The following is a 52,983-nucleotide window of genomic DNA, read 5'->3' on the forward strand; positions in this document are numbered from 1 at the left end:
ATAAAGACCGTCTGACCTGCTCCCCTCCGTCCGACCCTTTCTGCAGGTGGCCCAGAGCCAGGTTCCCTGCTGTCTGCACAGTGATGTGGCACTGGGCCCCGTGGGCTGGTGGGCAGGTGGGGGGAGCCCCTAGGCGGGGATGGAGTTGTAGCCTGTAGGGCACACCCTTCCCACGAATGTGGGAAGTGGCCTGGCCCCAGCCCAGACCTATGACTCCTTGTAAGAGGGTCAGGTCACACTGCTCCCTGGGAGCTTGGGAGGAGTTGCTGCCAAGGGGCCTGAGTGGGGGTGGGGTGGGGCCTGTGACTCACCAGCAGTGTGCGCCAGGGACCCCCAGCCTCCGATGGGAGGGACCTGGCCCGCGGAGGGAGGGTTCCTGGGCCCCAGGTTGCTCTGCTGTGTCTGGAGGCAGAAAGGAAAGGCCTCACTTCCCAGAAAGCATGTGGGATGCAGCGGGGGAGGTCTGGCGGTCCCTCTGGGAAATCCCCTAGCGCGGGAGGGGATGAGGCCTGTCTGAGTCGGCGGGTGTTTCCTGGGCACTCCCTGTCCTGTCCCTGCCGCTCCTTCCACACTGTCCCAGCCTCAGAGAGGGGAACCGGGGCTGTCACCATGTGCCACAGCCAGCAGTGGACACACGGACCGTCTGCAACGGACCTTGGTGGGGTGGGGTGTCCCGGGTCCAAGGTAGGGGCCCAGCTGGTGGCCAGAAGACTCAGGGACTGGAGCGGGGCTTCCTGCCCAGGTGTCCCCCACCCTCAGAGCAGACGTGCAATGTGGGCACGGCCAGTGTTACAAAACAGCTTTATAAAAAATAAACTTCAGAAACTTTCTTTAAAAACAAAAAACTGCCTTAGGGGCAATGCCAGTGTGGACACCGGCCGGACCGTCGTATAAATAACTGGGCGAAGGTGGCGCTCAGTGTGCGGGGAGGAAGCGCGCGCGGACGCTCCGCTCCAGCCCGGGCAGCCGCGCCGCTCGCAGTGCCTGGAGCAGCCGTGACAGCAGCGCCCCTTCCGGCGCCCGGCGCAGCTCCGAGAGCCGCTGCCGCAGCTTCTCCTGCAGGGCCACGCGGCTGCCCCTCGGCAGCGACGGGTCCCATTCCGCTGGGCCCGCGAGGGCCTGCTGCAGCCGCTGCAGCCTCCTGGAGGAGACGTCCTGGAAAACCACGAAGTCGATCACAGCGCGCTCGCACTCCTCAGTCCCTGCAGGAGGGTCAGGGCGAGCGGGTCAGTCATTTAGCCCACAGGCACTGGCAGGGGCCCTGGGGGAGTTCACAGAACACAAGAAATCCCTGTGCACTAAATGAGCAAAACGTGAACTACCTGCAGAGCACAGTACTAAGCGGCGGAATAAATCAGCAAGCAGGTGCAGGTTGTCAGGACAGGAGCTCCCAGCCAGGTGGCCAGGGCAAAGGCCCTGGGGCAAGAGAAGCTGGGCTGGGGTGGGCAGGGCCACTGCAAAGAGTCAGGAGCCACAGTGGGACTGGTCCCGGCTGACCTGACATTAAGAGGGTCACCTCCCTCTGCCTGAGCACTACAAAACTTTAAACTCTCTGGACCTCAGTTTCCCCGTGTTGGAGGAAGTAGCCACCTTCCTCAGAGGCTGCTGGGACTGTTGGGAGAATATGCTGAAGCCACCTCCCCAGGCGAGGCTTGTCCCTGGCCTGGATGCTAACCCTCAGCCACCCTGAAGGGGCTAGACTCTGAGGAACCCCGGACCCCACAAAGCTTCCGCAGGCCCTTGCCAGAGACTAACAGCAATGCCCCCTACTCCAGGGCTGGGCTCCTGCCTGGCTGGGAGGGACACAGGCTGACTCACCAGCCCCCTTGGTCCCCCTGCTCACCTGGCTCACCCGGCCCCTCCTCGCCGCGTGGGAAGCCAGTGCAGCTGGTGCACAGGGCATCGTGGGAGGAGGAGCCCGGCACGTTGAGGGCCAGACCCAGGGCCGTGCAGTTGCGGTGGGGCTGGCAGCGCTCTGAGCTGGAGCTGCTGGCTGAGAAGGTGCCTGGGGGACATGGCTGGCACTGTGTGTTCTGGCTGGGGGTACCTGGTGTGGGGAGAGCAGGTAGGACAGGATCAGGGAAGGCAGGGTGTCTTTGCTCATGGCTCAAGTCTGGGACCAGCAACTCGAGCCCCCCAACACACACCTCCTGACACCACCCCTCCTCTAGGTTCCCCTCCTCCGGGCACCCCTCCAGTCACCCAGCACGCACCCAGAGCGGTCACGCCGGCGCCGGGCGGACACGGCGTGTGCTCCAGGCAGAAGCCAGCGTGCGCGAAAAAGCCGGGGCGGCAGCGGCAGGCGCGGTTGTGGGTGGCGTGGCACGGTCGCGCCTCCTCCTCGCGCTCCCCGCAGAGGACGTTGCAGTAGCGGCAACGCTCCAGGTAGTTCCAGAACTGCGTGTAGTGGCGTGGTGGGCATGCGCCGCATGTTGTGGGGCTGTCCCGGCTGCACGGCCGCTGCACGAAGGTGCCCGGGGGGCACTGGGCGCACGACAGCCACTCTTGCGTCTCCGCGTCGCGCCACGGGTAGGTGGGCGTATCTGCCGCCCCGCGCGCGGCCAGCGCCAGCAGCAGGGAGGGCAGTGCCCATGCGGGGCACAGCAGGGACAGGCGCAGTCTCTGGTGCACCCCCATGGTCTTCGCTAAAGCAAGGTGAGGGTCAGCACAAACACCGGGATATGGCCCAGCCCACCAACGCGCCGCCTCCTCAGCCTCCAGCCTGCCCGGAGATGGGCTCGAGTCCCGAAACGCACCCCAGTGCCGGCTGGTGTCCCACCTTACCTGCCTTGGCCCCACGCACTCCAGCCCCAGCCGCCGTGCGCAGGGCTACGTTTTGTTCGGGCCGGTGGGAGGGGCCAGCCTTGCCACGCCCCCGCGGGAACCCCTCCCTCCCCTGGCGCCACTTCTCCGACCAGGGCTCAGTCCAGGGGCAGTTTTCTGAGGGGGCCCAGCAGTCTGGGAACTGCCCTCCCCAGCACCAGGGGCAGCTCCTGACCCGAAGACCAGGGCATGGCAGCCCAGGGTGGAAGTGGGGGCACCCAGGACCCCACTGCAGTTGAGGGCCCAGAGTGGAAAGAGCACGCAGGGCACTGCTCTCACAGGGCAGGGTGGGAAGGGGACCCACAGGCAACACCCATCCCTCCCTGCACCCTCCAATCCCACCACCAAACCCAAGCCGTACAGATGCTGTCCTGGGCACTGCCACAGCTTTATTAGAGAGCCCTGTCCTCCAATTAAAAGTGGGCACATGTCCACACAGGCTCCCCTCCTTCCTGGTTGGGGCCTCAGCCGAGATGTCCGGGGGGGCGTCACTCATCAGCCGGCCGCCAGGGAAATCCTGGGGAACTGCCTTCAGCAGCCAGGGCTTTGCAGGCCAAAGTCCCGCCCCCGGGGAGAACCCTGGGCCCCATCTGAGGCCTGCACTGGTCTGGCAGGCGGGCACCAGGCCCTCTTGAGTGGGCTCAGCCACACCAGAGCTGGACAGGTAAGTGCCACGGCAAGGGTGACCCAAGAGTCTCCACGAGGGCTCACTGGAGCTCTGGCCAGAAGACCTGGGTGATGCTCTGCTTCCTGCAGGCGGCATGGCAGGCCGGGCACGTCCTAGAGGCCTGTGGAGACACCCAGGCTGCTGGACGTGCCTGACAAGCACCACCCCCAGGATGAGGGCCTGCCCCAGCCCCCGAGCCCACCCCCGGGACGAGGTCCAGCAGGAGCTCCTGGGGGCCAGGTGCCAACCTGGAGGTGCCGCCGCCAGCAGGCCTGGCAGCGGTGGAAGTCGCAGGAGGGGCACTCGAAGAGCACTGTGTCCTCTGCCCCACAGCCCCGGCACGCAAAGCCTGCCGCCAGGGGCCCACCGCGAGCACCTGCAGCCTGCCGCTGGGCGCCGCCCCTCCCACGAGGCTCACCCCGCTCAGACTGCGCGTGCCCATGGGGCCGGCTGGGCCCTGCGGCGGCACTGTCGAGCCCCGAACCCCCAGCTGGCTTCTGTCTGAGAAAGGACAAGATCTTGCTCTGGGTCTTCCCAGGTTTCTCCGATTGTGCGGGGCCTGGGGACAGAGAAGTGAGTCCGAGGGGGGGCCCGCTCTTTCTCTGCTGCCCACCTGCCAGGACTGCATGGGATGGGGGGTTCCGAAGCACCTGGGCACAGCCCTACCTGGCTGGGGAGGCCCCTGGGTGAGCTCAGGAGGCACAGTGGAGCCCTCTTCCTGGGGGCCCAGCAGCTCCATGCCTGTGCCCGGGGAGGGCAGGCTGGTCAGGTCTGTGCATGTCTGCAGGAAGCGCTGCTTGTGGTGGGGGCGCACAAACATGCCGAACCCTGTGGGGAGCTTCACTCAGGCCCAGGACAGCAGCCCACGCCGTCCGCTGCCCCCACCGCCCCATCCCGCCCGCGGCCCGGGTGTCACTTGCTGTGCAGCAGGGGGAAGTCCTCGGGCCTCGCCGTGGTCAAGGCAGCCAGCACGGCCAGCACCTTGTCGAGGTCATCGTCCCGCTTGTAGGCTTTCAGTGCTGCCAAGAGCTGGTTGCAGCGGGCAGACCCCAGGGCCCTGCGGGCATCTGCCAGGTAGGCGCTCACGGCAGGCTGGCCCCTGGGTCCCATGTGTGGACAGCTGCCACGGTCTCCTGGTGAGTCCGGGAAGCAGCGTCAGGGGCCAGGGACCCAGGCAGTTCCACACACCCCCACCTCCACCTCCTCCCAGGAGAGCCCCTCTCACTGCTCAGTACACCTGGGGCTGCGGGACCACGAGCAGCGCCCCTGGGACTCCCCACGGTGGCCCTGCTTCAGACTCTCTGCGGTCAAGCTGAAGGATGAGCCTCCTCAGGACCAAGGGCCCCACCCAGGGGCTGCAGAACCCCCAGGATACAGGAGCCAGGTACCTGTGCCGAGCGGCCTGGTGGACAGGTGGGGCCCACCCTGGTTCAGGTGCTCTCTGGGATCCAGCTGCTTGGCCACAGCTTTGGACAGGGTCAGCCTGGAGTTAGGTTCCCTCCTCCCTGAAGAAACAAAAAACACAAGGAGCCATACAGCTGGTTCCTGAGGATCTGGAAGGTTCCCTGGGGAGGAGGCAGGTCTGGCTGGGGGTAGACTGGGCCTTACAGCCCGCCCACCCTGGAGCAGCAGGCCCGACCCTGCTGCCCTGTTCTGGGGACTTTCTGCTGGGCTGTTCACTAGGAGGCCTGAGAGCAGGCGCTCCCACCTCCAAGGGTACCGGGTTCAACTCCAGATATCCACAGGAGTAGGCAGGAGGGGGACAGGTGTCTGCTGGTCCAAGACCCTGCCGGCCTGTGCACAGGGTGAAAGTCTCTTGGAAGGCCTGGACCCTGGGCCGTGCAGTGGGGGATGGCCAGGGCTCTCCCCAGGTGATGCTGCCTCACTGCGGCCCCAATCAGCCCGCTCCACCACCCCAGAACCCTGCGTGCCACTCTGCCTTCTGGGTCTGAGTCTGAGGGTCCTGCCAGCAGCCCCCTCACCGCTGAGGTCCAGGGCTGGCTGTGACCGCTGCTCTCGGGAAAGCCTATGCTCAGGCCGGTAGCCGCATCCTTGGCCTGTCAGCTGGACACACAGCTCCTCAAACTGCTGCTTGTGGTGGGGCCGCACGAACTGGTAGAAGCCTATCAGGGAGGGGGCGTCTGGGCTTGTGGGCTGGGGGCTCAGGGGACCATGGGCCACCCACCTGACGCCTTCTCTAGAGAACGCAGACAACCTGGGGCCTTGGTGGCCCGCCTGGCTCTCCCAGAAGGCCCCCACCCCACAGCGTGGCACTGTCCCTGGGGGACAGCCTCCGCGGGTCACGGCACCTTGGAGCAGGCTGTGTTTCTTGGGGTCCTCGGCAAAGAGGGGACCGAGGCAGGCTGCCAGGGCTGTGAAGTCGTCCGAGCCCTTGTAGTCCTGCAGCGCCCGGGCGAAGGTGTCGAAGCTGGCCTGGCTCAGCTCCTGCTTCACCGCCACCATGAAGAGTCTGGCTCTGCCCACCTGCGCGCCAGCTACTGGCTCCTCCTGCTGGACACAGGCCCGAGGCTGCCATGAGTGCCAGCCGCATCCGCCTGTCCTGGGCTACAGAGCCATGCCAGCCTCTCCGGCAGGTCTAGGGTTCCCTGGGACCGTGGGTTGCCATCGGGGGGCTGCTGGAGAGGCCCCAATGATGGAGGATGCTGGGCCTGGCCCGCCTGGGGTCACCCGGAAGGCGGCCCGGAGAGGCCGGCAGGGAGCCCACGCACGGCTCCAAGGTAAGGTGGCCACGCCTGCACTCCACACCCCTTGAGAGCAAAGAGGAGACTTGTCCTCCCTCAAGCTGGGAGCTCCCGTGGGGCCGTCCCTCTGCTCCCCCCTCAAGCCCTCGCCCCAAAGCGGGTGCCGCCGATGCTTGGAGGACAGCAGCTCACAGTGAGGGACTCCTCCGCACAGAGCACCCCACTTTTCCTGCACACCCCAAAGACCGACAGGGACAGTCCAGGAGCCCCCAGCCCTGCCCCCGCGTGGCCCCTGGCAGGCCCAGGCCCTCGGCAGCCAGCCCACTTCCTGACAGCACCAGCCCTGCTGGGCACCGCCTGGTCTTCCCAGAAGGCGAGGGACATGGACAAAGGATGCCACATATGGGGCTTTCCAGCAGGGGAGGGCTTCCTGCCTCAGGTGCCACTCGGACGCCTGCACCTCCCCACGTGGGCAGGTCCACTCTCGAGGGAGAAGCTGGGTGAGGCCCAGCACTGCCCACGGTGGCTGAGGAAGCTACAGCCAGCTGCAGGCCCCAAACCCAACATGCCCAAGGCTGGGCCCGACTCCAGCCAGGAGGAAGGGAACCCCTAAGGCCCACAGAAGGGCCTGCAAATGTTGAGTCTTCGGACCACGCCCAGTCCATTGAAGCCCGGAAACCAGCTCCTGGAGGTGGCCCCCTGGGTCTGGCCCGGCCCATGCCCCTGCCTGGTTGGCGACCACAGTCCACAGGTGCTAAAAGCCAGATCCCCACGGGCGCCTGTGGGTGGCCGGCACGGGCTGCAGGGCGGCTCACGTACCGGGCGGCTGACCAGCCTGACTTTCCTCCTCCCTCCTCTCTGCTCGTCTGCCAGCCTCTTCTCGCACCGGGAGGGCAGGGCTGAGTCGCCGTGAGCCTGCGGAGGACACAGCTGTGGTCTCGTCCACACCTTCGGGGGCCTCGAAGCCCCTGTGACACCCACGTGGTCCAGGGGAAGATGGTACCTGGGGCCCCAGGGAGCCCTGACCGGCAGCCTGGATGGAGGTCCCAGGTGTGGGGTCAGAGTAAAGCCCCTGGGGGACAGCGCCATGGCCTGTCCCCCTTTCCCAGTCATGCCACCCGTACCTGGGAGAGCAGGTTCAGGGAGAACAGTTCCACAATGACTGAGGGGACAGAGCTGCCTACTGTCAGCACCCGGGGCTCGCTCCAGGGGTCCACAGAGCAGAACGGGGGCTGGGGGGGAATGGCTCCCAGCAGAGGGCAGGGAGAAAGCTTCAGGGCAGGCCTCGGAAATTACAGGCTTCTGGGAAAAGGCCCCAGGGGAGAACAAACTTGGAGTCCCACCCATGGCCCAGGCCTAGAGAAAGGGTAGCCTCAGGCACAGGTGTCAGGGGGCACTGGACCGTGAGTGGACTGGGCCAAGGACCTGCAAGAGTACTGCGGGGCACCAGCTGAGGGCCTGGGTACACTGCCCGGGAACAGCAGCCAGGGGCAGGAGCAGACAGCATGGGGCAGAGCCGGGCAGTGCTGGAATCCCAGTCTGCCCAGAAGGGGGTTCGCAGGGGTGAGTGGGACAGTGCCTGAGGCCAGACGGCCTGTTCCTGCCCCAAGCCCCCACACCTCCTCTGCACCAGGGTGGGCCTCGTCCCCAGGCGCCCTGGCCCGCTGCTCGCTGTGCTCCAGGGCGGCCAGCAGCCCTGTGGGCCTCCTCGAGGTGTGGACCGGCTCCTGCTCATACTCCACACACAAGCTGCTCTCGGCGTCCTCAGCAGCTGGTGACCCTGACGGAGCACCAAAGTGAGCAGCCAAGGCCATGGGGAAGGCCCAGCCTGGGGCACCACGATGCCGGCTAAGCTGCTGCCCCTCCCTGCATGGCCCTGCACCTGCCCCTCGCCCACCTGAGGGCCTCCGCTTCAGGCTGGGGACGTGCAGGTCCAGACTCTTGGCTTTCCTGGCGGAGAGGGAGGGGCCGGGGCTCTTGGCCACCCTGGCAGCATCTTCCTCCTCACCCAGACTGGGGGCCACAGCCTGAGGGGCCGGAGCTCGGGGCAATGGCGCCGGCATCTGCAGAATCACAGGGTGGGCAGGGACCCCGCCTGTTTCTGGCTCCTCAGGGGACAGCACCCGGCCCCCTCCCTCGGCAGGGCACGATGGCACAGCCAGCTGGCACTCGGGAGCTCACGGTTTTCTGAGCAACACGGAAGAACTGGGCCACATCTCGGATAACGTGGCCAAAGTTGTCGTACACCTTAACGTAGGGCCGCACCCAGGCGGGCAGCTGGGCTCTGGCATCCGCGTAAGCAAACCTAGAAGGAGGGTGTGGCCCATCAGCCGAGCGGCTGCACCTGCCCGCAGCCCACTCCACAGGGCTCAGGGCACCCAGGTGAAGAGCTGTTTGTTCCACCACAGGAGCCCCCAGCCCGAGACCCCACGGGGCCAGAGATGCTGCAAGGAGTCGGGGACAGCCCGTGTGTCCAGAAAGGGACTCCCCCAGTGAGGGGCTGCTGGGGGAAGTCCACAAGGAGCCCCACCTACACCTGCACAGCACGCACCTGTGGTCACAGAGGAAGACAGCCCCATAGTCCTGGCGGTGCCGGATCACCCTCCCAATGGCCTGGTTCACAGCCCTGGATGCCTGCTGCCGGTACCACTCCTGCCCGGAGAGGAACTGCAGGGGCAAGGGGACTCGGTCGTGGCCCTGGGTCATAGGGCTGGGTCATGGCCCTGGGTCATGGTGGATGGGGCCTGGGTGGTGGCCCTGGGTCACAGGGGGATGGGGTCTGGGTGGTGGTCCTGGTTCACAGGGGGATGGGGTCTGGGTGGTGGCCCTGGGTCACAGGGGGATGGGGTCTGGGTGGTGGCCCTGGGTCACAGGGGGATGGGGTCTGGGTGGTGGCCCTGGGTCACAGGGGGATGGGGTCTGGGTGGTGGCCCTGGGTCACAGGGGGATGGGGTCTGGGTGGTAGCCCTGGGTCACAGGGGGATGGGGTCTGGGTCATGGACCTGGGTCACACGGAGCTGGGGCATGGTCGTGGGGCTCCTTCCCCACACCGGCAGACCCTCCAGTAGCTTACCTGGACCCCAGCTCGGCTCTGACCCTGCATCTCGTCCAGAAACTGCATCTTGAGGACAACCCGGGGGTCCATGCGTGGGGGGTATGGGAGGCCTGTGACCACTACACCACGGCCATTCATGTCTGAGAAGTCCAGTCCCTCGCTTGCCTAGGGGACAGGCCAAGGAGCTGCCTGGGAGCAGCAGGCACTTACCCCACCCCCCTCCCCCACTGCCTACACCCGAGCCCAGGGACCTTCCCCAAGGGTCCGCCCACGCCTGACCCTCACAGCCGCATGCTCCCAGGCAGGGCAGAGGCAGAAGCCCCACCTGGACTCTGGAGTCCACGGCTCCCAGAACACCACGGCCGACTCCTACACGCTAAGACCCTCCCCTCCAAATGCCAGCCCGTGGCCTGTCAGTGGGATCCCTATGCCCAGCTGGGGCCAGCCCCACGCAGCCCAGGAGTGCCGCTCCCTCCAGACCTGTGTGTTGGATGTGGGGCCCGAGGGGGGACCCAGGCCTGTCCTGCCAGAGCCTGCTGACGAGGGCACCGGCAGCCAGGCTGGGGACAGTGACCACAGAGCACACACCTTGCCCCGGCACACCGCCAGGAAGGTGGCCCCACTGGACCCGGGGGCGGCCACCCTCTCGTAGTAAGCACCGATGACCTGCAAGGAGAGGCAGGTTAGCCCGAGCCTCGAGCCACTACCAGACCCTTCCTCCTTGAGCAAGACCCCAGATCTCATCCTCCAACAGGAGCCATCATCCTAGCCAGGAGGGCCAAGCAGAGTTCTAGAAGCTTCTGCATGGCACAGATCCCAGCTAACCCATCCCTCAGACCCAAAGCCCACTCAGTGTTTCCCAGAAAACACGGGGACCCCCAGGCCAGGGTGGCTTGCAGGGACCTCGCCCTGCTGCCGGCTCCTCGGGCAGGGCGTCGCCTGCCATTGCCAGCACACTGGGGTCAGGAGGAAGCCCAGGGCCCTGGGGAGCAGCCTGGAGCGCACCTCGGAGAAGCCGCCCTTGCTCCTGGGCTCCACGAACACCGGCTTCAGCGCCTCCACCTTCCTGGCCAAGTCTCGGGCCTGCAGGGGACAAGGGACAGGCACAGGCGACTTCGGGCTCGGGCTCGGCAGTGGCCGCAACCTGCTCTGTGCTCTGGCCCTGCCCAACCACCCTGCCCGTTTGGGGGGCTCCCGCCACCCCCTAGGAAGACACACAGGGGAGACACACCCGCCAGAACTCCAGGCTTTTCTCCATGACGGGGTACGACGGGAAGAAGACCAGGAGCCCGTGAGGCACCACGCGGGCGACGTTGCCTGGAGCACGGTGGCTGTGGTCAGGGCCGGGCCCAGGTGTCCAGAGGCCCCACTGACTCTGGGGGGGGGCGCCCAGCACAGGGGGAGGGTGGGGGCGGGGCAAGGTCTTCCCCGTGCGGCACTCACCCAGCGTCTTCCCCAGCGAGGACAGACACTCCTCAGAAAACCTGCACAGAGCCAGGCAGGCCACTGCTGCGAGGGTCCCCAGGCTGAGTCCCCGCTTTCCCGCCTCCTTGCCCTGCCCGGCCCGAGACCGGACCCCCTTACCGTCTGTCGAAGGCGGAGCTCAGCTGGGCTCCGTCGGGGCCTCTGGGGACGATGCCCACCCAGATCTGGTGCTGGTCGATGACGTGGGGGTTCTCCAGGCAGACAGGGAAAGGGCTGAGCACGGCCAAGGGAGCAGACAGTGGGCAGCAGCACAGAGCACCGCCTCAGCCCGCCAGGCCCGACCCCAGCACCCGGCTAACAGGGACTCCTGGCGCCCGCCCAGCCAGTGCACCCCACCCCCACCCAGCTGGCATCACCAATGTCACCAGCTCTTAGGCTCCTGGCAGGGCATGGCCCGTACATCTGCATCTCCAGGGCAAAGGAGGACACGGGGGCCAGCGTGCCGCTGGTGAGGATGAGGGTGCGGACGCCCTGGCGGACCAGCTCACGCATGCTGTGGCCGGGGCTGAAGCACCAGTAGCTCAGCACCTTCCCTGTGGGGTGGTGGGAGGGCGGTGTGAGGGTGGGACAGGGCCCTGACCACCTTCCTGACCGCCATCCTCTCCCTCGTTCACCATCAACGCGAGCGTCCCCTGCAGCCCCTGGGCCTGTGTGCACAGGTCAGAACAGGGTCTGCCCTGGGCCAGAGCCCAGACTGCGAGCCAGGCCTCCCTCGGGGTTTCCAGGAGCAGAAGGCAGACGCTGGGGGACACTTCCAGAGAGGCCAGGCAGCCCTAACCCTACACTCCTGCGGGAACAGTGCCCACCCCACAAGAGCACGCAGGGAGGAAGCGGCACTCGACCTCCCGACATTCCAGGCTCGGACTGCGAAAGAGGGAGCCAGTTAGTTCCCAGACCCCCTAGAGACGGAGCGTCTGCGTGAGCCTCCGTGACACGCCAGCAGCAAAACGGTCTCTCGGCTCAGAAGGGCCTGCCCGTTCCTAGAAGTGTTTGACCGTGGCCAGGTCCCTCCGGAAACTCCGGAAATTAACACTGCACGAGCAGGATGACGTCAAATGTGGCTCAGGGATGACAGCCCATTTCCTGAAAGCGGCAGAACCACTTCCACGTTGGGATCCGAGCTGCCTGGACGAGGGGGCGGCCTGGGCTGCTGCCAGGCACGGGGGCGGCAGGAAGAGCCCACCCCATGAACCCGTTTCCTACAAACGCCCACCAGGGAAGTCACGTGACTTCGGTACGCCAGTGTGGCCAGAGGAGCTCTGGTCCCCTCCCTGCCCAGGAGGGACACTTCCTACTGAGAGAGGCCTTGTCGCCCTCCCGGCCCTTCCCTTCCAGTGTCTGCACACACTCCACCGGCTGCTCCTGCTGGGTCTGTATATGCCACGTGCCACGGGTCATAGGCAGGGCAGGGGGAGGACAGAGCTACTCTGACCTCTGACCACCAGCCCCCGGGCTGGACACTGGGCAGGGTGGTGGGCCCACTGCAACCTGGGACACCGAGCCCAGGGCACGGGCACAGACCCCGTCCGCACAGCGTCCCCAGTGGCACCGACTGAGACACTGAGAAGCAGGGGAGCCACCGTGGCGCGTGGAGAAGGCGGGACTCAGGGCAGCAGGGCCGGCTGGGTGCACCCTTCACACTTGACCCCGGGGCTCAGGGGCCCCCGCAGTGCAGAGAGAGTAGACGGGAGCCCTGCCTCGAGGCACAGGTCCCTGCGCTGACCTGCGGCATAAACCAGTGGCTCCCAGCTGGGCCAGGAGGCCTGGCCATGCCCTGGCTCTGCCACCAGCCAGGTGACTCTGGGCAGGTCCCAGTGCCACTAAACCTTCTCCGAGGTCGCTCTAGCTCAATTAACTCTGACTTCCAGAGGTGGCACGAGGAGGCCACCGTGGGGAGGGCAGGCCACCAAGAGGAGACGAGAGGCAGAGCAGCAGTGCATGGCCAGGCCGCGGTGCTGTGGATGCCCGCTGGGCCCGGCAGGTGTAGCCTGTACCTGGCTTCCTGGGGGCCGTGGTGCTCCAGGAGTCTGCCCGCTGAGCCGCCCTACGGTTGCCTGTGTCGGGGTGGACGTGCACCTGGAGGGAGGTGTGGACGGTGTGCTGAGGGCCCATATGCGCCCCGGAGGAGGCCCCTCCCTCCCAGGCCTGGGGACCCCCAGCCTCGTCCACGTCCTGGAGGCAGTCCCTCCACGTCCCTACCTTATAGGACTGCAAGGCCCCCAGCCCTGCCCCAGAACTGGGGCCGCTCTCGGGGGCCTCCACACTGAACACGATCTGAAAGGCAAAGAGAGTGCACCCTACGTCAGGGGCCTGGGGGCACAAAGCCTCTTCCTGGCGTACCCAGGGACACGGAGGCTCCTAGGCACAGCTCACGAGAACGCCAGAGCCGCCTGCTCTCCCGCCAGGTCGGACGGGCACCTGGGGCACCCTCTGCTCCGCCTGCCATGCGGCCGAGGTCCCCTTGTGAGACCCCAGGCTGGGGCACAGGCACCGCCCGAGTGACCCCACCAAGTTCTCTGCGAACCTCCCACCACGGCGATATCCACACGCAGGGAATGCGGCAGCCCTGCAGGGCCTCCTGTACGCGCCCTGCCTCGCCCCAGTCAATGTAGGAATCCAATGGCAGCAGGATTCTTACAGGAACCAAACCAGCCCAGCCCAGAGCTCACCCGGCTGAGAAAGGCCCAGCGAGCTAAGGAGCAATGAGGAGGGATCTGTTCTGGACAATTATGCTTTGACTCACCAGAGAACTACAGTAAACAAGAGTGCAAAGCACACCGCTGCCAGAAAGATATATACCTATTATGTGCCATAATAATTAAAGATTAAAACTAAGCAAAATCAAACAGCTGTCAAGCGTGGTGGCCAACACCTGTGGTCCCAGCTACTCAGGAGGCTGAGGCGGGAGGATCGCCTGAGCCCAGGTTTGGACTCCAGCCTGGGCAACAAAGGAGAGCCCGTCTCCAACAATGGAGCAGGTGCCCGAATGACAGAATCCAGGAGAAGCCGGTTGCTTAGTCAGTAACACAGAACAACTGGCTTGTGCTGGAAAAAGAAAAGATTTCTGTCCTCTGCATCCCTCAGAGATGACTTCAGAAGGATCAGAAGCCTTGGTGCAAAGTATCCAACCGGACAGAGTGGTCTGGAAAACACACGAGGCCAGGCTCATCACCTGGGGCCAGGAGGCTGGACCCTACAGGATACACACCCGACCAGGAAGCCTGTTCGCCAAACCCAACGTGAGCACGCACGGAAGAGACAGGGAGAGAACACGGGCCTCACGCAGCGGTTGACACTGAGTTCACCACGAGCCCTGCGGACCAGCAGAGAAAGACAGCCCAAGCGCCAGGAAAGGCACGCAGAAAAGGAACCACAGGTGGCCAAGCCATGTCACGAGGCCACACAGAACACAGAGACCACTCGCTCTGCTCTGCCCGGCTGACTGGCCTGGCGAGCAGAGAGCCCTGGGGTCAGCCCGGCGGCGCCAGCAGAGAGAGACACACGTTTGCCCCAGGCTCAAGGAGACGCCGCTGGGACGTGACAGCCCAGAGTCACCGCAGCAAAGTGGTGAAAACCAGGAAACACCCAGGAGGCACGTCTAACAGAGCACGTAGAGACGCTTGAGGATGTGTGTGCTGTGTGCACGTGTGTACTGTGCGTGTGCTCGGGGACGCGCCTCAGATGGGGCGTAAGCACAGGAGACAGAACCTCACGTAGCCGTTTTCGCCGTCAAGACAGCCAAGCAGGCTCTGCACTTCGGCGGAGCCGCGACCCACAGGCACAGAGACAGTGAAGCCAGCTTCACCTAGCTGCGGAGCGGGGCGGAGGCACCGGGGGCAATGCTTTCCGTCACCACCTCCTGCACCCCAGCCCCAGGCAGCCCTCACTCTGGCCCTGCGGGAGTCTCAGGCAAGAGTCTCCCAGCAAGGGCTGCCCGCAGGCCGCTGCCCCTCCAGTCTCGGCCGAACCTCGCTGTGCGTCCAGGCTGGCCTCCGGCTAAACTGTACATCCCCGCGTCTCATTGGGACCCTTGTCCCCATTCTTCCCAGGGAACGTCTGCTGGCTCAAGGACGGGCCAGCCGCTGACCCGTGCGCACTGCCCACACCTGCCAGCACCCAGTTGCGACAGGAGTACCGGGCACCTGCATGTGCTCAGGAACGGATGAGCAACTGCTCAGTCACACGACAGGCGGGGCTGAGTCACCTGCCAGGGCTGCTTACAGCACAGCCAAAGGAAATTCCCAACCACGGAGTGAGCAGCATTTTTGCTTCAGAGTGTGGAGGGAGGAAGAGGAAGCTCCATAAACGGCAGCCTGGGGAACCGGACGGGGTGAGGCCTGGGGGCAGCAGGGCCCGCCTCACCTGGCTGTGGGCCTTGGCGCCCAGCAGCAGTACCAGAGCAGAGCGGATTCCCTGGAGCTGCTCCTACTGCAGCAGCCTGCTTAACCACAGGGACGCGTCGGGCAGAAGCAAGGCCCACCGGCAGGAGCACAGGCAGAGGGTCTGGCCCTGGGACACCCACTGTCCCCTTGGGGAAGAGCTGGGAGGGCAGAGCGGTGCTGTCTTTCCAGCCCCAATCCCTTCGCAGAGAAGACAGAGGCCGAGGTGGCCAGAGCCGCACTGGCTGTCCCGGGTCCCACGGCTCCATGCCCATCAGCAGCGACACGGCAGCCACGCCACAGACAGGGCTGGACACAGACCCCAGGGTTCCAACGCTGCCTCCCTCCTACACGAGCTCCTCGCAGGCCCAGGCAGACACCCGCGGAGCCACCGCACAGCTGGGCAGCTCCTGCCAACCCCTCCATGACCTCAGGTGGCCTGCAGGTGCACAGGGTGGGAGGGGAGAACCCCACAAGGACGGTCTCAAACAGCACCACATATCACACGGCTTCCTGGGCCTCAGTTTCCCCAAGCACCAACAGCCCCACAATCAGGAATCTTGAAAGTCTACTTCTGAAAGACCCCCCCCAAGGCTCAGGAGAGACACCTGTGCCAGGAGCACCCAGAACTGGGCTTGCCCTCCACCAGCTGGCCAAGCAGCTTCCGAGGGAGAACAGGCATCGACTGGAGACGTGGGCTGAGGGCGTGGCTCAGGGGATGTCCCACGAGGGAGGGGCAGGAACGTGGCCAGGGAGAGGAGGGATGCGTCTCGCCCCTCTGTCTCTGGCTTGCAGAGCAGAGCACAGCACTGCAGGGGCCGTCTTTCCCGTGAAGCTGTCTCGGAAGGCGCTTGTCCCCAGACTGCTCCTCGAGTGAGCCCAGGGCAGCTGCTGGCCTCTCCATAATCAGTGCGCCCTGCTGGCATGAGGCACCGGCAGGGGTGGAGCAGTTCCCTGGCCCTCCCTGCCCTGGGGGTCCTCACCCACCAGCACCACCCTGCAGGACTAACTAGACCTGTCCCTGTCACCTGGCCAGAGGCTAAGCAACTTAGGACGGGAGGAAATGAGCCCAAGGCTAGACGCAGCACCCAGCATGGCGGAAGGAAACACCTGCCCGGGGCCCACCAGACTCTACCTGGATGATGTCTGCCAGCTTCTGCAATCCAGCCGTGTTGGTGAACACTCCGGCGCCTGTGGGGGGGTGGGGAGCTGGCGTCCTGACCACAGGTCTGGGGGTGGGGGGGGCGCCCGACCTGGCCACCCAGCCACCAGCCAGCCGGCCACACGGCCCAGCTCTGCCTCACACCCAGTGGGGTGACCAGCTTCCTCGTCCCCTTAACCCCGCATAGAATGCGGGATCTGCTCTTCCCAGTGGTCAGGGGGACGCCAGACAGGGACAGGGTCTCAAGGGAGTCCGTGGACTTGACAAGAGGCTCCGAGGTCAAATACGTGCTGGAGCCCCTCCCCGCAGAGCCTAGGAGTGCGGTGAAGACCCCGCTAGTCCTGCACCTCCACCTCCCGAGACCCCACTCTGCAGAGGCAGGTTGCACAGAGGGGACCATGGGGAGGCTGCCCCGGGGAAGCCTTCTGGACCTCACACTCTGAACAGAAACGGGACTTGGGGGGCACAAGGAAAAGGCGGCGGGACCCACCACCAGCCAGGTCTCTCTCGCTGCTCTTTTTTTTTTTTGAGACAGAGTCTCTACTCTTTTGCCCAGGCTAGAGTGAGTGCCGTGGCATCAGCCTAGCTCACAGCAACCTCAATCTCCTGGGCTCAAGCAATCCTCCTGCCTCAGCCTCCCGAGTAGCTGGGACTACAGGCACGCGCCACCATGCCCGGCTAATTTTTTCTATATATATTAGTTGGCCAATTAATTTCTTCCTATTTATAGTAGAGACGGGGTCTCGCTCTTGCTCAGGCTGGTTTCGAACTCCTGACCTTGAGGAATCCGCCCGCCTCGGCCTCCCAGAGTGCTAGGTCTCGCTGCTCTTCATGAAAGGGACTAACTGGTACGAGGCTGCGGGGAGAAGCCGCCGGCCGCAGAACTGGAAGATGCTCTGCAGCGGCAGCCAAAGGCACTAATGCCTCCGAGTCCCGGTCGGAGAGGGAGAGCTCTGCAGGCCAGATCCCGGCTCGTGGGGAAGAGGCCCGTGGGCTGCTGACGGCCAGCCACCAGGTGCCACTGGGCGAGCCGTGCCAGCTGCCCGGCACGGAGGAGCAGCTTCGACCAAAGGCTGCCCCCGAGACTCACGTCCTGCCAGGTGCTGGATGATCTGGTCCAGCGAGTCCAGGATGCAGCCCTTGGTCTGAAACGTTATCTGGGCTTTGGCAAACAGCTCGAAGATGTAGCTGCAGGAGGATAAAGAGAGCTCACTGGTTGTCCTAACGAGAAGGCCTGGCTCTAACCGGCACCTGCCCTGCAAACGAGGCCGTGGAGGAGCTGGGCCGGCAGGGGGCTCGGTGTGGGAGTGTGTGCCTCCCCCCCCACACACAGGTGGGCGGCCCCTCCCAGGTCTAAGCAGGACAGGGCAGCCAGGGCCCAGGCACAGCGCGAGCCCACTGCCCGTCTCAAGCTCCAGGCTGGTCGCCTCTTCCCTCACCTCCCCGGCTTGGTGACGCCACTGTTGTCCCCAGGCAGCTCGACGTCGTCGATGGCCCCCTCCAGGCGAAGCAGGATCGCTGTGGGCCAAGGGGGTGTCAGGGGAGGCCCCGGCAGCCGCGAGGAGGAGGGGAGGGCGGCACTTACTCTTCAGCTTTGCGATGTCTTCCAGCTCCATGTTCAGCCCTGGGCGGGAGAAAAGCAGCAAATACACAATCCTGCAGCCGTCTCGTCCCACGCGCCGTGCCCTCCCTCCTCTGGCGTGGAGGAGAGGACACAGGCGTGCGAGAGAAGAGGTCACGCATAATCCTCACATCCAAATCTGAATCAGAAACAGCACGTGAGCCCAGCAATGCACACACAAGCAAGCCCTGCACACGGACGCACTTGCTAGCTCTGCCCGCTGAAAAGACAGTGGCCAACACACTGTGGGCCTTACAACACCTCCTCCCACAAAAAGAAAACAGGGCTTGCGGGAGACCCAGAAATGCAGAGGCGTGTGGGCCATCCTGACCCCCAGCAGCTCTGAGGCCGCCAACCACCCGGGCCATGCCGAAAGGGTGCAGAAGACGAACAAACACCCGAAGACAGAACAACTGAGCTTTAACGTGGGATTTGCAGTGGACAGGACCAATCCTATGTCTTTAAATGCACACAGTCAAGGATGGTATCTCAAAAACCATTCCCCTCCTGAAGATGGCAAGGAACCAAACTCCCAAATATGAAAACTGGGGAAGTAAAAGGGGAAGAAAAAATCAGCATTAACATTTACGCTGCTTGTCCTGTGTGAGCCGTATCACCATAGGCTGATGCAGCAAAGAGTATCTTTGCAAATTATTCCTGCTAACGTCTCCATCCTGCAGTCCCCAGACAATGAATGAAGCAGGCACTGAGCAGCAACAATGTTACCACCAGGAAAGCTGTGAGCCTCCTGAGGGAAAAGACACTGCTCTGGGGCCTGCCAAAGGACGCCTGCTCCGAGCCTCCAAACCCATCTCTCGGGGCGCGAGGAATGCACCACAGGTGCAGGCTGCAGGCTTGGGCTCTCTGCAGGTCGACAGCCTGGGTCCTTGGACAAATAAAGTATAAGGAAAAGAACAGGATGCAGATGAGAACTGCACTTCCACTCCTGAGCAAGACCTGGTAGGGAGCACATCCCACCACAGTTCCCCACTAATCACAACAAAAATCACTAAGCAACTAACGGAAGACTCTGAAAGGCAGAGAAGGCGGTAGGCAGCGGTAAGGGCCCTGGGGGTGGGCTGCCTGCTTGTTGCATGTTATATGACCTGGCCTAGGCAACCAGGACCTGCAACCTGAAGACACCAAGACACCAACAGGCACAAACCTAACAGAGCAAAAAGAAGACCAATCTTTCTAGCCAAGCGACCAGGGAGAGGACAGAGCACTGCACAGAACTCTGCTGCTCACATCTGCCCTGCCCACTGCACACAGGCACTGCGGCGTGAAGACCACTCCCCACCCCCGCACTGAGCAAACGTCAGCAGAGAGGTGGTGGGGAGAGGCAGCCACCCCTCCCAGCTGAAGAGTGTGTTGGGGGCTGTCCACAAGAGGAAGGTGGGGTGAGGGGTTCTTTACATCTGCATGTAAAGTCCTGGGGACCCCACGGCCCCACCCAGGGGGCTGGGTGTGAAAACTCTGCGAGCTGAATGCTGGCGGTGGGCTCAGCCCAGATGTCAGACCGGCAGGCGGGCTGATAAGAGTGGCCCCGCAAAGGCTTTGAAGATTAAACTGGCATTCGAACCACAGCCCACCAGAGAGAGCCAGGATGTGCTTCTGAATCTGTGCAGACTCCTTGCTAAAACAGATTTAAATAAGAGCCACAGTCTCAACAAAGTACCAAAAATATCCAGAATGCAACCCAAAATTACTTATCACAAAAACAAACAAAAAGGCACAGGAAAATCTCAACTTAAAAGAGAAATGACAATCAACAGATGCCAACACCAACATGACACAGATGTTACAATTATCTGACAAGGATTTTTTTTTTTTTTTTTTTTTTGAGACAGAGTCTCACTCTGTTGCCCAGGCTAGAGTGAGTGCCAGTTCTCTCAAAAGAATTGTTAACCACAAATAAATAGTAAGTATGTGAGTGATGCATATGTTAATTAGCTTGATTTAACCATTCTACAATGAATACTTATTTCAAAACATCACGTTGTGTACCATAAATATATATAATTTTTACTTGCCAATTAAAAAGAAGAAGAAAAATATATTAAATTAAGAGTTGTTAAAGTCTTTCAGACAGAAGGAAATAATATCAGAAGAAACTCTGGAACATTAGAAAGAAAGAACATCAGAAAAGAATAATTTTGGGGGACTGCAAACTAGTACAATCTCTGTGGAAAGTAATATGGAGATACCTGAAAGAGCTACAAGTAGAACTGCCATTTGATCCAGCAATCCCTTACTGAGCATCTACCCAAAGGAACAAAAGACACTATAAAAAAGACATCTGCACTCGAATGTTTATAGCAGCACAATGCACAATGGCAAAGATGTGGAAACAACCCAAGTGCCCAACAATACACGAGTGGGTTAATAAAATGTGGCATATGTATACCATGGAGTTCTACTCAGCCACAAAAAACAATGGTGATCTAGCACCTCTTGTATTATCCTGGATAGAACTGGCCCATTCTACTAAATGAAGTAACACAGGAATGAAAAAAACAAGCACCATATGTACTCACTATCAAATTGGTATTAACTGACTTAACTGACCTATACTTAAGTGCACACATAGTAGTAACTAACATTCTTCGGGTGTCAGGCAGGTTGGGGGAAGGAGGGGATGGGCACATTCACACCTAATGGGTGTAGTGAGCACCGTCTGGGGAACGGACACGCTTGATGCTCTGACTCGGATGGTGCAAAGACAACATATGTAACCTAAACGTTTGTACCCCCATAATATAACGAAATACAAAAAAAAAAAAAAAAAGAATCTTGCCCTGTTGCCTGGGCTGGAGTGCAGTGATGCACCATAGCTCACTGCATGCTCAGTCTCTCAAGTAGCTGGGACTACAGGTGCACACCAGCACGCCCAGCTAATTTTTTTTTGTACTCACTATGTTGCCCAGTCTGGTTTTGACTCCTGGCCTCAAGCCATCCTCCCACCTGGGCCTCCCAAGTCACTGGGATTATACGTGTGAGCCACCACAGCTGGCAATATCTGGGTACATTTATTAAACATTTTCTTTCTTTAATTGCTTAATAGTCATAAGCAAAAATCATAACATCATCTGGTATGGTTCTCAATGTATGTAGAGGTAGATCAATATACAGAAAAATGTATCCTAAGGGGGGATAAAAGATAAATGGTAGGCCAAGCATGGTGGCTCACGCCTGTAATCCTATCACTCTGGGAGGCCAAGGTGGGAGGATCGTTTGAGCTCAGGAGCTTGAGACCAGCCTGAGCAAGAGTAAGACCCGGTCTCTACTAAAAATTGAAAAATTAGCCAGGTGTGGTGGTGGCACCTGTAGTCCCAGCTACTTGGGAAGCTGAGGCAGGAGGATCGCTTAAGCCCAGGAGTTGAAGGTTGCTGTGAGCTATGATCACACCACTGCACTCCAGCCCTGGCAACAGAGTGACACCCGTCCTGAAAATAATAAATAAGATAAATGGTGGAAAAAGAAACTTTAAACTCAGCAAATGTTAAAAAGAGGAATAGCAGACATGCCAGAAGATGACAGACTGGGACAAGTCTCAGTGTTACATCCCACGTCAGAACTGACCACTGCCAGTGGCTGGCACGACTTCTACAACTCTGGATCTGGGTGGACACGCTCAAGCTCGAAGAGCGTGGAAAAACCACCTTCCTGCCATCAATGGCCTGATGTTTCTGGTGGATTGCGAAGACCACGAAAGGCTGTTAGAGTCAAAAGAAGGTCGGGCACGGTGGCTCACGCCTGTCATCCTAGCACTCTGGGAGGCCAAGGTGGGAGGATTGCTCAAGGTCAGGAGTTCGAAACCAGCCTGAGCAAGAGCGAGACCCCCGTCTCTACTAAAAATAGAAAGAAATTAATTGGCCAACTAAAAACATATACAGAAAAAATTAGCTGGGCATGGTGGCACACGTCTGTAGTCCCAGCTACTCGGGAGGCTGAGGCAGGAGGATTGCTTGAGCCCAGGAGTTTGAGGTTGCTGTGAGCGAGGCTGATGCCATGGCACTCTAACCCGAGCAACAGAGTGAGACTCTGTCTCAAAAAAAAAAAAAAAAAAAAAAAAAAAAGAGTCAAAAGAAGAACTGGATCCCGGATGACAGACGAAACCAGTTAATGTGCCTTCCTGATTCTTGGGAGTGAGACCGACAGACTTGAAGTGGAGAAAGGTCACGAGAGACATTTGGTTTGTGTGGTCGGACAGCAGGAAGGGCGGCCTGTCTCGGAGAGAACTGAAAGCCCAGCGCTTGGACATTTCCACGTATGGTCTGCTCAGAAGACACAGCTGTGGACAAGCTGCCCCGGATGCCACGGTACACTGGTTAGCACTGACCCGTCCAGACCCAGGTCTCACTGTGTTCAGGCCGCCTCAGAGATGTGATCACTCAACACGCATAACTTGAATCCAATAGACTTTTGTTGCTTTTAGAAACGGTTCCTTTAGATTATTAATATTATATCAGCTAAGCAAACATGGACTCCTAGTTGGCCGTTAATAGAGACTTTATAGAAAATATGGACAAATTAACCACGTCCATAAACATATTCTGTGATTACCGTGTAAAAGTGTGCTTTGGACAAAAACCGGAAAGGAATCTATGGGACTAGCAAGTTATGCATAGCAGCAGACGCACAAGCCGTTTGACACATTTACAGTGAGTGCACTTGGGCCGGACGCGGTGGCTCACGCCTGTAATCCTAGCGCTCTGGGAGGCCAAGGCGGGCGGATTGCTTGAGCTCAGGAGTTCGAAACCAGCCTGAGCAAAAGCGAGACCCCATCTCTACTATAAATAGAAAGAAATTAATTGGCCAATTAATATACATAGAAAAAATTAGCCGGGCATGGTGGTGCACGCCTGTAGTCCCAGCTACTCGGGAGGCTGAGGCAGTAGGATTGCTTGAGCCCAGGAGACTGAGGTTGCTGTAAGCTAGGCTGACACCATGGCACTCACTCTAGCCTAGGCAACAAAGCGAGACTCTGTCTCAAAAACAAAACAAAACAAAACAAAAAAAACTCGAGGTCAGGAGTTCGAAACAGTGAGTACACTTGGTTCTCCAGTTTTACACGGTAGTGAGGAGGTCGACGCTGGCTGGGAAAGGATATAGGTATTCAGAAAATGCCAAAACTCCTGAATGATACCAGTCCTTCCCGGGTCCATGGGACCCTGCACTATCCTGAGCTAAAAGCCCCTTCAAGAAGCCGACGCTGTCCCGAAAGGTCCCTGAGCAAAAGCGCTTGGAGCCCAGACACAGCTGCACGGGGCTCCAGCCTCACAGCCCCGGCCGGACACCCACCTGCGCTGGCGGAGTCCACGCCCAGCTCCAGCCGCAGCTCGCCCTGCTGCGCCAGCTTAGCCTGCTCCTCCAGCACCTGGTCGATGGCGCCCAGTCCTGAAGCCAAGTCGTGGGGGGTCAGGTCGAAGGACGCCGACTCCTCGCACATCTTCTCCTGAGAGCACAGGCGTCCCACGTCACTCATGGCAGGGCGGGAAGCGGAGCACCCAGTCCCCAGAGCCACACACCCCAAGGTCCTCCAAAGCCCTGCGGTCGGTCTCCAGGGCCAGGTCACAGGTGGGGCCGGGGACGACCGTCTGGCCCATGCCAATGTTTGTTTGTTTGTTTATTTATTTATTATTTATTTATTTTTTGAGACAGAGTCTCGCTTTGTTGCCCAGGCTAGAGTGAGTGCCGTGGCCGTCAGCCTAGCTCACAGCAACCTCAGGCACCAATGTTTAAAAATGACTACTTTGCTTGAGTTGGCAACCTTTCTTAATTACAAAATTTCCAATTAAAATCTAGATTTCTGGCTTCTCTCAAAAGTCAAAAGACCTGGCCCATCATCTCCCACAGCAGTAAGTTCCTGAAACCATGTGGGGCCGAGGGTGGACACCGAGGTCCCAGGCCCTGCAGTGGGACGGAGCCCCACCCGGGCTCCTGAGCAGCTGGGCGCGGCAGACCCAAGCAGCCCCTCCAGCAACACTCCCAGAGACACAAGGCCCTGAGCAGTGGCCGCGAGGGCAGGGCAGAGGCCGGTGTAGGAGCACGACTATGGCTCTCCACGGCAGCCCTCCCAGGGTCAGGGACACTGCAGGGAAGATGACGGGCCTGTGGTCGTCCTGGTGACAGAGCAGGGAGAGGAGAGAGCCCCGGGCCAGGCTGGTCCCCCAGCCGGCGGGAAGGGAAGGGTCTGGCGAGGGGCACATCCTCGGCCCGCTGGCCAGCCCCGGAGAAGCATCTGACCAGCGGGATGGGCGGCAGGCACACCTGGGTGGGCTTTGCTCAGAAGCCCACGGCCTCGGTTTGGGCAGACCTCCTTCACGAGGGCTTGTGTTGGTTCCCACAAAGCCAGGAGGGACGGCAGCGTCTAGGACAGAGGCCAGTGGAGACTCACCACATTGTGAGCTTCGTCAAAGATCACGACCGTCCCCTTCAGGTCGATGTTGTGCGCCTTTCGACTCTGCAAAACGGGACAAAGTGCTGGAGTGGAGCAGGGCAGGGGCGCACTGAGTGCAGGCTTGAAGAGCAGAGGGCAGGGACAAGGGACAGAGGCACAAGGCAGGCACCCAGTGTCACAAGCATGGATCATAACCGCTGCCGAGGCAAGGCCCTCAACTGGGCTGCTGGAGTGCAGCTGGCCAAGGCGGGCATGGGACAGCAGCCCGGCCACGCCTGCCCACGCCATGGTCAGCAAGATGGCCAAGGAAGCCGGGGTGCCCCAGACCACAGCAGTCGGCAGCCACAGAAACAGAGGAGCCAGGGAGGTCCGAGCCTAGCAGTTCTCCACCATCGCACACGCTCAGGGAGGCCTAAACTCCAACATGCAGGTCCTGCCCCAGACTGTGACAGAAGCAACCTGGGGTGGGGTCCAGCGTTGGTATTTTTCTTACCTTAATCTGAAGCTTAATTTTCGTAAAACAAAACACTCATTTTAGGCATGCGTTTGAGTTTTGTTGGACGTGTGCGCTGTGTAACCACCAGCCCTTCCCTGCCCTTTCTAGCACACCAGAGTCCTCCACACGGGACCCTCTGTGTGGGCAGGTCTGAGGCCACATGCCCCCCCCCATGCTGCCGCGTGGCCAGCGGCTCACACCCTTCTGCTGTGCAGACACGCCAGGATTTGTCTGCTCCCGTCGGTAGGCCCACATGGTTGCTGCCCGGTTTTGGTGACTGTAAATAAAGCTGCAGGCCAAGCACACATCCAAGGCTCTGGACGAAGCTTTCGCCTCTGGGGCTGGGCGACATGGCACCTGTGGGCAGGGCAGCTGCACCATCCCACACACGCACCAGCAAAGGACGCAACTTCCAGGTGCTCCACATCCTCACTGACATTTATTTTAAGTCTCTTTAACTGTATTCATTCTAGTGGGAACGCAGCATTAGCTCCCTGTGGTTCTAGCCTGTATCCTCCCGGTCCCCGGCGATGCCGGCAGCCTTTCCACACACGCTGCTCATTTCCTCAATCTTGGTGAAATGTCAGTTCAGATCTTTCCCCAGGGGTTAACTGGGTTGTTTGTTTAGTTATGAGAGCATTTTACACACTCTGGTCAAAAGTCTTTTGAGGCTGGGCACAGTGGTTCACACCTGTAATCTCAGCACTCTGGGAGGCCGAGGCAGGAAGACTACTTGAGCTCAGGAGCTCGAGACTAGCCTGAGCAAGAGCGAGACCCTGTCTCTACTAAAAATAGAAAAATTTAGCCAGGTGTTGTGGCGCACACCTGTAGTCCCAGTACTCAGAAGGCTGAGGCAGTAGGATCACTTGAGCCCAGGAGTTTAAGGTTGCTGCGAGCTACGATGATGCCACTGCACTCTAGTCCAGGGCAACAGAGTAAGACATTGTCTCAACAACAACAAAAAAAAAAAAAAGAAGAAGAAGAAAAGTCCTTTGAAAGACAGAAGCATTTTTCTCTTTCTGACTACCTTTTGATTTTCTTAACTTTCCTAACTCTTTCAAAGAGTTGAAGCTTTAAATTTTGGTATAGTCCAATTTTTGAATTTTTTCTTTATGGCTAGAGCCTTGCATGTCCAACCTAAGAAAGCTCACCCTACCCCAAAGTTGGAAAGACCTCCCCCATGTTCCTTCCAGAACGTGTAGTTTCAGCTTTTCCATTTAGGTTCCTACAGCGTGGCATGAGGAAGAGGAGTTCTCTTCCAAATGGACTTCCAACTATCACAGCACCATTTTTTAAAAAGCCAAAACCAACTTTCCTCTCTCCACTGGATGACTTTGGCATATTTGGTGAAGACCAGTGACCACACGCATGTGGGTCTGTGTGGATGCTGTCCGCTCCCTGCTCTGCGTGTGCGTCCTTGAGCCTGGGCACACGGCCCTGCACTGTAGCTTCAAGGCACCTTGAAACCAGGAGGACAAACCCTCCCACTTCATTCTTCTTCGAAGCTCTCTCAAAGCTTTTGCGTTTCCACGGAAACGTCAGATCAGCTTATCAGTGATGACATAACTGCGCCAGGGCAGGGCCCTGTGTTTCCAGCAGCTGTCCAGTGGGTTCCCACCGGAAGTGAGCACTGCGCTAGAAGAACCGCCAACCGCAGCGAAGCTCACCAGCGTGCCGTACCCCAAATCTGACGCTGCCCTCTCGGGCACCTCCCACAGGGCTCTGCAGCCGCCCCCACGCCCGCCCTGCTCCAACCCTGCAGGCACCTCCCTGGGCTTCTCTCCAACCCTGGGCCCCTCAGCGACCCATCTCCTGGCACCACCTCCACCCCGCCGCTCGCTGTTTCCTTTCACGGCCCCTCGATGCCAACAGCTCCAGTGCTTCCTCTTGTCTGTCTGTCCCCTGGAACCAAAGCCCCACTTGAGGGAGGCCAGCTGCGCTGAGCCAGCACAGTGGGCTCTTAATAAACACGTACCACTGACCGGTGCGGTGGCTCACGCCTGTAACCCTAGCACTCTGGGAGGCCAAGGCGGGCGGATCACTCAAGGTCAGGAGTTTAAAACCAGCCTGAGCAAGAGCGAGACCCCGTCTCTACTATAAATAGAAAGAAATTAATTGGCCAACTAATATATATAGAATACATTAGCTGGGCATGGTGGCGCATGCCTGTAGTCCCAGCTACTCGGGAGGCTGAGGCAGGAGGATCGCTTGAGCCCAGGAGTCTGAGGTTGCTGTGGGCTAGGCTGATGCCACAGCGCTCACTCTAGCCTGGGCAACAAAGTGTGACTCTGTCTCAAAAAAAAAAAAAAAAAAAAAATACAAAAAAAATAAACACCCACCACGGGAAGGAAGGAAGGAAGGAAGGAACAAAGGGATCTGGAAAGGACTATAACCACAACGCCACCATGACGTGAAAGTAAAAGCTGCCAAGCATGCAGGGCGTGATCTCACCTGCGCTAAACGAAAGGAACAGGGCACGCAAACCTGCAGGTAAACACAGCCCGAGCAGGACGGGAGCAGAGGGTGTTCCGGGGTCCCTGCACCTCCCCCAATCTGACCTGAGGCACTAAGCTGCGCAGCCCAGGCGTCGCCTCAGTCCCACCAGCTGCCCACTCCCAGGCTGCTCAGAGGGACTGACCCACAGCCTTGGCTGCTCACAGCTGCGTCTGGCCAGGTTTTGAGCCCCGACCAGTGACAAAGGCAGGTCCTTCCACCCTCACCTGCTGCTCTAAGGGCCTGAACCAGCAGAGCCTTGAATGGCCCCTCCTGAGCCCGGGATACTCCGCTGACAGCAGGAACTACCAGCTGCACAAGACTAAGTCCTCACCTTGGCATCCAACAGGTAATTGTACGGCATAAAGATGATGTCAGCTTGCGGTTTCAGGTTCCGAGAGAGGTAGTAAGGGCACACTCTGAGGAGAGAAGATGCTGTGAGCACCCCACGTGGGGGCCGGGCCCTGAGGGCAGGGTCCCAGGAGGCATGGCCACCACTCAAGGCCACCACATCCTCTGGCCAGGAAAGAGCCCTTGTCTTGCCCGTGGGACCTTGGCAGGAAGCTGGTGTCTGGGATGGGCAGGGAGTCCACCTGAGTTTTCAACCATGTGAAGGTACCACCTATTTTAAAACTCTATGCAAAAAAAAAAAAAAAAAAAAAAAACACATCTCAACCCTGTTCCTAGCTAGAGGTCATTAGGAAAAAAACAACATACAAGCACTAAAAAAAGTACAACTTTTTCCCTCTACATAAGAAACTCTTTCTGATCACAACTTCAATCCTTGAAGCTATAAAGGTGGACAGGCCAGGCACAGTGGCTCATGCCTATAATCCCAGCATTTCGGGAAGGTGAAGCAGGAGGATCACTTGAGGCCAGGAGTTTGAGACCCGGCTGAGCAACATAGTGAGACCCCATCTGTACACGAAATGAAACAATCAGCTGGGCGTGGTGGTGCCCACCTGTAGTCCCAGCTGCTTGGGAGGCTCAGCCCACAAGTGCGAGGTTACCATGAGCTGTGGTTGTGCCACTGCTCTCCAGCCTAGGCAACAGAGCGACATCTCATCTCAAAAAAACTCAATTTTTGGCCAGGCACGGTGGCTCACACCTAGCACTCTGGGAGGCCGAGACGGAAGGATTGCTTGAGCTCAGGAGTTCGAGACCAGCCTGAGCAAGAGTGAGACCCCGTCTCTACTATAAATATAAAGAAATTAGCCAAACAACTAAAAATAGAAAAAATTAGCTGGGCAGAGTGGTGTGTGTCTGTAGTCCTAGCTACTCGGGAGGCTAAGACAGCAGGATTGCTTGAGCCCAGGAGTTTGAGGTTGCTGTGACCTAGGCTGACCCCACAACACTCTAGCCCGGGTGACAGAGTAAAACTCTGTCTAAAAAAAAAACAACAACAAGGCCAGGCGCGGTGGCTCACGCCTGTAATCCTAGCTCTTGGGAGGCCGAGGCGGGCGGATTGCTCAAGGTCAGGAGTTCAAAACCAGCCTGAGCAAGAGCGAGACCCCGTCTCTACTATAAATAGAAAGAAATTAATTGGCCAACTGATATATATATATAAAATTAGCCGGGCATGGTGGCACATGCCTGTAGTCCTAGCTACTCGGGAGGCTAAGACAGCAGGATTGCTCGAGCCCAGGAGTTTGAGGTTGCTGTGAGCTAGGCTGACGCCACGGCACTCACTCTAGCCTGGACAACAAACCGAGACTCTGTCTCAAAAAAAAAACAAAAACAATTTTTAAAAATAAGATCAAGAAAAAGAAACGAAACACATTCGTGCCTCCACACATCATGGAGTCTGGCTGTGGACGGACTCACAGGCCTCAGCCTCACCTGTGCTTGCTCCCACTCTTGACCAGGTCCTCGATGTCCAGGATGGGGGTGGCCAGCTCCTGCTCCAGGCTCTTCCCTGTGGGCACCAGGCAGGAGCAAACACACTCTCAGGGCCCATCCTGAGTTGCCAGACCCCAGGGGTGCCCAGGACAGAAAGGCTCCCGAGCGGAGGGCACTGCAGACCAAGCTCTGCCTGGTGCTCCCTGCTGTCCACAGACTGCCGCGTGGGCAGTGGGGACAACAGCTGGAGCCGGCAAGGGCAGTGGGGACGACAGCTATGGGGAGTTCCCAAACAGCACACCTGGCCCACCTGGCCCAGACTGTCTTCCGGGCATCGCTGAGATCGGAGGGGGCGGCTCCCTCCAGGGCACCTGGGGGCACAGGCACGCAGCCCCTTCTCAGGACGCCCGGCAGGCCTGGACAGTCTCAGATCAGTGCCACCACACCAACACACAGCAAACAAGGAGGTGACAAGGAACACACTCAGCAGTCCCCCTGTGTATCCAGGGGGCAGGCACAAGGACACTTGGTGCTGGGCCCTGGGGGACCTCCCAGCTCAGGCCTCTGGCCGGGGAGTGCCACCTGAACACCAGTGGCAGCTGCAAGGGCCTCAGCCCTGAGACGCCGGACTCTCAACAGACGTCGGCGCAGACACTGTCCCACAAGACTGCCGACACCTCCTAGGTGCTCCAGGGCCATGTCGCCCCAGCCCCACACTCTGGGACAGGAAGCAGAGGGAGCCCTGATCTCAGAGAAGCTCAAGCCCCTGAGCCACACAGCCCTGAAGCAGACGTGCTGCCCTCAGGGTACAGGAAACCGGAAGGGCCGCACCCTAGCGAGGCTGGCCCTGCCACCGTCTCTGGGCACCTGAGACGAGCCCAGAAGTCCTTGGCAGACAGAAGGAGCAGCCAAGGGGTCGAAGGACAGATCTGGAGAAAGGGCACTGGTGCCAGCCCCCCACTCCAGGCCCTCCACAGGCTGTGGGCACCTGCAGTTGCCATGGCAAGCCGCCCCGGCAGGCTGTTGTCACTAACCCTGTGCTCACTCTCCCCATCTCTGGGTGAGGCAATCAGTCCGGGCCCCAAGGCCACCCCAGGCTGTACTCCCAGGACTCAGCCTGGAGTCACGCTCAGGGCTGCAATCTCCTACAGCAAAACGTCACACAGCAAAGCCCACAAAGGGGAAAATGCTTGGGGCGAGTTCAGGGAGAGATCAGATTCGGGTTCTAGAATCCCCTCTCAGTGGAATCTTGCAGGACGACTCAGGGGCTAGTCACGGGGCACCCTACTGCCCTGCACACACAAAAAGTCCAGGTTCCCGGTAGAGAAAGCTAGTGTTTAGCATAAACCCTCTCATGTGTACTAAGTGTTTAGGCACAGGGAATGCCTCTTATCAGAAAAAAGTGGGAGCCTCCCCAAAATCCCAGTTCCCAGGGGCCAGCCCTGCCAGCTGGCAGTTCTTGGACCTCGTGTGAGCCCTTCCGCACTCAGCACTGGCACAGGGGACCCAGCAAGTCGGGAGACCGTGCCCAGGACACGGCTGCACTGGCCGCCCCACAGGGCAAGAGCAAGCAGGTCACGAACCTCCAAGCTCAGCCCCCTGCTCCATGCCAACCCTGGCTTTGCCAAACGGCTTCTTACCTTCCACGTTGTTATAGAAGTGACAAGAGCGACTTGCCACCTTCTTGCGGCACAAGTGGATCTGCAAGAGCAGGAGCAGGGCGCACAGCTCAAGCGATGGCCAAGAACCACCCCCCACCAGCTCCTCCCCTGCTGCCCCTCAGGTGCCCCTTAACCCCTAGCCGAGCCCAGCAGGGGGAATGGGGTCAGGAGTCAGCACCCCTGAAGGCCCAGCACACCCGCCTGGCAGAAGTTGGGGGGGCCGCAGCAGGCACCCTGGAGCCCACCTGCACGTGGTTGCTCTCCTGCTTCTTCACCTCAGGGTGGATGCACAGCTGCTCCCGGGAGCCCAGCACACACACCTTGGGCCTGGCAGAAGACAGAACCAGAGGGCTGAGAAAGAACTACCTCCAAGAACAGGTGGCCACAGTGTGGTCCAGCTGTATGGAGACCCACCAGAAACTCAGCAGCGAGACTCATAACTGGAAGGTAGCCCAAGCTTGGGAGGGGATGAGGAGGAAGACAGGGATTGGGCAGGAGGGATGGGCCTAAGGGGCTCTACAGCGCCCCATCATCTGGGCTCCCTTGCAGAGGAACCAGGGTGGGATATCAAGACTCGCTGAGCTCTGATGGGGGCAGGGCTCCTCCCCTCCACACGTGAAGCTGCACAGGGTGCTGGTGCTGACCCATGCCACAGCCAACACCACAGACCTGGCAGGAGTTCAGGAAGCCAGCCCATGGCCAACATGTGCACACAGAGCTGTTTTCTCACGTGTGATGGGCGTCGAGGACAGCCCAGCCTTGCCCTACCCCTGAGCATCCACATGCTACAGTTCTCAGGTATGGCCAGAGAGATCATCATCATCCACAAGGCAGCACAGGCTGTGGGCCCAGCACCATGCCAGGTCCCTCTCGGCAGCCCTGAGGCAGGTGTGGACTTGCCTAACTCACCGGTAGGAGGTGTTCCGGAGTTCGCCAATGACCTGTGTGAGCTGTGAGTGGGTCCTAGAGGCATAAATGATCTTCGGGATGTCCGAGTAGCAAGCTGCCCAGGCACAAGGAGGCATGACAGGTCATGGTCTGAGACAGTGTTCTCACGAGTTGGTTTAACACAAGCAGCACTGGGCTAACTCATCCCTGCAGGTGCTGGGAATCTAACACCTCAGATGCTCGTGTACCAGAAATGGGCTAAGTGGGTACCTGCAGTGCCCTGATTCAGCAAAAAGCCCCAACCCTGGGCTTATACCCAGGATGGTGAGAAATGATAGGGCAGCTACAAAATTCTCCTTGCTCCAGCTCTGCCTGAGAGATGGCCAAAGTCCAGGGAGCTCAGCCCCTCCCCAGCCCCATCCCTCCCTTCCATCCCCACACACAAGCGGGGGAGAGCCCTGGGAAGTAGGGTCACCTATGGGGTCTCCATCAGTAGTAGCAGCAGCATTCCCCCAGGATGACAAGGCCCGATCGAGGAAAAGCTCCCCTTGCACCCTCTCGGCAATCTTGTGGGCAGAGATGGTGTCGCGAAGGTGTTCCCGCCAGGCCAGTGTGGTGCACAGGAGGCAGAGTGTCTTCCCTGTGCCCGTGGGGCTCTCCAAGATGCCATTCACTTTCTGAATAGAGTTGGGAACTGGGTTATGAGGAAGCAGGGAGAGGTGAAGCCACACACCCCGCTCTGAGACAAGCCCCCAGCGACGAGTGGGGCAGCTCTCAGCAGATACACAGCCCACTGTCCAGGGAACTGCAGCTAAGTCCACATGTTCCTTTCACTCTTACCCTAAAGGCCCCAGGTTAACTCAGCCCTCATTAGGAAACAATTTGCAGAACATTACCTAAAATGTTAATATAAATAGTAAGATGACTAATTAGGTGTCAAGTCTCAAAATAGGAAATTGTTCTGTGTTTCTAGATTCAGACACTTACACTGTCCTATCTGAACAGAATCTTATGTCCTACATACGCGCTCTCAGATGGGAGCCCGAGCAGAAAACTCAGGGAGGGAGTATGAGCAGGGTAAAAGGGCACCTCAAGAAACCCAGCAGAGGCCAGGCGCAGTGGCTCACACCTGTAATCCTAGCACTCCGGGAGGCCGAAGCAGGAGGATCACTCAAGGTCAGGAGTCCGAGACCAGCCTGAGCAAGAGCAAGACCCCGTCTCTACTAAAAATAGAAAGAAATCAGCTGAACTAAAAATATATAGAAAAAATTAGCTGGGCATGGTGGCGCATGCCTATAATCCCAGCTACTCGGGAGGCTGAGGCAGGAAGATTGCTTGAGCCCAGGAGTTGGAGGTTACTGTGAGCTAGGCACTCTAGCCTGGGCAACAGAGTGAGACTCTGTCTCAAAAAAAAAGGAACCCAGCAGAAAGCACCTGCCCCAATTCCACCTCCCTGCACACCTCTGAGCTTCCAAGACCTCCCACAGTGAGGGCTGGATACCAGCTGCCCCTTAACCAGAAATGCTTCCTAAATGCCACCTCCTCAGAGAGGCCCCCAAGGCACTTCCAAACCTATCACCACCAAGAACTATGGCTTTTGTTCACTGTCTCTCCCACCCCACCTAGAACGTTAACACTTCATATGACAAGGCTATCTTTCACACAGCAGGGTCTGGCTGAAACGGACAGGAGGGGAGGACGACATCTGGCCCTTGCTGAAGCCCCACCCCCACTGACTCATCTCTGAGTACAAATTCCTCAGGGTGGCAGCTTTACCTTCTGCAGACATTCCAGGACCTTGGTCATGTATTCCTGTTGGCATTTGTATGGCTGGAATGGGAAGTCCACTGTCACACCATTCAGGACTATCTTGGGCATATCAGACTGTTCTCAGGTGGGCACAGATGTTGGCTGAGATGCAGGGTGTTTGGGTCTGTGAGCATCTCAAGGTCTCGGCCACTCCAGGTAAGCGATGCTGGCACGTAGCACTAGGAGACAATGTTGTTCTCTGCAGAAACCCTATGGCACAGACTTGGGGAAGACAAGACTCTATTTGCAGACAGCCCTCCAGGGGTACCAGGCCACACCATACCTTGCCAGGCATTTCAGTGACTTCCCCCGTGGAGAAGGTCAGAAGGCAAGCCCCTCACAGCCCATCACAAGGAGCTTTGGGGAAGGGGGCGGAGGTGAAGATCCTGAATGAGTGAGCCCTGCCTTGTTCTTCCACCCAACACAACTCCATCCTGTTCTGGAAGAGGTGACCAGGATCACAAAAATAACAAGAGCCCAAGCTGGGCACGGTCTTACAAGCTCTACCTGCACCAATTCGGTTACTTCCACAAGAGCATGAAAAGTTAAAAACACAGCAGCACTCTCTCGGCCTGGGGAGGCACACGGTGCAGAGTGGAGTGTCTAAACCTCCTGCCCCGTATCTCCAACCCTGTGCTCCCCCCGCTGGCGACTATTCAGCCTATCCGTCCCGCCCAGGTAGGCAACCGAGGGTAGCCAAAGTAGCCAGAGTATCCTGCGGTGCCGATTCGTGCAGCACTCAGCAAGTCGCTCATCTTCTCTGGGTCTCAATGTCCCTGGAAACTGGGACTAACAGACCAGATGCCTAATCACTGAATGACGGCCCTACCCTCCGGCCCCATAAACCACCGCCAAGGACTGGCTCCGCAGACGCCACGGCGCCCAGAGCCCAGGGGCATGGGGAACTACAAGCCCCAGAAGGCAGCGCGGCGCAGCCCGGGCTGGCCCAGCCACTGTCGCGGCGCGGGGCCTGCCGGGAGCCGTAGTTTCAGAAGCCGCAAGCTGCCCCCGCGAGCCGCTTGGTAAAGGCCCGGTTACAGGATCTCTGCGACTCACGGCTCACTTGCTTCGGCGAGGAGACTTCCAGAACCTGGGAGTCTCAGGAACTCTGCTGACTCTGGCCAAAACGCCCCCACCGCGTTGTCAGCTGCAGCTAATTCAGAATTGGCGGTCGAACGCTACGCACTTCCGCCCTCACTTCCGGTCCGCTATTCTGTGCTCCCGGCGGAAACCGTTCCCCAGCCGAGGGGGCCGGTGTGCTCCCGGAGGTTCTCAGGCCCCTGTGTGCGTTCTGTGTGCTGCGCCTTGGTCCTGCCTCTTCCTCTATCCTGAGCCCAGTAAACGCCACTTCCGTCTCCGACAGGCATAAACCTGGGGTCCGCCGTCTTCTCCCTCAAGTCATCCTGCAGCAGGGTCTCCATTGCACTACCACCTCCTTAGACCAACTCACCACCACCGCCCAGACAACTGCAGAAGCCTTCTGTGAATTTCCAGCCTCTTCTCCAAACACCCAGAGGCATTTTCTTTTCTTTTGAGACAGAGTCTCGCTCTGTTGCCCAGGCTGGAGTGCCGTGGCCTTGGCCTAAACTCACAGCAACCCAACACCTGGGCTCAAGCAATCCTCCTGCCTCAGCCTCCCGAGTAGCTGGGACTACCGGCATGAGCCACCATGCCCAGCTAATTTTTTTTCTTCTATTTTTAGTTGTCCTTCTAATTTCTTTGTATTTTTAGTAGAGACGGGATCTCGAACTCCTCAGCTCAAGGGATCCTGCCACCTCGGCCTCCCAGAGTGCTAAGATTACAGGCGAGCCTCCACACCCAGTCCAGAGGCATCTTTTGAGTCTGAACAGACTGCTTTCCTTAAAATACGCAAGTGGGCTGGGCACGGTGGCTCAGGTCTGTAATCCTAGCACTCTGGGAGGCTGAGCTGAGCTGATCACTCCAGGTCTGGAGTTCAAAACCAGCCTGAGCAAGAGCGAGACCCCCATCTCTACCAAAAATAGGAAGAAATTAATTGGCCAACTAAAAACATATAGAAAAAATTAGCCAGGCATGGTGGTGCATGCCTGTAGTCCCAGCTACTCGGGAGGCTGAGGCAGAAGGATTACTTGAGCCCAGGAGTTTGAGGTTGCTGTGAGCCAGGCTAACACCACAGCACTCTAGCATGGGCAACAGAGTGAGACTCTGTCTCAAAAAAATAAAATAAAATATCCAAGTGGTATAACCGACTCCACAAGCAAAACAACATTTTTTATAGTTTTTGTTGTTGTTTTTGTACTACTCTTATGTTTCAAGCTCCCAGGCCAGTAAAATTTACTGACCAGAACTGTGTAACTTCCTTTTGATTTCTTTCCCAGAAATGGCGGGGCCTCCTTGTAGTCACTAGGTAACTACAAAGCCTTACACCACCTGTTTGACTGGAGAAGACAAGATAAGTGATGCCCCACCACAGATTGTCCCCAAGGACACACTGAGCCTGGGCACAAGGCTGAAAGAATGACCAGTGTTAACCCCCAGCTCATTATAATACTGAAATCCCCACCCTGTGAGGGACTTACCTGCCATTTTTTGATCACGGGATGTATGCGTTAGCGTGCTTCCTCACTGCACTTGCATGCCCTGCACTCCACCCCAAACATATAGTGATGCTCCCTCCCCTCATGCACTATTCATTTCACCTCCAGAAAAACCTCTGACCCTGGTGTCCAGGGAGGCAGATTTGCAGCAGTCCATACCTTCCACCTACCAATTGGTGGCTCCAGCTGTAATAAACGCTTTCTTCCTTGACAACCCTTGCTGTCTCAGTAATTGGCTTTCTGTGTGGTGAGCAACAGCAAACCCCCTTGTGGGTGCGTTAACAATGGCTGCTCCTCGGCCGGTGCGGTGGCTCACACCTGTAATCCTAGCACTCTGGGAGGCCGAGGCGGGTGGATTGGCGGGTGGATTGGTGGAGGTCAGGAGTTCAAAACCAGCCTGAGCAAGAGCGAGACCCCATCTCCACTGTAAATAGAAAGCAATTAATTGGACAACTAATATGTATATAGAAAAAATTAGCTGGGCATGGTGGTGCACGCCTATAGTCCCAGCTACTTGGGAGGCTGAGGCAGGAGGATCACTTGAGCCCAGGAGATTTAGGTTGCTGTAAGCTAGGCTGATGCCACGGCACTCACTCTAGCCTGGGCAACAAAGTGAGACTCTGTCTCAAAGAAAAAAAAAAAAAAAAGATGGCTGCCCCTTGCCCAGGCCCTGTCTCCTGGGCGAGCCCTGACCACCTCCTCTCCTTACACTCCCCTCAGTCCAGCTGCTGTTCCAATCAGTGTACCCGACTGGTCAGGGCCCTTCTGAGTCCTCAGAACCTAGCACTAGCTGACAGTCAATGGGGGATTCCAACAGAGAGGTCTGCACAGCTCTGTGTGGTCAGCCCGGCCATCAGAGATGTCTCAGGTGACCTCAGCAGTCCCACCAAAAGACACTAGGAGGAAGTTGATGCTGCAGTGACAGCCCATGGCCAGCAGCCAACATTAATGTTCAGATGCTTTCCCACCGATGGCACATGTGTGTGCCACATGTGTGCCCATGCTCGTGTGTAAGATCATGCTCAGGGAAGCAAGGCCCTGGCACACACTGGCACCCACCCCCACACACCTGTTCGGGTGAAGGAACTACATCTATCTCAGACAGCATCTATCTCAGACTCTCAGCAGGGGGTTGGAGGAGATAAGGAGACCGGGGCACACACACTTGCTGAATGGCCGCCAAGCATGGGGTTCAGAATCACCCTGCACCCGCTGACACGTTTATCCTCCTGGCAATGTCTGAGGTAGGTCCTTTCATTACACTTCACATGTGAGGAAACTAAGCACAGGGTTGTTAGTAAATTCCCCAAAGCTGGCCAAGACCCTTTGCCTCCCACACCCCATATCCTGAGAGCGGCAGCCAGAGAAGCCTGCTCCGCAGACTGATGAGAAGTCCAAGTCTGGCGATAGGTGCCTGCTCATTGCCGGTTGCTACAGGAGTGCTCCTCTGCGCCCAGGGCTATCGGGAACTTCTGTACATCCACCGTTGCCCTCTTATGGCTGATGTGTTCCCAGCCTGGCACATGGGAGGTGCTTGACAGAAGTCTGTGGAATGACTGAGTGCCCTGCAGGGCCCCTCCTGGGAAGAGCCGGGGCCAGTTTCTGGAGGTCAGCATAGGGGTCTGATCTGTAAAGTCACAGATTAGGAAAAACATCTTTGAGATGACTGCTCGTGAACCTACAGTTGGTCTTGGTGAAAAGCCAAAATCTGCTCCAAGGCCTGGCATCATATGGGGGCAAACATTCAGTACACCTGCTGTGTGCTCCTACTAGCGCACACCAACTGTGCGAGCCGATTGTGTGCCTGGCACCACGCCGGGGGCTTCCCACACAGCTGGTCCCTGTGGTCTGGATGAGGACACAGGGGCTCGGAGAGGATATGCCCCAGGTCACAGTGAGCCTGGGGCACGGCAGTCCTCTGAGCCTGCCCGGACAGGTTCTGCCTCATCCACGTGAGGAGGCTCTGGAGGACCCTGCTCTTGATGCCAGCACCTGGAACCGGAAACCGGAGTCTGTCTGAGGGACGCTGACCACCCCATCGACAGCTGTGGTGACCAACACGGAGGACATGGTTGCTCTGTTGGGAACAACTTTGCGTCTCCTGCCTTCCCGCTCTTTCCCACGGCTGAGTTCCTAGACATGGGCCCGAGGGTCCACACTTCTGTGTGTGTGTGTTAGCTTCATATGGCTTTGTAACAAGTTACCATAAACTTGACAGCATAAAACAACTCTCATTTATTAGCTCACAGTTCTTAGTATCCCAAGGCTGAACCCAAGTTCTCAGCTGGGCTGAGTTCTCATCTGAAAGCTCTGGGGACAAACTTCCTTCAAAACTCCCTTCCTTCCTTCCTTCCTTCCTTCCTTCCTTCCTTCCTTCCTTCCTTCCTTCCTTCCTTCCTCTCTCTCTGTCTCTCTGTCTCTCTGTCTCTCTGTCTCTCTCTCTCTCTCTCTCTCTCTTTCTAGAAACAGAGTCTCCCTTTATCACGCATGCTGGAGTGCAGTGGTGTGATCAGAGCTCATTGTAGCCTTGACTTGCTAAGCTCCAAATAATCATCCTGCCTCAGCCTCCTGAGAAGCTGGGACTACTGGTGTGCACCACCACACCGGGCTAATTCTTAAAATTTTTTTGCAGAGACAGGGTCTTGCTGTGTTGCCCAGGCTCAAGCTCATTCTTGTTGTTGGCAGAATTCACTTCCTGTGGTGGGAGGCCTGAAACCCCCATTGTCTTGCTGGCTGTCAGCAGGGAGCAGCTCTCAGATCCTTGCCACATGGCCCCTCATCCTAGCAACACAGAACCTCCCTGGTTTTGAGTCCCTCCCACCAGAGAAAACAGTTTTTAAAGGGCTCCTGTGATTAGGTCAGGCCCACCCAATGGTCCACTGTGCCGCACAATACAGCTTAACCCCAAGCATCAAAGCCACCATACTCACAGTCCCAGGGGTGATGCAGGCTCGCACATCAGCGGGGCAGTGCTCCTCCCTGGAGCTGCCTTGGGCTGTGGCCAGCTGTGGGGTGCTCCTGGCTGCTGGGTCTGCTCCAGGCTGACTGCTGGTCCTTAGGCTCGTACCTGGCTTTTGCCTTGCTTTTCTTTCTTTCTTTCTTTCTTTCTTTCTTTCTTTCTTTCTTTCTTTCTTATTTTTTTTTTTGAGACAGTCTCACTCTGTTGCCTTGGCTAGAGTGCCGTGGCATCAGCTTAGCTCACAGCAGCCTCAAACTCCTGGGCTCAAGCAATCCTTCTGCCTCAGCCTCCCAAGTAGCTGGGACTAGCCACCATGCCTGGCTAATTTTTTCTATATATTTTTAGTTGGCCAATTAATTTATTTCTGTTTTTAGTAGAGACGAGGTCTCGCTTATGTTCCAGCTGGCTTCAAACTCCTGACCTTGAGTGATCCTCCCGCCTTGGCCTCCCAGAGTGCTGGGATTACAGGCGTGAGCCACCGCGCCCGGCCTTTTACCTTTCTGAGCTGGCCTCATCTCCCTGCAAGCCTTCTGAAGTTTCCCAGGGTTTTTTTTGGTTTTGTTTTTTTTTTTTTTGAGACAGAGTCTTGCTTTGTTGCCCAGATTAGAGTGAGTGCCATGGTGTCAGCCTAGCTCACAGCAACCTCAAACTCCTGGGCTCAAGCGATCCTCCTGCCTCAGCCTCCCAAGTAGCTGGGACTACAGGCATGCGCCACCATGCCCAGCTAATTTTTTCTATATATATTAGTTGGCCAATTAATTTCTTTCTACTTATAGTAGAGATGTGGTCTCACTCTTGCTCAGGCTGGTTTAGAACTCCTGACCTCAAGCAATCCACCCACCTCGGCCTCCCAGAGTGCTAGGATCACAGGCGTGAACCACCGCGCCCGGCCTTTCCCAGGGTTTTATCCCAGCCCTACCACACAATTGCTTGTGGGGCAAGCACTCTGCTATGCCTCAGGGCCTCCGTCCCTAAGACTGGGGTGGCACTCCATCTGTCTGCCGGGCACACTTTGGGGATGCGAGGAGAGCAGGAGGCAGGACAGGTGCCCCCCACCTCACTAAGTTCACACACTCAGCTCCGGCACCTCTCCACTGGGTCCTGGCACCGTTGTCTCATCTTACACCCTCGGAACAGAGGCCCAGAGAGGTGAGAAACTGAGGCTGGGTCACACAGCCCGTGGGATTGAGACCCACCTCTATCTCTTCCAAAGCCCTGTTCTAGCCTCACCGTGTCCACTTAGCTTGGTCTCTGCTCAGGGCCCGCCCAGCCTCTGGGCTCAGAGGAGATGCCCCTTGGAGGGCTTCCAGGCCAGCACCCACCCCGTGTTACCTGACATCCTCTCCTCTCAGAGCACCTGGACACACACAATAGGCACCGTCCCAGCCTCTGAGGCCTTGGCGAAGGGCTCTACGACCCTTCCCTGTAGTGGACCCCTCCCCTCCTCCTTGCTCCGCCCACCCTGGGGAACCGGGCTTATCTCCACCGTCCCCTCCACACCCAACCCCACCCTGAGCACAAAGCCGAGTCGGGGGCGCAGCGGGTCCAGGGCTGTGAGCGGTCAGAGGTTGGGCATCTCACGGCACACGCCCCCTCCTCCCTCCTCCCCTCCCTCCCCCACCCTTTCCTGGTGACAGGCGCATCGAGGCGCTTCTCTGTCTCTCTCTCCCTCTCTCTCTCCACCCTTCTCTCCCTCTCTCTCCACCCCTCCCTCTCTGTCTCCTTCTCTTTCCCTCCCCGCCTCCCGCCCGCGCGCGCTCCCTCCCCTCCCCGGCACTGCAGCAGCCACGGACTGCAGCTCCAGCCGCCGCCCGCGTCTCTCCGGCTCCGCAGCGCCCGCCGCCGCCAGCACCATGGCCAGCACCATGTCGGGTAGGCGCCCCTGGCCGCGGGCTTCCTGAGGCGGCGAGGGGTCTGAGCTGGGGCCATTGTCTGGCCTCGGCTGACGCAGGAGCTGGTTGCGGACTCGGTTTTCCCGACTGGGGCCTTGCGCGTGGCGAGGCTGGGCCGGACCTGCAGGAGCCGTGGGTCTGGGCGACCCGGTGCCCCAAGGGCAGGGACTGCGGCGACCGCAGGGCGGGTGTGGGCCACTGGGCAAGGGCCGCGCTCTGGATGGGGGCGGCGGGCGCGGGGGCACATTGGCCCTTGGGGCGCCGCTGTGCCAGGCAGGGCAGGACTGCGGCAGTGTGGCCCGGGCGCTGGCTCGTGACCCGGGATGGGCGCGCTGGCGTGCAGGGGCGGTGTCCCCTGAGACGCCTGGCGACCTTAGACCTTGGGCCCACTGTGCCTTCGTGGGGAGGAGGAGAGAGGGCGGGACCCTCCGCAAGAGCCCCTGCGGAGAACCGGGAGGTCCCTGCGCCAGCGAAGCGCGCGGGGGGTGGAGGAGGGAGACCAGAGCCCGCTGGAGACCGGAGCGAGCGGGCAGCGCCGGTGCCTCGCCTCGTCGCCCCCCGCCCCGCATTGCTGCGGGCTCGGGACTATCCTCTGCGACGCCAGAGCCACCTGCTCTAGCAGGAAAAAGGAAAAGCCACCGCCCTTTGCACCGTGGGGTTCGGATTGAAGAAGGGCTGCTGCCATTTCCAAACCCAAGATTCGAGGGGGTCTGCTCCTCCCTCCCCTCCCCGCCTCCCGCGCTGCCGCCCTCCGCCCTCCTGGTCTGCGTCTCAGTCTCCGGAGGGCTCTGGCTGGGTGGCGGGCACAGGCGCAGGGCGGATACTGGTTGCAGGGGTTCACCCTACCCCGGGTGCTCTGCTCCACTGGAAAGCCCCCCTCATCTCCTTCCCATCTCCGCTCTCTCCAAGAACCAGGCTCTCTCCCCCGTTCCATCTGCCCTGGGGACAGGTCACCAAGGTCCCCTCTCCCTAGCTACCGGGGTTCTCTCCTGAGGTCCCTGTCCCCTTCCCCCAGACTCCGCCTGCCCACGTGTGCCCCGCCCCTCAGGCCCGGTGTGCTGGGAGACTCCAGGTGACCTCTGTACTTGTCCAGGAGGGGACAGTGTGTATCAGAGTATCAGACATCTCTCCACACCCTTTCTGAGGATCTTGTCCATCTGGGCTTCATCCTGCCTCTCCCGGTCACACACACCCCTACAGACATTGGGACAGACTCTCAGCAGATTGGGACCTCCTCCTGCCCCTGAGGGTGGCTCCGTCCCTTCCACGGCCCGACCCACGCTGAGACCTGGCTGCAGGTCCTGCTGGCCGCCTGGGCCTGCACCCTCCCCCCCCCCCCGGCTCCACTGGCGGGGCTCACTTTGGATGGCCTGGTCATCTCCTGGCACCCTCCGGGCACCCCGTGTCCCTCACACTGTTGTGGGCTCTGGCTCATTTTCAGCTCCTTATGCAACTCAGTCCCATCTCCTTGAGCCTTAACCCCTCAGGGCCTCAGTTTCCCCATCTGGAGGGAGAGGATAGTGACAGCACCCCCGGCCTGAGCTTGTTCTGAGGGTTGAATGAGACAGTTTAGGAGGGATGCTCGGCCCATTGCCTATCAAGAGGCGAGTGCCCGCTCCATGCCAGGCAGCCTGACCGCTGTAGCCATATTTCCCAGTCTGCTCGGAGAAAGGCAGATCTCCTGGTGGTTCCCACCAGCTGTCTCAACACTGTCTGAGGCAGCTGGCCAGTGACAGAGGGGCAGCCTGGGTGACAGTGAGCTACGTCTGTCGGGGAACAGTCCGCAGCAACCTCCAGGGCCCTTCCAGGGGTGAGTGGACATTTGCGGCCGCCCGTGCCCTCCCAGTTCTGGATAGACCCTCCCTAACGAGGCTCCTAACAGGAATATGCATGCAATCAAAGGTCCAGGTTCGTGACTGGGCTCTTACCCTGGCATGCTGTGTGATTCTGGGTGGGCCACTTGCCCTCTCTGAGCCTCTTTCCCTCCTTGGTAGAATTAAGGCTGATAAAGGCATCCGCCTTGGCTGGCTGGACCTGCGGGTCAGCTGGGAGGATGTGTGTGATGCTCCCACGCCTGGGAGCAGCGATTACTGTCACCATGCTGTCACAGGCCAACCTGGTGCCTTTTTCTTGCTCCTGCATATGTAGGATCTGATCATTCAAAAGGCCAATATGCACTTTTTAATTTTTTTTAATTTTGGCATATTATGGGGGTACAGATTTTAAGGTTTCAATAAATGCCCATTTCCCCCCCTTCCCCCAGCAATATGCACTTTTAACATTCAATAAATATGAAGTGGAGGAGAGAGATGAAAGCAACCCAGCTCTTGGCAGAGAATTGTTTTCTAAATGATTCCCCGCAGTCAGTGGAGGGGAAGAGAAGAATCCTGGGTGGGGGGTCAGAAAGGAGGAAGCCAGGGGGGAGGGGTGCCTTGAGCTGTGTCCGTGGAGAGGTGGCCTGGATGGGTCTGGGCCTCAGCCTCCTCCTCTGCAATGAGAGGCAGAAGTCCTGCTCCTTAAGCCTCTCCAGCTCTGAAAATACATATATGACCTCCCGCCTTGCACCGTGGCCAGCCCTGGCCCTGTTCTCCACCAGCCCGTGGGCAGGCTCCCCCTGGTCATTCTTTCTGAAGTGTGCGGGTTCCTTCCCTGCCTGGCCCTCCCACCTCCTCTACTTCCTGCGGCCAGGCCACTGGGCGGGCCTCACTCCCAGGCCCTTCCTGCGCAGTCCTGTCTCATCTGCTCCGTGAGGGTCAGTCTTCCGGGAAGGAAGTGCCTCTCGGGCCATCAGTGTAGAAGAAACAAAATCAGGGAAGCTCCATGACCGTCAGATGCAGAGCCGCGCCTGGCCCCAGGTCAGAGCCATGACCTTCGAGAGCTCTGACCTATGTCAGCAGCTGCTCCCCTGCTTCTCTCCTGATGATGCAGGTGCTCACACCTGCCCCCCAGATTCTGCCGGCCCCCCTCCCCATGCTGAGTGACAGCTAACTGGAAGGGAGCCTCCCTGCTGTTTGTCCTTAAACTTTTCCTCTGTAACAAATTTGCAGCTCTTCTTCCGGTGAAAATTTCAGGCTCACGGCAGAGAGAGCTTTGAGCGGCTGTCAGGTCCCAGAGTGCTGGCATGTTAAGTAGACCCATTCAGGGTATTTGACATGTGATGAGGAAGGATGATCCGAAAGGTCAAGATTGGGGCCTGGGGGCTGTTGGCAGGGAGGTGGGTGCTGGCACAGCTGGACTTGGAGGGGCCAAGTCCTCTCCTTCCTGCCCTCTCTCAGGACCCAGGTCTCTTCCCCTCCAGCCCAGACTCCCTCTTGTCCCCTCCCCCACCCCCAGCACAGGGCTGGCTCCTCCAAACGTCCCCTGAGTCTCCTGACCTGCTGCTGCCCAGCTGCTGTCACACCCTCTGACTCCCTTACCACACATCCTGGGGTACCTCTCTTCTTCTTTTGTTCTTTTCTTTTTGAGACAGTCTCCCCCTGTTGCCCAGGCTAGAGGGCTGTCATCACAGCACATGGCAGCCTCCAACTCCTGGGCTAAAGTGATCCTCCTCCCTCAGCCTCCCGAGTAGCTGGGATTATAGATGTGCACCACCACACCTGGCTAATTTTTATATTTTTTGTAGAGCTGGGGTCTTGCTGTGTTGCCCAGGCTGGTCTCCAACTCCTGACTTCAAGTGGTCCTCCCACCTCAGCCTCTCAGAGTACTGGGATTACAGGCGTGAGCCACTATGCTGGGCCTCTTCCTCCTTTTTAAAACTAACTCTTAATACAAATAATACACAAATAGGTTTTTCTTGTAAAAAAAAAAATAAAACCTGATGAATCAGCCCAAATCCCCTGTGAGGCCTCCTCCCTGCCCATCCATGATGAAAATGGCCACAGTGTGTGTCTGCCCTGCTTCCCCTCTAAGGCTGGTCCTCCTCCAAGGCTCTCCCTGGTGCTTGCTCACTGCAGGGTTCCTCTCTGCTCCTTCTGCAGCCTGCTGGGCTCCATGCTGCTCTCTCCAGAACAGTCTGGGACACCAGGAAATTTAAATCAAGTGGGACCATTCTGATGGTCTCAGGCGGTCCCAGCTCAAATGAAAGGCTCGACTCTTTCAGCAGGTGTCCTGTTTCTATACCAATAGTTTTCTCAATTTCACATCAACTTGGTTTAAAAACATTATCTTATGCGAAACTTGATCCAAAGGTTTCTTCTCCATGTGGACACTTGTCCAGGTTCTTGTCCATCCCCTTGAAGGATGCCAGATTCCCTCTGCCTAGAGTGTCTCTCTGAGCCCTCTGCCTGCTCCCGCTGTGGACATGGGCGGGGCACATGGGGCCCAGAGCCTCCTAGTCATTGGGACCTGCTGGCGTGGTGGGAACAGCACAGAGCACCTGAGGTTGCACTTCCAGGGACACTGGGCATGTCACCCCAGCACTGCTGTCCCGGTTGAACAGGGTGACTTTGTTGGGCTCACTTTGGAGTGTGGCTCACAGGGAATAGACCATGAAGAGCTGTATTATTTTCATTCTGGGAGCAGGCATCTTCCCCTTCCTCTGAGAGGGTTCAGGGCCACAGTGGGCAGCTGAGACGGTGGCTCATGGGCACCTGGTCTGAAAGGGCAAGAAGTCCAGCTGTGGTGCTGAACGGACAGCTCCCTTGCCTTTGTCCTACATGGCATCAGGGCCCAAGGCCAGCCTCACATGGGCAGTGAGTGTGTGTCTGGTGAGGGCCTTGTTTCATCTTGGGGTGGCCACTCTCACATCAGAGAGGACAGAGGAGGGTCTGGGTCCAAGTCTGCGGCCCAAGAAAGAGATGCTCACAGAGGCTTTGTGGCTGTCTGGCCCCAGTCACGAGTGTGGTCAACCTCATCTACCTGAGCCAGCGGGTGAGAGGCAACGAGGAAGAGGGAGGCAGAAGCAGGTGGGGCAGAGGGAGATGAGAGGATGAGAGTCAGAAAGAGACACTCTGAGAGAAAGAGACACCCCCCCCCCAGGACAGAAAGACGCAGACAGTGACTGACGGAGCCAGAAAGAGAAGGATGAACAGAGACCCAGAGAGATAGGGGCAGAGTCTTAGCCTGTTTGGGCTGCTCTAACAAGACACCTGAGACGGGGTGGTGGTTTATAAACAACAGAAATTTATTTCTCACAGTTCTGGAGGCTGGGAAATCAAGATCAAGATTTGGTGCCCGTTGAGGGCCTGCTTCCTGGTACGCAGGCAGGCAGCTGTCTTCTTGCTGCGTCCTCAGCAAGGGGTCTCTCTGGGGTCCCTGTCATCCCATTCAGGAGAGCCCCACCCTCCTGGTCACCCCCAAAGGCCCCACCTCTTAACACCGTCATGCTGGGGGCAGGGTTTCAACACACGGATTTGGGGGGAACGCAAACATTCGGACCACAGCAGGCAGGGAGAAGCATACACAAGAGCAAAAGATGGGGACGGGGACACAGACCAGCACAGAAGAGCGAGACTCGCAGACATGCAGAGATAGAGACGGGGGAGAGGAAAGCGAGGCAGAGACAGAGAGAACCAGAAGGGAGCAATGCTCGGGGGAGTCAGAGCCCCAGGCTAGGGGTGTAGAGGGTCAGAGATGTGGACACAAAAGAGGGCGTGGTGAGCGGCCATGCATCCCACAGGGACAGTTGGCAGAGGCAGGGAGCAGAGGGAAAAATGGGGGCCTAGGGGGCAGGACTGGGCAGTGGGGGTGAGGGTGCCTGCTCAGCTTGGCTTGTGCCCGCAGCCTACAAGGAGAAGATGAAGGAACTGTCGGTGCTGTCGCTCATCTGCTCCTGCTTCTACACACAGCCACACCCCAACACCATCTACCAGTACGGGGGTGAGTGTGCCCTGGCTGCAGCTGGCCCTGTCCAGCAGGACCTGCCCACCTTCCCTTGTCCCTTGCCTCTCTCGGCCTTTCTGAACACCCCTGGCCTGGCTGGCTTCTAGAGAGGGAGGTTCTGGGGAGCTGTCCTGGGGGCTGAGGCCTGCACCCCCTCCCTGAGCCCACCCCCTCTGGTTGGGCCTCCTGAAGCCCCTGTCTGGTCTTGCCCTGCAGACATGGAGGTGAAGCAGCTGGACAAGCGGGCCTCTGGCCAAAGCTTCGAGGTCATCCTCAAGTCTCCTTCTGACCTGTCGCCGGAGAGCCCTGTGCTTTCCTCCCCGCCCAAGAAGAAGGACACCTCCCTGGAGGAGCTGCAGAAACGGCTGGAGGCAGCTGAGGAGCGGAGAAAGGCAAGGAGACCCCCACCGCACTCCAGGCCGTGGAAGACAGGCCCCAAAGTGCAGGGTGCCCCAAGCCCCCTGCTTGGCCAGAGCATTGGCCCGGGGCAGAGAGGGATGCCTGGCTCCTTGGACCTCAGATCAGAATGGGATGAGAGGGGGGGGCGTCCCAGCGTGGCAGCCAGTGGTCTCCAGGACGGAGCCTGGGACACCAGGTGGGGGCAGCCCTCTCCCAGGCAGGAAAGTGAGAAGGAAAGGCCTTGCATCTGAGGACCCAGAGTTGGGGGCTGCTGGGGAGCTTGTTGGGGCCCTGGGAGAAGTGAGTGTGGACTCCGGGCCCCTTCCTGCTGCTTCCCCGCACACTGGCCCCTGTGAGACTGAAGTGCCCAGAGAGAAGACTGTGCTCTGTGGGGTGCCACCCTGGAGCCCATGGCCATCGGGCAGGGGAAGTGGCTCCGTCCCACTCTTAGCAGGCCCCAGGGAGACCTGGGAACCCAGGCTGCATGGGGCAGATTAATAGGGACTGGCACAGGCAGCCCATCCCCCAGCAGGGCCAGGCAGCGCGGGGCCAACAGCCCTTGGGGACCCTGGGGACTCAGACCTGGAGTGTGGGAAGCACCTGCTGGGGGCTCAGAGGGCGGATGTGTGGGGAAGAGAGGCGGAGAGAGCTCAGTGGCAGCCCACAGGTTTACAATTTTCTGCTCTCCCTCTGCGTTCCCTGAACTTCAGAGGGGCAGACAGCAGGACCGGGCTCGCCTTGCCATGCAGGCCAGGCCGCCTGGCCTACGAGCAGAGAGGCAGCTCTCCAGCCAAAAGCGCAAGCGCGAAGGGGTCTCCTAGCAAGCGGGACTTTCAGTGCCAAAGCCTGGGAAGTCTCAGGCAAAGCGGTCAGCCAAGGTGGTCACCCTGGCTGACGGCAGGACAGCGTAGGCCCGCGCTCTTGGAGCACACGTGACGGGGGCAGCGGGCAGGGTAGTGGGCACTGGGTGGAGCAGGGACAGCCGGGCAGTGACGGTCAGCTGGGAGCAGAGGAAGGGCTGATCCGGGAGGGGCCCTGGGGGCACGGAGGCCCCCTCCCTGCCGGCCCTCGCAGACAGCCCCGGGGTCCAGGCACCCGCTGAGGCTGCGAGCAGGTGCGGGCGCCCGGCAAGGGCGTGGGTAGGTGCGGGCTGCGGGCGTGCGGGCTGATCTCCGCTCACGTGCGCGCCTGGTGCAGACGCAGGAGGCGCAGGTGCTGAAGCAGCTGGCGGAGCGGCGCGAGCACGAGCGCGAGGTGCTGCACAAGGCGCTGGAGGAGAACAGCAACTTCAGCCGCCAGGCGGAGGAGAAGCTCAACCACAAGATGGAGCTCAGCAGGGAGCTCCGCGAGGCGCACCTGGCCGCGCTGCGCGAGCGGCTGCGCGAGAAGGTGCGGGCGGGCGGGCGTGCACAGGCACTAACTCGGGAGCGCGCGAAGCGCGCACGTGCCGGGGCGAGCTGCCGGCGGGCGGGGCTGCTTGGGGTGGGGCCGCCCCCAGGGCCCTGGTCCGTGGTCCCCGGCCACCGCCCTGCTCAGACCGCGGGAGGGGCGCGGCCCCCTCGTCAGACCCCCTGGGGCGGCCTCTGCTGCCCTCTCCCGGGCGTCCGCGAGTCCCAGGCCCAGCCCCGCCCACCTGTCCCCGCAGGAGCTGCACGCGGCCGAGGTGCGCAGGAACAAGGAGCAGCGGGAGGAGATGTCCGGCTAAGGGCCCTGGACGCGGCGGTGGCGCCTGGACCCCGAGAGGAGACAAAAACACGTTCGGGTTTTGGTTTCGTTTTGTTCAACCTGTCTAGATGCAACTTTTGTTCCTGCTCCCCTCCCCCACACTCCCGGCTTCATGCTTTGCTTCCTGCGCCCAGAGCTGTCCGGTCTTTGTGGCGAGCTGGCCACGCTTCCCCGGCGGGGCCCCCAGGCGTGCGACGCGGCCTCAGTCCAGACGCCAGGCCGAGCCGTGGCCGGCGGTGGCCAGGGTCCCCTCGGGGCCGTTTCCGTGGGTGCGGTGGAGACCTAGACGCAGCGGAGCCACGATTCAGGGGCCTGACGCTGGGCTGCCTGCTCATCAGGAGGCATGTGCTGCGAGCTGGCTGCCCACCGGACAGCAGGCAGGGGCTAGGCACCTGCGCGTCCTGTGGGGAGGGCTCCGCATGGGGAGGGGAGTGGCCTTGGAGGAAAGCGCTGGGCTAAGAATGACCACTGGGCAGGTGGGGTGGGTCTCCCTGTCACTGAGGCCGCCCTGGGCGCCTGGGTGCCAGGAACTTTTTGAAACTGGCGGGTGGGGGTGGGGGGCTGCGGCACTCTCTAATGTGGTTGGTTGCACTGACCACCTGGCCTGAGATGGGCACCCTGGGCCTTCCTGGGAGCCTGCACTCATCTTACAGGGCTGGTGCAGGTGGATGGGGTGGGGGGCATGTCCTGGCCTGAGTCTGCTTGGAGTGGGCATTCTCTGCCAGGGACCCATGAGCAGGCTGCTATGGTGGTCTAGAGGGTTGTGGGCAGCATGGACGCCCCTGTCCCCCCACCCACTTCGAAGAGCCCCTGGCCCAGGCACCTGTGTGGGACAGTCCCACCACCCCTTCCCCCAGGGCTTTGCATGAGCCCTTGAAGACCTGTCCTCACAGCCCTTTGGAGTCCTGCCCCGTCCCTGTACTCTGCTCCCCTAGGATGGTGCTCTGGCCCGGGGTTCTCAGGCTGGCCTCCAGGCAGGTGTGGCAGGTGTGAGTGGCAGCTGCAAGTCCTCTTTAGAGACCCCCAAGAGGGATTCTGCAGGACCAGCTGCCTGCAGATTCCAATGTCGGAAGGGCAGGGAGCAGGATTCCCAAGCCAGCCCCTCACTACCCCTGGTCCATTTTTGAAATTCCTCGAGGGAGGGGCTGTGGGTTGGACACCTGGCCCTAGGCCTCCACTGCCAACAGCCTCCTAGGCTGGGTTCCTGTCCCTCACCCCAGGGGCCTGCAGATCCCCTATGTTGGCCTTTGAGGATGGCCACCCGCCTGGGTGAAAGGGAGCCTGTCTTTGTGCCACTGCAACACTCCCTTCTCCATGGCAACCCCTCCCACAGATGAACGTCAGGGCAGGGTCCCTGCTGCCCGTCTGCTTGGTGTGAAGTGTGAGGGGGACAGACAGACTCCAAGTGCTCTCATGGCCCAGAGCCAGGGCCCCAGAAACCAGGTGGCTCCAGCCCCCAAGCCCTCAGCCTCCATCCTACAGAAATCCCATGGCAGGGGCACTGCCAGGGGTCTTCTGGGGCCAAGCCAGAGATCATGGGTGGGTACTCCTCCCCTACAGTGGGCTTAGGGGTACTGCGCAGGGACCCACAGCCCCCTCTCTGTCCCCACCAACACAACCTCCGGAGGGAGCAACAAGCCAGGATCGGAACCCAGCTGTGCTCACATGTGCATTTTGTGGGACACAGAAAGGGAAGCAGAAAGGAAACCGAGGGTTGGAATCTCGCGGCTGGTGGCAGCTCTCTCATAGCAGAAGCCTAGTATAATATGCACCCATCTCATCCACGTAGTGAACTTGAAAATTAAATCAATGAACAATTAAAGGAGAACCTGTGTGTTTAAGAAGTGGCTTAACTGTCCCAGTGTGTGCTCTGTGTCTGTGGGGTTGGGGGTGGGCTGTGAGCTCACTGAGTGTCTGCTCCACGTGGAACTCCAGGCTGGAGCCAGTGTGAATCTCGTTTTTATCACCACGAGGATGCATTGTTCTAGTGATAGTGGCAATTTTCAGAAATGAGCATGTGAAGGACATGCAAGCCCACTTTCCTCTCTGGAGCCCAAGGGGTGGAGGCCAGGGAGGAGGTGAGGCCCACTGCTGGGCATGGGGCTGGCTGGGGCCACCCCCGCTGCCCCCCAGGGCCCAGCTTCTCCCAAGGAGCTTCCTGCTGGCCCAGGACTGAGCCTGGGGCCATGAGTCTTCCTGAGGTGGGGGAGCCACTGGCCCCCAAGGGTGTGCCCTGCAGCTCTCAGTCTAGACCAGGACGGGGCCTGGAGCAACAAAAGGAGAAAAGGGGACACCCTGACTGGTGGACCTGCCTGTCCCACGCAGCCAGCGGGGCGCCCAGTGGGGGCGCCGCCCAGGAAGGAGGCAGGTCTGTGGTGGACATCCACACTGCCCGGCCGAAGCCCGGCCTGGAACGGTCCTGGCCCTCCCCTGGGTCAGCTCTCACCATCACCACTCCTTCCCCACTCCACGGAGACGTGGGAGTCGGGACCCAGGACACACGGCCCCTGAAGGGAGCGGAGACGCGAGAGGTCGCAGGGGATGACATGTGGCAGGGTGAGAGAGGAAACTGCCGGAAATATTTTCATAAGGTGTGAGCTCTGCATGCCTGTGTCTGGGGTACGCAGACACGTGCACAACACACGAGCACACATGGGCCTGGCCCCTCACAAGGCCAGGCTGACCGCAGGCCACGGCCCAATTCTTAGGGGGATGGTGACAGTCATCCTGTGGTGCCTCCAACATCAGACAGGGACAGGAACCCTGAACACACTGACCAGCTTTACCCTAACAAACAAAAGCAAAGTACCCCTGCTGGGAAGCCAGGTGGAGCTAACTACCTCTTAACTGGATAGGTCCGTGAAGCAACCAACGTCATCTCTCAGTGCCTGTAGGGCAGGCACAGGGGTCTCATGGTGTAGTCAGGGTGTTGAGCACACGGTGACTGGCAGGAGGCCTCAGTCCCTCACCACATGGACCCTCTACATGGCCGTTTGAGGGTCGTCACAACAGGGCTGCTGGGCCCCAGAGCCAGTGGTCCAAGAGGGAGCAGGTGGGAAGAGGCACATTCTGACCCTGGAAGTCTCATTCTCTTTGTTAGCAGTGAGTCCCTAAGCACACCCCCCCCCCTCCAGGGAGGAGTGTTAGGCTCCACTTTTTTTTTTTTTTTTTTTTTGGAGACAGAGTCTTGCACTGTCATCCTGGATGGAGTGCAGTGGCATCATCACAGCTCACTGCAGCCTCCAACTCCTGGGCTCAAGTGATCCTCCTGCCTCAGCCTCCTGAGTGGCTAGGACTACAGGCATGCGCCACCATGCCCGGCTAATTTTTTCTATATGTTTTTAGCTGTCCAAGTAATTTCTTTCTATTTTTAGTAGAGACAGGGCCTCAGACTTGATTAGGCTGGTCTCGGACTCCTGAGCTCAAACGATCCACCTGCCTCGGCCTCCCAGAGTGCTAGGATTACAGGTGTGAGTCACCACACACAGCTTTTTTTTTTTTTTTTTTTTTTTTTATTTCGGCATATTATGGGGGTACAGATTTTAAGGTTTCAATAAATGCCCATTTCCCCCCTACCCCCAAGCTTTTTTTTTTTTTTTTGAGACATTGTCTTGCACCGTCACCCAGGGTGGACTGCAGTGGTGTCATCACAGCTCACAGAAGCCTCCAACTCCTGGGCTCAAGCGATCCTCCTGCCTCAGTCCCCTGAGTGGCTGGGACCACAGGTGCCACCACGCCGGCTTCTTTGTCTTTTATGACCTTGTACTTTTGAAGAATATTGATCAGTCATTTTGCCAAACGTCCTTCAGTTTGGGTTTGTCTAATGTTTTCTCATGATTGGACTGGGTTATGCATTCTTGGCAAGAGTATTAGAAAATGACGTGTGTCCCTAGTGAATTATCTTCCAGGGGTCCTGGCACCAGCATGTCCTGTTATTGGTGACATTGACCTGGTTTCTACACTTTTAAACTACCTTTCCCTTTGTAGTTAATAAATATTTGGAGAGGCAGCATGGCTGACCCCGAGATGTCCATGTCCTAATCCACGGAATCTGGGAATGTGTTTGGCCACATGGAAAAGGGGAATGGAACTAAGGCTACAGACAGGAGGGAGCTTGCTCATCAGTCAA

The 52,983-nt window shown here is 59.2% G+C and overlaps 3 protein-coding genes across 3 annotated transcripts; 1 reads left to right on the forward strand and 2 right to left on the reverse strand.

Moving 5' to 3' along the window:
- Positions 1–784: 784 nt before the first annotated feature.
- On the reverse strand, positions 785–3,586 carry TNFRSF6B (TNF receptor superfamily member 6b). The gene is made up of 4 exons (XM_012772997.3): positions 2,785–3,586; positions 2,214–2,645; positions 1,844–2,047; positions 785–1,202 (listed from the first exon to the last, which is right to left on the reverse strand). The coding sequence occupies exons 1-4, from the start codon at positions 3,584–3,586 to the stop codon at positions 916–918; spliced, it is 1,725 nt and encodes a 574-aa protein (XP_012628451.2). The 3' UTR covers positions 785–915.
- RTEL1 (regulator of telomere elongation helicase 1) lies at positions 3,473–34,672 on the reverse strand. Its single transcript, XM_076010799.1, has 35 exons — positions 34,540–34,672; positions 33,451–33,705; positions 32,150–32,351; positions 31,696–31,789; positions 31,032–31,113; positions 30,766–30,826; positions 29,126–29,201; positions 27,621–27,705; positions 24,295–24,360; positions 23,199–23,352; positions 17,859–17,897; positions 17,713–17,791; positions 17,364–17,461; positions 16,247–16,302; positions 12,932–13,006; positions 12,727–12,808; positions 11,133–11,265; positions 10,832–10,945; positions 10,691–10,731; positions 10,479–10,564; positions 10,253–10,330; positions 9,836–9,913; positions 9,266–9,412; positions 8,744–8,859; positions 8,374–8,497; positions 8,090–8,255; positions 7,812–7,972; positions 7,012–7,107; positions 5,800–5,998; positions 5,473–5,613; positions 4,879–4,995; positions 4,411–4,623; positions 4,157–4,318; positions 3,909–4,049; positions 3,473–3,611 (listed from the first exon to the last, which is right to left on the reverse strand). Exons 2-35 carry the CDS (start codon positions 33,550–33,552, stop codon positions 3,604–3,606), a joined length of 3,672 nt encoding a protein of 1,223 aa, XP_075866914.1. The 5' UTR covers positions 33,553–33,705; positions 34,540–34,672; the 3' UTR covers positions 3,473–3,603.
- A 6,099-nt stretch (positions 34,673–40,771) lies between these two features.
- On the forward strand, positions 40,772–50,676 carry STMN3 (stathmin 3). The gene is made up of 5 exons (XM_012772973.3): positions 40,772–40,890; positions 46,632–46,727; positions 46,947–47,122; positions 48,327–48,518; positions 48,775–50,676. Exons 1-5 carry the CDS (start codon positions 40,872–40,874, stop codon positions 48,832–48,834), a joined length of 543 nt encoding a protein of 180 aa, XP_012628427.1. The 5' UTR covers positions 40,772–40,871; the 3' UTR covers positions 48,835–50,676.
- The last annotated feature ends 2,307 nt before the right edge of the window (positions 50,677–52,983 follow it).

This window comes from Microcebus murinus, chromosome 16, assembly GCF_040939455.1.
Source record: "Microcebus murinus isolate Inina chromosome 16, M.murinus_Inina_mat1.0, whole genome shotgun sequence".
Lineage (NCBI taxonomy): Eukaryota > Metazoa > Chordata > Mammalia > Primates > Cheirogaleidae > Microcebus > Microcebus murinus.

Excerpts from the sequence above, each read along its gene's own strand:
- TNFRSF6B (XM_012772997.3), bottom strand. The coding sequence starts at position 3,586 with ATGCCGCCTGCAGGAAGCAGAGCATCACCCAGGTCTTCTGGCCAGAGC. Across the intron at positions 2,048-2,213 it reads CGCCGGCGTGACCGCTCTGG|GTACCCCCAGCCAGAACACA; the intron begins GTGCGTGCTGGG and ends TCCCCACACCAG. Across the intron at positions 1,203-1,843 it reads GGAGGGGCCGGGTGAGCCAG|GGACTGAGGAGTGCGAGCGC; the intron begins GTGAGCAGGGGG and ends ACCCTCCTGCAG.
- RTEL1 (XM_076010799.1), bottom strand. The coding sequence starts at position 33,552 with ATGCCCAAGATAGTCCTGAATGGTGTGACAGTGGACTTCCCATTCCAG. Across the intron at positions 31,790-32,149 it reads TACTGATGGAGACCCCATAG|CTTGCTACTCGGACATCCCG; the intron begins GTGACCCTACTT and ends GTGCCTGGGCAG. Across the intron at positions 5,614-5,799 it reads GAAACACAGCCTGCTCCAAG|GCTTCTACCAGTTCGTGCGG; the intron begins GTGCCGTGACCC and ends CCTCCCTGATAG.
- STMN3 (XM_012772973.3), top strand. Across the intron at positions 46,728-46,946 it reads CACCATCTACCAGTACGGGG|ACATGGAGGTGAAGCAGCTG; the intron begins GTGAGTGTGCCC and ends CTTGCCCTGCAG. Across the intron at positions 48,519-48,774 it reads GCGAGCGGCTGCGCGAGAAG|GAGCTGCACGCGGCCGAGGT; the intron begins GTGCGGGCGGGC and ends CTGTCCCCGCAG.